Source organism: Carcharodon carcharias, chromosome 6 (assembly GCF_017639515.1).
Source record: "Carcharodon carcharias isolate sCarCar2 chromosome 6, sCarCar2.pri, whole genome shotgun sequence".
Classification (NCBI taxonomy): domain Eukaryota; kingdom Metazoa; phylum Chordata; class Chondrichthyes; order Lamniformes; family Lamnidae; genus Carcharodon; species Carcharodon carcharias.
Window position 1 is genome coordinate 32,686,758 of NC_054472.1, and position 72,089 is coordinate 32,758,846.

Consider the following 72,089-nt stretch of genomic DNA (forward strand, 5'->3'; position numbering starts at 1 on the left):
ACTTATCATCATCACACTGGAGCACCAGTTAGTTCACAGTTTGATTGAAAGCTCAAAGTGGTTATGAAGTCTTTGACGTGGGGCTGTGGATACAAATGTGTATTTTTAGAAGAGATTAAATGTTTGAATGGAATGTTTTCTTTTCAAGGAATTTAAATGTATTAAACATGTTTTTATGAATGAGTGTTTTTTTAATCAAATCATCAATTATGCACTCAGAACTTTATTTTATTTCATTTCAGCATGGCTCCTGAGGTCTGCCTGTGGTGTATACTGGGTGAATGGCATGGAGGAAAGGGTGGTGGGTGGGGCACATGGGATTGCTTTTGTTGGCACTAAGTTGGCATGGATATATGAAGAGCTATGGGGTGAGGTAGAGGGGCATAGATTGTCTTAGAGGGTATTGGGGCAAAGGGGGGAGGGTGAGTTGGGGGGCATAAGTTAGTATGGATGGGCATGGGAAGTGTGTGGAGAAAGTGAGGATGTATAAGGGGTGAGGGCTAGAGGGCTGGTTTTGTTTTATTCTTTTTTTGCAAGTCCTGCAACACTGAGGCCAGCCTTTCTGGGACATTTTCTCCCGAATCAGGTTTGCGGAGTCAGGAATTTTCCTGACTCTGTGTTCCTAACTCAAGAGTGAAAATTCGGCCTTATGTTCCCAACATCAGAGCATTGCTTAACAAGTAATCTAAAAATGTTGACCAATAATCCAGAGACACTAATTTAAATTCCCATCATGGCAGTTTGAATATTTGAATTCAGTTTTGAAAGAATACACATATAAAAAGCAAGTATTAGCAAAACTGGCCATGAAGCTGTCAGATTATCATGAAATCCCAATTGGTTCACTAACATCCTTCATTGAAACAAACCTTCCATTGTTACCTGGTCTGGCTTATATGTGGCTTCAGTCCCATACCAATTATTAAACTTAGCTATTCTCCAAAGTGAGTCTATTACAACTAGGGATTGGTAATATCTGGTAGCCTTGCCGGTGACAGCTATGGTGGTGGTGTGCTACAGTTCACTCAGGAAGTCCTGTGACAACATATACTTTTACATGCATGTTATAGTCTGGAGCAATGGATAGTGATAACCTTCTGTCCATCACACAGCTGACCAAGAACCTCTTCACCTGGCTTTGGTGTATTGGAAGGATTTGCAAGTTGTTACTCAAGCTCTTTGGCCACATTATGAAGGTACCTTCCTTGACCATCAAGTCTTGGGGTGGGACTTGAACCTACAGCTTCTGACTCAAAGGCAGGGACACTACCCACTGCACCACAAGCCCTCCACTAATGACACCTATATCCCAACACTAATAGAAAAGTGACTCCAAAGTTTTTATCACCACTCCCCTACTCAGAAGAGAACTCTAAGTATTCATCATTCTTGATAAGGAAGTATTTTCTGATAACTAGAATCTTTCTTTTCTTGTTTGTATCTGCATACAATGACAGCTATAGTATAACTTGAAATAGTGTTCTAGATTATCATTTTCCAACCCACTTAGTAACATATATCTCCCTACAGACCTCTCTTAATCCGTTCCTTTCAAGGCCGAAGAGTTTAGAGTTTTCCTAACTTTCTGCTTAACTCAGCCCTGTGACAACACAAATCAGCATGTTACCCATCTGTGTACCACTTCTAGGATTTAGAGATTTCACTTGTGCTTCAGTGATCACAACTGAGCAAAGAACTCAAAGGCCTAGAAATTAGTTTTCACAACGCCTGCTAATCTGTCAATGGATGCTGAATCACTTATGAGGTAAACATGTGATTAATCCATGCTAGGATAGCAACACATGCTAAGTTGATTAAAGATGATTGTTTCTTCCAATCTCCACCCCTCTGTTAGTTTCAAATGATCCATCTCTGCCTCTTCCCTTCCCTTCCTTGACTTATGTGTCCCCATTTCTGGCTATCAACCAATATTCACTAAAAGTCCACTGACTCCCACAGGTACCTAGACTACACTCCCTCACACTGTATACCCTGTAAGGATTCCATTCCATTCTCCTAATTCCCTCATGATGGAGGGAAGGTCATTGATGAAGCAGCTGAAAATGGTTGGGCCTAGGACATTACCCTGAGGAACTCCTGCAGTGATGCCCTGGAACAGAGCAGATTGACCTGCAACAACCACCACCAACTTCCTTTGTGCTAGGTATGACCCCAACCAGCAGAGAGTTTTCCCCCTAATTCCCATTGACTCCAGTTGGGCGAGGGATCCTTGATGCCACACTCAATCAAGTGCTGCCTTGATGTCAAGGGCAATCAATTTCATCTCACTTCTGGAGTTCAGCTCTATGGCCCATGTTTGAACCAAGGCTGTAATGGGGTCAGAAGTAGTGACCCTGTTGGAGCAGAAACTGGAGTGGCAATGAGTAGGTTATTGCTAAGCAAGTGCCACTTGGTAGCACTGTTGATGACCCCTTCCATCACTTTACTGATGTTAGAGGGTAGACTGATTGGGCAGTAATTGGCTGGGTTTGATTTGTCCTGCTTTTTGTGTACAGGACATACCTGGGCAATTTTCCACATTGCCAGGTAGATGCCAGTGTTGTAGCTGGACTGGAGAAGCTTGGATAATGGCACAACAAGTTCTGGAGCATAAGTCTTCAGTACTATTGCCGGAATATTGTCAGGGCCCGTAGCCTCGAATGTTGTCAAGGCCCATTGCATTTGTCGTAAACAGTGCCTTCAGCCGGCCTGTGTTGTAGCTTCACCAGGCTGACACCTCATTTTTAGGTATGCCTGGTGCTGCTCCTGGCATGCCCTTCTGCTTTCTTCATTGAATCAGAGTTGATCCCCTGGCTTGATGGTAATGGTAGAGTGGGGATATGACAGGCCATGAGGTTACAGATTGTGGTTGAGTACAATTCTGCTGTTGCTGATGACCACAGTGCCTCTTGGGTGCCCATTCTCGAGTTGCTAGGTCTGTTTGAAATTTATCCCACTTAACATGGTGGTAGTGCCACACAACACAATGGAGGGTATCCCCAATGTGAAGGTAGGGCTTTGTCTTCAGAAAGACTGTGTGGCGGTCACTCCTACCAATACTGTCATGGACAGATGCATCTAGAGCAGGCAGGTTGCTGAGGTTGAGGTCAAGTATGTTCTTCTCTTTTGGTTCCCTCACAGCCTACTGCAGGTGCAGTCTAGCAGCTATGTCCTTTAGGACTTGGTCAGCTTGGTCTATGGTGGTGCTACTGAGTCACTCTTAGTGATAGACATTGAAGTCTCCTGCCCAGATCACATTCTGCGCCCTCAGTGCTTTCTCCAAGTTGTGTTCAACATGGAGGAGTACTAATTCATCAGTCGAGGGTGGGCGGTACAGAATAATCAGCAGGAGATTTCCTTGTTCCATCTTTGACCTGATGCCATGAGACTTCATGGTATCAGGACTCAATGTTGAGGACTCCCAGGGCAACTCCCTCTCAGCTGTATATCAGTGTGCTGGGTCTGTCCTGCCAGTGTGACATGACCTACCGAGGGATGAAGATGGTGGTTTCTGAGACATGATCTGTAGGATATGATTCCGTGAGGATGACTATGCCAGGCTGTTGCTTGACTAGTCTGTGAGAGGAGGAAGTGGTGGCATAGTTGTATTGTTGCTGGACTGGTACTCCAGAGGCTCAGGGTAATGCTCTGAGGAGTGCGGGTTAAATCCCACCATGGCAGATGGTGAAATTAGAATTCAATAAAAAATCTGGAATTAAAAGCCTGATGATGACCATGAAACCGTTGCCAATTGTCATAAAAAAACCATCTGGTTCACTAACGTCCTTTAAGGAAGGAACACTGCTGTACTTACCTGGTCTGGCTTACATGTGACTTACACGTCCTTTAGTTCTCAAGGGCAATAAATGCTGGCCCAGTCAGCAACGCCTACATCCCATAAATGAATTAAAAAAAAAACAGCTCTTCCAATTTTTGCACAAGCCCCCAGTTGCTAGTAAGGAGGACTTTGCAGGGTTGACAAGCTGAGTTTGCTGTTCTTGTTTCCAGTGCCTTTGTCAATGCCAGGTAGTCCAACCATTTTTATTCCTTTTTATTAAATTTGTCATGGTTTGATACAACTGAGTGGCTTGTTAATCCATCCCAGAATCAATCACACAACTTCAGATTGGGAGTCATATATAGGTCAGACAAGGTGAAGACAACAGATTTCCTTCCTTAAAGAACATTAGTGAACCAGGTGGGGATTTTTTAATGACAATCAACAATGGTTTCATGATCATCATCAGACTTTAATTCCAGATTTTTTTTTAATTCACATTCCACCATCTGCCACGGTGGGATTTGAACCCAGGTCCACCTTGCATTACTCTGGAATTTCTAGATTACCAGTCCAGTGACAACACCACTAAGCCACTGCCACCCCCATAATGTGCCATATTTCCTGCACTTCGGCTCTCACCTCTTCCTCTCCCACCCAAAACCACAATCGGGTTTCTCTTGTCTTCACTTTCCACCCCACCAGCCCCTGTATTTAATGGATCAATTTGTTGCCATTTCTGCCAGCTATATCATGATGCCACCACCAAATACATCTTCCCTGGTCCTCCCTTTTCAGCATTCCAAAGGGACTGTTCCCTATTTGATACCCTGATCCACTCCTCAGTCACCTCCAGTACCCTGCCCCTTTCCCAAGGCACCATTCCATGCAAAAGCAGGAGATATAATACTTGCCCTTTTGCATCCTTTCTCTTCACTGTCCAAAGCCCCAAACACTCCTTGCAGGTGAAGTAGTGATTTATGAGTACTTCTTTCAATCCAGTCGACTCTATTTGCTGCTCGCAACATGGTCTCCTGTACATTGGGGAGACCGGAGATTGGGTGACCACTTTGTGGAACACCTCTGTTCTGTCCGCAAGCATGATTCTGAGCTTCCAGTGACCCGTCATTTTAATTCTCCACTTTCCTCTCAAGCTGACATCTCTGTCTTTGGCCTGCTGCACTGTTTCAGTGAGGCTCAATGTAAGCTTCAGGAACAGCACCTCATCTTTCAATTTGGCACTTTACAGCCTTGTGGACTCAACATTGAGTTCAACAATTTCAGACCATAAACTCTGTTGCCCATTTTGATTCCTTTTCTTTCTTTGTTTCAGGTTTTATCTTTCAGTCAGCAGCACACCTGCTCCAGGCACATCTTTTGTTTCTTTATTTCTTTTCTTGGCCTTTCACCATTCCCTTTGGCCCTGGAGGACTAACTTTTCTGTCATCCGATCTCTCCGGTCTTCCACCCTCTCACACACCTCCCTTTTGCCCTAGTCCCATTCACCCCTTGCTCAAAACCTGTTACATCTCTAACTTTTGCCAGTTCTGATGAAAGGTCACAGACCTGAAAAGTTAACTCTGTTTCTCTCATTACATAGATGCTGGCTAAAATACTGTGTTGTTTTTCAGAATTTTCTGTTTCTATTTCTAAGTTGGTTAAAGTGCCCTGAAATCATCCAGAGCACCTGCCTCAGAATCACGTTAAGCTCATTTCTATCCCAGTGGAATGACTAACCCCTACTTCAGTCTTCTTGGAAAAATGTCATCATGATTTACTGCAGCACATTTTGGTCAGTTTTTTTTCCAAAAATAAAGTAGTCAAAACAGGTAAGTTTAAAAAAAAATTACTTACACAAATGTGGAGCCAAGAGAAGCAGTAATTTTCCTCATTTTAGTAGCAGATTGGTACCCGCTATCTCTCACCCCACCCTGGTGCCACAAACCCCACTGGTCAATATTCCTTCTCTTCACAACTACTGCTTTTTTATATTCTCTCATGGGAAGTGGGTGTTGCTGGCAAGGCCAGAATTTGTTGCCCATCCTTAATTTCCCTTGAGAGGTGCTGGTGAGTTGCTTTCCTGAACTGCTGCAGGCCATGTGGTATAGGTACACAGTGAGTTGGGAGGGGAGTTCCAGGATTTTGATCCTGCAACAGTCAAGAAAAAATTATATAGTTGCAAGTCAGGATGGTGTTTGGCTTGGAGAGGTGGTGCTATTCCCATGCGTTTGTTGCCTTTGTCCTTATAGTTGATAGAGGGTGCAGGTTTGGAAAGTGCCGGCGAAGGAAATTTGATGATTTGCTGCAGTGCCTATTGAATATAGTACACACTGCTGCCACTCTGTATTGGTGTTGGAGGGAGTGAAATTTTAAGTTAGTGGATGGGGTGCCAATCATGCGGGTTGCTTTGTCCAGGACAGCGTTGAGCTTCTTGAGTGTTGTTGAAGCTGCAATCATCTAAGCAGTGGAGAGTATTCCATCACACTCCTGATGTGCCTTATAGATGATGGACAGACTTTGGGAATCAGGAAGTGAGGTACTCGTTGCAGAATTTCTAGTTTCTAACCTGCTCTTGTAGCCACAGTATTATTTTAACTGCTCCAGCTCTGCTTCTGATCAATGGTAAGCCCCGAAATATTGATAGTGTGGGATTCAGCAATGGTAATGCCATTGAATGTCAAGGGGAGATGGTTAGATTATCTCTTTTTGGAGATGGTCGCTGTCTGACACTTGTGTGGTGTGAATGTTACTTACCAGTTATCAACCCAAGCCTGAATGTTGTCCAAATCTTGCTGTATATTGGCACAGATTGCTTCAGTATCTGAAGAATCACAAATGGTACTGATGATTGTGCAACCTTCAGTGAATAGCCTGAATTCTGACCTTATGATGGATCAAAGGTCATTGTTTAATCAACTGAAGATTGTTGTGCCAAAGGTACTAATTCCAAAGAACTCCTGCAGCAATGTCTTAGGACTGAGATGATTGGCCTCCAACAACCATAACCATCTTTCTTTGTGGTAAGTATGACTCCAACCAGTGAAGAGTTTCCCCCCACCACCGCCACCCCCCCACCCCCCCCAATTCCCATTGACTTAAGTTTTGCCAGGGCTCCTTGATGCCTCAATAGGTCAAATGCTGCCTTGATGTCATGCACAGTCACTCTCACCTCACCTCTTAAGTTCAGCTCTTTTGTCCATGTTTAGACCAAGGCTGTATTGAGGTCAGAAGCCAAGGGGCCCTGGTGGAATACAAACTAAACATCAGTGAACAGGTTATTCCTGTGTAAGCGCCGTTTGATAGCACTTTTGATGATACCTTCCATCACTGTGCTGATGATTGAGACGAGGCTGATTGCGCAGTATTTGGCCAGATTGTCTTTCTTTTTGTGGACAGGATATAGGGGTAGTTTTCCACATTATCAGTTAGATGCCAGTGTTATAGCTGTACTGGAATAGCTTGGCTAGAGATGCAGCTAGTTCTGGAGTACAAGTTTTCAGTATTGCCTGGATGCTGTCAAGGCCCATTGCATTTACAGTAATCAGTGCCTTCAGCTATTACCTAATGTCAGGTGTAGTGAATAGTGTCTGTCATGCTGAGAACCTCAGGAGGAGGCTCAGATGGATCATCCACAAGGCACTTATAGCTGAAGGTGGTTGAATAGCAAACTGCCTCTCAGAATGTAACCATAAAACCATAGAACCATAGGGCAGAATCTTTGGGTCGGCAAGCAGGGGGGAGTCGGGCGTGCGTCTAGACGTCACCGCGTATCATTTAGGTATTAAGTTTGGAGGGCGTGCATAGTTGGCTGCATGCCCGTCAAACTATCAAAGGCCTATTAAGGCCAGTTAAATATTAATTAAAATAATTAACAGAGCTGCCTGTCCAAACTTAAGGTTGGTGGGCAAGGCGAAGAGCCCAAACAGCCTTCGCATTTATCATGAAACCTCATCCAGGGGAGGGATGAGGTTGCATGAAGGTTTTTAAAGTTCCATAAAATTTTTTAATAAAATTCATTGACATGTCCCAGCTCATGTGACACTGTCACACGAGGGGTCATGTCTTGAAAATTTATTTTTGTCTTTCTTAAAATTTTAAAAAATCAAACTAATCTCCCTGAGGCAGCTCTTTGCCTCAAGGGGATTTCTGCATCTTCTGCACGCATGCAGATGGCGATCGGCGATCGGCTGCACACCCGCCCAGGCCTGCTCCCGCCCAAACCCTCCCCCCCTTGATGGGGAGAAAATTCTCCCCATAGAAATGTTACAATGCAGAAAGTGGCCATTCAGCCCATCATGTCTGTGCCAGCCAAAAAAAGATGCAAAAGAAACTAGCCCCTCATTTTAATCCCACTCATTTTAATCCCACTTTCCAACACCTGGTCCATAGCCTTGAGGGTTACAACACTTAAGATGTAGATCCAAGTACCTTCTAAATGAGTTGAGCGCTTCAGCCTCAGCCACCCACTTAAGCAGTGAATTCCAGACATTCACCATTCTCATGTCCCCACAAATCCTTCTATCAATCACCTTAAATCTATGTCCCCTGGTATTTGACCCCTCAGCTAGGAGAAAAAAGTCTTTACTGTCTATCCTATCTAGACTCCTCATAATTTTGTACACCTCAATTAGGTCTCCCCTCAGCCTCCTCTGTTCTAAAGAAAACAACCCTAGCCTATCCAATCTTTCCTCTTGGCTGCAATTTTCAAGCCCTGGCAACATTCTTGTAAATCTTCTCTGTATTCTCTCCAGAGCAATTATGTCTTTCCTGTATGTGACAAGTGGCTCCAACATGTCATTTGCATCCTGATGCCACAAGAGGTTCAATTTTACGTGATTTTTATACTAATCACATTATGCACTGGATTTCTGCCTGATTTTGAATCATTTGCTAGGCTAAAGTATAGCCTGACCAGACTGTTGTACAGCTTCAGCATGTTGACATCATACACACACGCTATTGATCTGGCAATATAGCTTAGCATTCTATCTGTTTTGTTAATTGCTGTTCTGCAATAACTGGACTTGTATAGTATTGAGCCAATTCTTTTTCAGCATCTTCCATAGCCAGTTTGGCACCAGTCATTAAATAAATGTGACACTTATGTTTCTTCCAATATGCAAGAATTATTTGTATTGAGGTTTATTTGGCATAAATGCTTCCATCTGCAAATGTTGCCTTATGTAATACCTTGCTTGCTCCATCAGATTTTACTAAGTTAGTATTATGTTTGAATATGATCAACCTGCATTGCACGCATGAATCCATGTTGTTAATGTAGATTAGAAACATTAATGGCATCAACAGCAACTTTTGCACCACTCCACTATAACACATCTCAGCCTTGCAACCCTCCCCTTCTAATTCAACCAATTCCTTTAACCATCTTCAAGTTTTACCCAGGACACCCACTGCCTTAAGCAATTGAAGCAGATATCCATGTTGAACTTACTAAAGTTTTACTTTAAGTTTACTAACAGATCAAGTGCAGAGCAACATGGGGTTTTCCATTGTCCACTTGGGATATTACTTGCTCAAAAGGTTCAAGAAGATTGGTGTGGCAGACCTTCCCTTTCTGAAACCATGTTGCCCTTTTATCACCATATTTTTTATCCCATCCTCTATTGCAATCTGAAAGATCAAAAGCTTTGTAGTTTGTTCCATCACCTTTTTGACAGCAGACCACAAACCATTGGAATGCCCCTGAGACATTGATTCCTTTATACCAATTGTCAGTACTTTGTACATTTTTCTCTGGTCTTATACAGCACCTTTATATGTATTCCATCAGTTTCTGAGATTTATTCTTTTTTATCCCCTTGACCTTGTTTGAGATCTTGATTTCTGTGATTTAAAAGTAAGATTAATTGAAGTCTCTTCTATAATATGTCATGCTATTGGTGTCTTCTCTAATGAGCACTTCCAAAAACTAATCATTTACTTCTTACTATTTTAGTTCATCTTGAGTTTTGGTAGTTGAGGAAATTATTGTGTTTGGTTCCCTTATATTTATTTCAAGTTTCTCCTTTGGCACCTAAATTTTTATTTTTTAAAACATTACGTACAGATCCTGCATTCTTCCCAGTCCTTTTGCTGACCTTTCTCCTTGCAAGCTTTATACTTTGCTTTTCACACAATTATCACTTTCTATCATCTTGCTCAGTCATTTAAAAGCAGAATTTGCACTTACTGGTTCTTCAAGGTTAATCACCCTATTGATTTCCTTTTGTAATATGGACTGAAAGGTCTGAAATGATGATGTAACTGATCAATTTTTGGCTGCATATTATAACTATAGTTATGTCTGTTATGCTATGGGATTGTATTTAAGGCATAATTTATATTACATTAGATTAACCACCATTGAATTTGCTAACTTGATCTTTGTGGGGAAACAGGGGTTAAGGGAGTGAAAAAAATTGTAAAGGCCGATGCACCTATGAAGCAAGCACATAACAGAAGATCAGCACGAGATGCTGCATTTTTACAAGCAATAAATTGAACAAGGACCTGTAATTATAAAAGGGTCAGGAAACATTCTAATGGTATCAATACTTATGCTTACCGAAACATAAGCATAAAAGACCTCATTAAGGAAATCCTGAAACTTTTTCTGATTTCGTGGAGTTATCATTGTGGCCAGGGAAGTGAGAAGCCTTGGAACAGTATGATTCTTATCAACCATGTGGAATATTTGGGGGTCTTAAAACAGTCAGAAAAGGCCATTTTGAAATCATTCATAGGGGTTCTGTCCAAGGAGGAGCTGGATTGAAGTGATCAGTTGTCCTGTAGTTTAAAAGGTGAATCAGAAACTGGACTGGGAGGATTTAGCTTCTTGGTGTATTTATAAAATGAGAGCATAATTGAATTTCAAGAAATCAATTTGTAGGTTTTGCTTTTCATTGATAGGTCCTGCATGATATTATTTGCCTGTTCATCAGCCATCAGTTTTAATAAAATTAGTTTGAGAACTTGATAATCCTATACTCCTGCCAGCCTCATTATATATTCTAGCTAAGTCTGAAGCCTTGCAACAGTTCAAATGTTACACTTCCACCCTATTTCCTGCCATGCCTTGTACTCATTTGCACACTCCAAGTTCTTGCTTGCATATAAACAAATTACCCATTATTCTTGAAGCATGTGTTCAGACATATTTATTTCAGAACAAGTGACATTGCCTAGAGTAATTTCATTCCTTTATCCTTGACTGTTATGTTTGATAGTCTACAGGTTTAGCAATTTAACACACACTATGGGCACAATTTTCCTGTGTGATCCCACCTGAAATAGGCTGGGACTAACATTTGAAGGTCTATCTCAACAGTAGGAACCTTCATGCCATTGTTGCGTTGTATCTGCCCCTTTAAGATATCTCACTGCTGCAACTATACCATTGCTTGGATCTTGCATGCTTGGACTAGCAGGATCCCTCTTACTGGAAAGATTTCCACCAGGGGCCCAGTGTGTATCACAAGTGAGGTACAACCCAGGAAAATAGTTTGTGGGGTGAGGTGGGTTTGGAAAGATGTGCAAAGGTCACGTCTTGTCATAATGTGCCTCAGAAAGGAGAATATATCTGAGAAATTTAATAATGTGATGTGTGAGCCAATTTCTACCAAAGTATCACAGAAATTTCAGGAACTAAAACAAATTTCTTATTAAACCTCGTGAGTGAATGTCAGAATCAATTTTCTATCATTTGGATTATGAGAAATTATAGTAACATACAATTATGCAGCACACATGGGGACCATTCAGCCCATCATGGCTGTGCTGGTTCTTTGGAAGAGTTATCCATTTACTCCAACTGCTCCTTTTTACCCACAGCCCTACAAATGTTTTTTTTCCTTTCAGGCGTATATAAATTTTTTTCTGAAAGTTGTTACTGAATCTGCTTCCACCACCCTTTCAGGTAGTGCATTTCAGATTGTAACAAAATATCTTCATCTCCCCATGGGTCTCTTTACCAGCAGTTTAGAAATGATTTACAATTCTTTCCTAGTCAAAATCCCAAGTTACATTATAAACATATGGTTCCTTTATCTGCTAAGTTGATGAGTTCCTTACTACTTTCATGAATGAATAATGAATTACAGATACCACTGAGGCAATGCCCCTGATGTTAAAAGATGGGGAGCAGATCGGGGCAGCCGACCCAAAAGTGGGCAGTACACATGAGGATTATGGGAATGTGGAGACTTTCTTACACTAATGCCAGAGCCCTGCGTAGCACCCAGCCAGATTCATTATTTGGCTGCAAGTGGAAGCGAGAATTTGCCAGCAGGATTCCATTGCTGGGATTCCATAGGATCAACCGCTAGTCATCAACTGGATGAAGAATAAATTGATGCCTTCAGTGGGAGCCTTCATGTCATCTTGAGGGCACTTCTGCTCTTATCTCTTATGTGGAATATGAATCAGGTGCAATGCAGAACTGGAACAAATTCAGCTTGATGAACTACATAAACATAAAAGTGCATTCTCTAACCTATAGCCCTGAGGCTGGGTCAGGATCTTTGCGTTCACACCCAAATGCCTGAGCCAGCTGGATCTGAAGCCCACCCACACTTGTGGGATTTGCAGGCCGTCCCAGTTTCCAGCCATGCTTCTATTGACATCCTGAGGGAAAATTAAAACTTTGAGGGTCCCAGTAGTGAACTGGGTATATTAGTGAAGGTTAGTAAATTGAATGAGTGGAGGCATACTATACTTCACAAGGGCAAAAATGGGTGAAAGTTCTGCCTCTTACATGGCAGCCAGGAATCTCCCAGAAATGATGGTAACCTGGTGCAAGGTGGTACACTTTTTTCTTGGCTGTTTCCCTGGTCTCCCACTGCAGTTATGGTGGAGAACCCATGGATTTTTCACCCTTGTAATTATTATGTCTTGTCTTAATTTGCCTAACCCATTATGCTTAAAGCCCCTCACAGTAAGATTGACAAGTCTGTGCTAAACTGGAGGGTCACTTTGTGCTGTGACGCAAAATCCCAAATGATTAGGAATGAAACCAAATGAGTATAATTCACTTCAGATCCTGAACATCCATCAGAGAAAAGAGAGTTTTTGTGTTGAATTTGAAGTCCCAGAAATGAAAGAACAGAGTTGTAATACTGCTGTATTACCCAGTTTTTGGAGCCTTTGCTATGACTTGCTCTTTAGAGTGTTGATAGCTAAGTAACAGAAATCCAGAGACAAATGGAAAGTTAAAGAGAAAACAATGCATTTATCACTGCCCCAATTTTAAATCTCCCTCAATATTACATGTTGACTTCTTAAAACATTTTACCCTTTTCTTAGATTGTTTAACCTTACACTTGCACTGCCAATGTTAGTTATCTTATGTCAAATATTTTGAATTTAAATTAGAAACATACAGGATAAAGATTAAAGTTCAGTAAGTAAATCATATTTAAGACATTTTATGAATCAATTGGGACCTGGAGACTTATTTTTTTAATCAGATAATACAATTCAATATACACATAAAGGCTTCCAAAACCACTTAACAGAGTTGATCTTATATACATTTTGAGTTATGACAGATAGATAGCACATTCAACATCTCGAAGCACCTGGTCTCTCAGGTGTAGTTGATGAAGCGAAACTATATACACTTTAGCCCCACTTCTGTGAGAATGGCAAAACTATGTCTAAGCTGATTGATGAGGGTGGGCTGCATCAAACTTTCAAATGGAAGTTGCCTCCTCAAAATTTGTGTAGACACGAGTACTTGAAAAGCTTGCCTAGACAGCTTGTTCCTATAACACATTTGATTGGGGGTGTAAAATCTGACAAGAGTCCAGCTTTTAAAGAGCTGCAGTTTGCCATTAATGGAATGTTTGGTGATTAGTTGTTTACAATGGTACAGCAAGGACAAAGGGGCAACACTACTCCCTTTAATACTAAAGATGAGGACATTCTATATTTGCAAGATACACTAAAAACTTGGTCCCATTTAAGATTGAATGCCTCCAATAAAAATGCACATGTAAACTGCCAGCAACAAGGTCAATGATGTCCTTCTAAAACTGCAGACACAGTGGACTGCTGTATAATGATAGCACCATGGCTGCTTCCTGGATAATGGCCATTAATGTGCATTCTGATGATTCTGTGGTCAGATACTACCTGAAGAGTAAATGAGCACAAGCCATTGATGTGCGTGTAGGCTACGGACTATTGTAAGAAGCCTTGATGTCCACATAGGTGCCATTTTGAGTGTTCTGCACTTGAGGGAACTCTGCCACCCACTGAAATACAATACCTCCTTTACTTGGCAAAAGTGATCGAGATGTTGCTCCTTATAATATTAGCATTTGCCACGTTCTTGATGCAGGTGTGAATGCAGATGCCTGAGTGCAGCTTGGTGAATTGGAAGCATGTAGTGACATAGAAGCTTGCTCCTTTGGATAAAGATTTCTTTATTACAGATGATTCATGACAATTATTTTGCTACTCTATAATAGTCTGTCCTCAAAATTCAAGTCTGATTCAAGGCTTCTGTGGAGCAAATCTCCAGTCAAGGGACAAAAATTGCCAATAGAACTTGTTTCTGTCAGGATCGTATCTTTGTTCTGCCTGAAAATAAATTCCAGTTGTGGAAGTATGGATAATTTTTCAATCTTTAGGCCCCCACGTTATGGAGATTTGTAGAGAGTTCTTTGGCTATCCCAGGAATTCCACCTTTTTTGTGGTCTTAATGAACATTTCAATACCCGAGAGCCCAAGAGAGGTGAAAAGAATCTCCCGGAGATAATCCTTGTCACACTGAGAATTAGTTGCTTTAAGAGCCAATTAATTATTTAAGAGCAAATTAATTTTTTGGCTTAACTCCATCATCAGCATGGCAGGACCTCTGGAGAATGCAGAAAGGATGACTGTGAGTCAGTCAGTCTTTCAAGAGTTGATCTGGACAGCCATCAGCAGTTTGCCTCAACTATGATATGACACCATCCTAACTGTTTAGTATGGCTCACATCATTTTTGGGACCTGTAACCTGCTCCACCACACTTCTGATTGCCACCCCCACTTCACACAACAGCCAAAGAAAGATCACTTCTGACAGTATCCATCGATGAGAAACCATGGTAGGAATGGGTGCAAACAAAAAGCATCAGATATAGTTGCACCTACATATTTTGGCTCATTTTCTCCTCTGGAAAAATACGGCATTAGCAGAACACTCAAGTAAATTCCTATACTCTTAATCTTATGTGATGTTAATGTTAATTAAGAATATTAAGGAAATATCATGATCGTGGAAAGCAAATCCAAAATGGTGGCTTCCCAACAATTAGAAAGCAAATAATGAATGGAGAAAAATAGAGCAAAGTCTAACAGAACGTGGAAGAAAACAACTCTGCAACATTAAGCTATACTTTATTGTGATAGGACATCTAACAATGTCTGTCATTAGTTAGACTTGCTCTTGCATATTTAGTTTCTCAAATTTTTCCGTCGCAGATAGGGAAACAACCTGAGTGAACAGGACAAATAACTGTCTATCTCCTTATAGCTAATCAGGTTAAAGAATTCAGAAACCAACACAGAAACTGTTAAGGAAGTATAAATTTGGGTGAATGAGTTCAATGTGAAATTAGCTACAGAAAAGGAAATAAAGACCAGAAAAGGAAGGTTGGACTAAGAGAGAGAAAGAAGAAAGAGACAGAAAGAAAAAGTGAAAAAAGAAATGGCTTTTTATAATCTCCAGCAACAATAAAAACCTCACATTTAATAATAGTTTGCAACATTTTTTCAGTGACAGAGTGAAAGTTTGGCATTAATTAACATGTACAATGTTGGTAAAAGTACATTTAGAATGAATTGGACAAGACTTAAATTTCTGTGCTGAATTTAGTTTGTATCGTACAAGTCGAATCACAGAGTGATACAGCACAGAAGGTGGTAACTCAGCTCAACCCACCCGTGCTGTGTCTTTGACTAAGTTATCCAGTTAGCCCCACGTTCCCCTGCTTTGTCTCTAATTCTGTAATTTTTTTCTCTGACAAGTATATGTCCAATTCCTTTTTGAAAGTTATTGGATTTGTTTGCCTCACAGTTTCAGATAATGTATTCTAAATCATAATAAGTCACCATATTTGTTTTCCCTCATATTGTTTCTGGTTCAGCAACTTCACAGCATTGCTTAACTCATGGAACTCCAGATTAATTGCTTGACCTTAAGTCAATCCAGACCTGGGACTAGCTGGTTTGCTCTTTCCATGGGAAATACAGTGTCAGTATTCTTGCCTCCGAGTCACAAGTTTCTGGGCTCATGTTCCACTCCAGCTTTTCAGCACAAAAATCAAGGCTGACAGTCCAGTAAGGTACTGAGGCAGGTGTAATTCTTTGGCTTGAAATGTTGAACAAAGGCCTCATCTGCCTGCTCAGGTGGTTGTAAAAGGTACCGTGGCATGATTTTGAAGAGCAAGGGCCCATATTTATCCCCCAATCAACATCACAAAATCAGATTATCTTTTCCTTATCAAATTGATGTTTGTGGAAAATTGTGTGAAAATTGGCTGCTGCTTTAGCAACTTACAACAGTGACTACAATTCAAATTATGTCATTGGCTATAAAGTGCTTTGAGGTGTCGAGTGGTCATGAGGCCTCTATATAAATATGATTATTCCTTTTCTTTCATTTCAATGGTGAGGCAGACAGCAAACCACCATTTTTTGTGAAGAAGCACAACTCAGACAGCAATGTTTGGATAGTTCAGTTTAATGGTAGGACTGTTCCTTGCTTGAAGTTTCTGTACCAGTTGGGCAAAGAATGACGAGTGCCATTAGCTTTATGGTTATTTTGAAAGCAAATTATCCCCCATTTAATGACCATTTGGAGGTCCATTTCGGCAGCCCAAGCCAAGATTTCTAATGTAGCCGTTGCATATGGGTAATGCATAAGCTGTCTGTAAAATCTTAGCTAAATTTTAACCATTCAGCATTGGAATTCATCCAAAGAAATCAGTGCCCGCTCAGAGGGACAGTTCTTCTAACCCCAAAAATCACATTGTGAAAATTTGGTACAATGAAATTTTGCACCTAAGATTATGGGCCAGAATTTTTCCGTCAGCGAGTTGGGGGTGGGGCCCGCTTGCCGATGTGAAAATGACGTGGGATGACATCAGGAGCAACCCCTGACGTCATCCCGCCCCATTTAAGTATTCAGGAAGGCGGGGGGAACAGTGCGATCAGCTGTCCGCCCGCCGACCTGTCCATGGCCAATTGAGGCCATTGACAGGATAATTAAGACAATTAAAGGCTCTGCCCATCCAACCTTAAGGCTGGCGGGCAGGCCAGGAGCCCCAGAGGCAATCAGATAAAACATGAAACCTCATCCACCGGCAGGATGAGGTTTCATGTCTGTTTTAAAGAACTTTAATAAAGATTTAGTCATATTTATTAACATGTCCCATCTCACGTGACATTGTCACACGAGGGGGACATGTTAATACTTTTTTTATTTTTCTATTTTTAACCTTTGAAGCACTGTCAGTGATCTCCCTGAGACAGCACTTAGTCTCAGGGAGATGAGCACTCTTTCGCGCGCATGCACGGAGGAGCACACTTTGACAGTTGGGAATTCCTCCCCGCCCCCCGCCCCACACAGCAAGTGCATAGCACTTCCCATCGGGCAGCCCGCTGTGCGGGCCTTAATTCTGCCCCATCATGACTCTTTAGCACACATACATTGCCAGTGAGGCTCGATGACATTGTATGCAGAGTCCATTAAAAGTATAAATCCTTTATAGAAACATAGGAGTGAGGAGCAGGAGTAGGCTACTCGGCCCTTTGAGCCAGCTCCACTATTCAGTAAGATCATGGCTGACCTAGTTGTGGTCTCATTTCCACTTTCCTGTCTACATCCCATAACCCTTTACTCCCTTGCCTATCAACAATCTGTCAAACTCAGCCTTGAATAAACTAAAAATCCAGCCTCCACTACATTCTGGAGAAGATAATTTCACACTGTGATGACCCGCTGAGAGAAAAAAATTCTCCTCATCTCCGTTTAAAAGGGAGACCTCTTATTCTTAAACTATGTACCTAAGTTCTAGTTTCCACCCCCCCAAGAGGAAGCAACTTCCCAGCATCCACCCTATCCAGTCCTCTCAAGATCTTCTATGCCTCAATATGATCACTTCTCATCCTTCTAAATTCCAAGGGGCATCGGCCTAACTTGTTCAACATTACTTTGCAAGGTAAACCCTACAGCCCAGAAATGAGTCAAGTGTACCTTCTCTGAGCTGCTTCAAAAGCAATTATGTCTTTTTTCTTCAAATAAGGAGACCAAAACTGTACATAGTCTCATCAAGGCCCTGTACAGCTGCAGTAAACATTTCCACTTTTATCTTCCATTTCTCTTGCAATAAATGCAAACATTCCATTTGCCTTCTTAATCACTTACTATGCCTGCAGTACTAACTTTAGGTGGGTCATGTACCCAGACACCCAGATCCCTCTGTACCAGAGCTCCGCAATCTCTCCCTCTTTAAATATTATACTGCTTTTCTATTCTTCCTGCCAAAATGGACAAGTTTACATTTACCCACTTACTCAAACTGTTTCTGTCCCTTTGCAGACTTTCTACCTCCTTTTTTCAACTTACTCTCCTCCAAGTCTTAGTATCATTGACAAACTTAGCTACCATATATTTGCTCCCTTCATTCAAGTCATTGATACAGATTGTGCAATGACCCCTGTGGCACTCCACTAGTTACAGCTTGCCAATCTGAAAAAGACCAATTTATCCTTGCACTCTGCTTCCTATTAGCTAAGCAATCCTTTATCTGTGCTAATGTACAGCCCTGTACACCATGGGCTGAATTCTCCCCCTGTTGGGGGGGACGTTGAAGGGCGGGCGTACACAGGCGCACTTCTGATCGGCACCCCCGATTGGAGGCGCGGCGCCATTTTACGTGGGTGGTCCAATTAAGGCCTGCCCAGCATGACGTCCAAAAAGAAGCGCTATGCGCGCCCTGTGCGAGTGAGGGGGAATCCCAAAATCAAGGGTGCGCTTTTTCACGCAGTGTCACATGAGTTGGGACACATCCATAATTGTCACAAAAACTTTATAAAAAATTTTTAAACCCTACATGAAACCACATCCCACCCGAGAATGAGGTTTCATGTTTTTTTCTAGCACACGCTGGGGCTCCTGGCCTGCCCACCAACCTTAAGGTTGGACAGGCAGGTCCTTTAATTACATAGCTGCTCTGTCAATGGCTTCACTTGGCCATTGACAGGTCGGCGGGCGCACGGCTGATTTCGCCGCCCTGAAAATTCAAATGAGGCACGGAGGTGTCATTTTACGCGTCGGTGAGTGGGCCCCATCCCCACTCTTATTATTTTAAAATAAATGGCTACCACTAGCATTAAACTAAAGCAACTGGAAAATCTAGGTCACACTAAACTCCATGGGTAGAACTTTCTGCATGTCGGGTGGGCCAGTCGGCAGCAGGCGTGGGCGGGCATGGAGCTGCTCGCCGCCTGCGATTGGCTGCGCACCGCTATTTAACATGGGCGGGGAGGGAGAGTCGGGGCCAGCATGAAAGAGCGCAGGAATCTCCCTGAGGTAGCTCTGTGCCTCAGGGAGATTAAGTATGTAGTAAAGCTTTTTATATATAAAGTGAAAAATTATTTAAACATGTTAAGATTATTTAGACAGTGTCACATGAGCTTAAGGTTGGACACGCAGCATTGGTAATTACTTTAATTGGTTTTTTAATGGCTTCAATAGTCTGTCGACAGTTCGGCGGGTGCACAGCCGCTTCCGTTGCGCACCCGCCGAACGTAATAGCTAAATGATGCGCGTTGACGTCGGAATGCACGCCCGACATCACCGCGGGTCATTTTACGCATCAGCGTGTTGGACCCACCTCCACACACCGACGTCAAAATTCTGGCCCCTATCAGCGACATGTTTTAGTTCCATGGGATTTCCCCTCATAAGATGTACATTAGATTAGTTTTTATTATGGAACTCTATTCCCTGACATATCCAGACTGTGAGAAAAAAAATTACAGAACTGCAGACATAGTCATTCATTAAGCTCAGTTTTCCTTTTTAAGGTAAGGTGGAGGCGAGGCCAGAAAATACCGTGAGCCATTCAAAAGTCCATTTACTTCAGCGGGACTGGGAAATCCCTCCGGTGGGAGGGGCCGTAAAATTCCGCCCATAAGACTGCATAATCAGTGTGATAAAATTGACCAGCAGGGTAACAATATTACTTTCACCTGTGACAATAGCTTGAACGATCTATACATTTTCCACATGTCAAACTATAAAATTTCAGGCAATTCCACTAACTGCTGAATATGACTTAAGTGGACTATTTTAAAATATGGTAATATAAATCATTTACTTATGTATGGCATGTTTGCTCTCCATTGATTCTTTAATGTATATTCACTTAATTTACAATGTCCATTCTTAGGGTTTAGTGGTAAAGAGCAATTGAGTCTATAATAGCGCGATTCCTGTTTTGCTTGCCGGCTTGAGAATATTACATTCTGCACTCAACGGGATAGTCTTTATCCGCCATCCACCCCTCAGGAAGGGAGATGCTGCTAATAAACGTCTTGTAGGTGCAACATCCATGACTGGCGGGACTGCAAAAACTTCATGAGATTGAACGTCTGTGGTGGTAACCAAACTCCTGCCATGGCTTTGATAGAGGATTGGCAACACCCCTCCTCCTGCTGCCCTCCCTGGAGAAACAGCATGCCTTTCCAGGATTTTCACTGATCTACCCCTGAAGTGATGGTGGCAGATGAGAGGAACCACTTAGGTCATCTCAGCAAACTTAGACTCATGGATGTCTACAGCACAGAAGGAGGCCATTCGGCCCATTGTGCCTATGCCAGTCAACAAGGATCTGACTACACTAATCCCATTTTCCAGCACTTGGCCCACAGCCCTGGTGCCTATGGCAACATAAGTGAATATCTAAATACTTCTTAAATGTAACAAGACTTTCTGACTCAACCACCCTTTCAGGCAGTGAGTTCCAGACTCCCACCACTCTCTGGCTGAAAAAAATTTTCCTCAAATCCACTCTTAGCCTTCTGCCTCTTACCTTAAATCTATGCCCCTGGTTATTGACCGCTCTACTAATGGAAAAAGTGCCTTCCTATCCACCCTATCTATGTCCCTCATAATCTTATACACCTCTATCAGCTCCCCTCTCAACCTTCGCTGCTCAAGGGCAAACAACCCCAAACTATCCAAACTTTCCTCATAGCTCAGACCCTCCAGCCCAGGCAGCATCCGGGTAAATCTCATCTGAACCCTCTCCAATGCAATCACATCCTTCCTATAATGTGGTGACCAGAACCGCATGCAGTAGTCCAGTTGTCGCCTATCCAGCATTTTATACAGTTCCAACATAACCTCCCTGCTCTTGTATTCTATGCCTTGGCTAATAAAAGCAAGTATCCCATATGCCTTCTTAACCACCTGAGCTACCTGGGATCTGTGGATATGCACACCACGGTACCCCTGATTTTCAGCATTTTCTAAGGTTCTACCATTCATAGTGTAATCCCTTGCCTTGTTAGCACCCCCCAAGTGCATTATCTCATGCTTTTCTGGATTGAATTCCATTTGCTACTGCTCGGCCCACCTGCCTAGTCCATTGGTATCCTCCTGCAACTGACAGCTATCCTCCTCACTATTTACCACCCCACCAATTTTCGTGTCATCTGTGAACTTCTTGGTTATACTCCCTACATTTAAGTCCAAGTCATTTATATACACCACAAACAGCAATAGCCCCAGAGTGAGCCCTGTAGAACCCCACTGGAAACAGACTTCCAATCACAGAAACATTCCTGTACCATCAACCCTCTGTTTCCTGCCTCTCAGCCAATTTTGGATCTAACATGCTACTTTGCCTTGGATCCCATAGGCTCTTACTTTCTTGACCAATCTGCTAGGACGGACCTTTTTAAAAGCCTTGCTAAAGTCCATGTAGACCACATCAAATGCGTTACCCTCATCAGCAGTCCTGGTTACCTTCTCAAAAAATTAAATCAAATTTGTCAAACATGTCCTTCCCTTAACAAAGCATGCTGACCATCCCTGATTAATCTGTGTCTTTCTAAGTGCAGATATATTCTGTCCCTCAGAATTCTTTCTAGTAACTTCCCCACTGAGGTTAGACAGACTGGCCTGTAATTTCCTGGTCTACCTCTTCCTCTCTTTTTTAATAATGGGACAAGGTTAGCAGTGTTCCAATCCTCTGCCACGTCACCTGTGGCCAGAGAGGATTTGAAAATTACTGTCTGGACCCCTGATATCCCTTTCCTTGCCTCTTTCAACAGCCTGGGATACAGCTCATCCGGGCCTGTGGACTTAGCTGCTTTTAAGGCCACTAAACCTGTTCGTACCTCCTCTCTCTCCATGTTAATTTCCTCTAATATTTCACAGTTCTCCACCCCGGAGTCTATACCTGTGTCATCCTTTTCCTTTGTGAAGACCGACATAAAGTATTCATTGAGGACCGTACCAACGTTTTCCGGGTCGACACACAGATTACCTCTATGGTCCCTAGTTGGCCCTACTCTTTCCCTGGTTATTCCCTTGCTCTTTATATATTTTTTAAAAACATTGGGCTGAATTTTGGCCTTGACGGGCAGACAGGCCCAACTGACTTGGCAGTGAGCGGGCAGCCGATTGCCGATGCCAAAATGGGCCCTGCCGCCATTTTAAGTGGGCGGGCCAATTAAGCCCCGCCCAGCGTGACACCCGAAAGGAAGTGTTATGCGCTTCCTGTGCGGGCGGAGGAGTGGATTCCCCAAATGCAAGAGGCTAAGTGGTGCCTCAGGCAGATCGCTGAAAGGTTTTCAAAGTTTAAAAATAGAAAAATAAAAAAATCATTAACATGTTCCCCTCATGTGACAATGTTTAACTTTTTTAAAGCCGACATGAAACCTCATCCTGCCAGTGGATGAGGTTTGTTAAAAAATCACTTAACCACCTGCCTATTGGGCCCGTGTGCCGAGCTGAAGTTCGCACGGACTCTTCAAAATCGGCGTCAATTTCCAATTAAGGGCCTTAACAAGGCCTTTAATTAATGGCAGGCAAATGTCACACTGCATAGCACACCTGCCCAGCTAAATATCGCGATGCCGTGCGCTGACGTTGGGACACTCATGCAACATTTTAAGTGCTGATGTGTGGGCTCCGCCACCCGCGCGTCAGCCAGGAAATTCAGCCCATTGGGATTTCCTTTATTCTACTCACCAATGCTTTCTCATGCACTCTCTTAGCTTTCCTAATTTCCTTTTTAAATTACCCCCTGCACTTTTTATAGTCCTCCAGGGACTCTGCCGTATTGAACCCTCGGTACCTGCAATAAGCTTCTCTTTTTATCTTAATCCTAAACTTCATGTCCCTTGACATCCAGAGTTCTCCTCACTTGGTCCCCCACTTTGTCTTTATGGGGATATATTTGCCCTGTGCTCTCACTATTTCCTGCTTGAATGCCTCCTGCTGCTCTGACACTGTTTTATCTGCAAGTAGCTGCTCCCAGTCCACTTGGGCCACATAGTATCTCATCTTAGTAAAGTTAGCCTTTCCCCACTTTAAAACTTTTTTTCCTGGCCCAATCTTTTCCTTTTCCATAACTTTCCTAAATCAAATTGAATTATGGTCACTATCTTCAAAATGCTCCCCTACTGATAGACCTTCCATCTGCCCCGGCTCATTTCCAAATATTAGGTCCAGAACTGCCCTGTCTCTTGTTGGGCTTTCTACATACTGGCTAAAACGGTTGTCCTGGATGCAACCTAAGAATTGTGTTCTCTCTATACCTTGCACACCAAAACTATCCCAGTTATCATTTGGGTGGTTAAAATCCCCTACTATTACTGCCTTATTATTCTTACGATTCTCTGAAATTTGATTACATATTTGATCCTCTATCTCTCTCTGACTGTTTGGGGGCCTGTAGTACACACCAAACAGTGTGCTGCCCTTTTTGTGTCTTTTACGTCTACCCATATGTCCTCATTTGATTATCCTTCCAGGATATCATCCCTCTTCACTGCCATAATTGATTCCTTGATCAATATTGCAACCCCTCCTCCTCTTCTATCCCCCTCTCTATCTCATCTGAATACCCTATAATCAGGAATGTTGAGCTGTCAACTCTGCCCCTTTTTTAGCCAAGTCTCAGTCATAGCTATGATACCATAGTCCCACATGCCTATCTGTGCCCTCAGCTCATCTGTGTTATTTCTCAAAGTGCTTCCAATTAGCCTTGTTAAACTCACTTCTCTCCTATCTAGCCTATGTTTCCACTACCATCCAGATTCACTTACTAGCGTTTTAACTTTCAATTCCATCTGAGCTTCTCTTCCCTCTGAACTACTTTTCAGGATCCCATCCCCCTTCCAATTTAGTTCAAATCCGTCCCAACCGCATTAGCAAACCTCCCTGCGAGGATGTTGGTCCTGTTCCTGTTCAGATGTAACCCTTCCAACTTGTACAATTCCCACCTCCCACAGAAACGGTCCCAATGCCCCAGGAATCTAAAGCCCTCCCTCCTGCACCATTGCTCCAGCCATGCATTCATCTGCTCTATCCTTCTGTTTCTATACTCACTACTGCGTGGCACTGGGAGTACTCCTTACTACATTGCAAGTCATGCTTTTCAATTTCCTACTTAACTCCCTAAAGTCTGTGTGCAGGACCTCATTTCTATTTCTTCCTACGTCATTGATCCCAACATGGACCATGACCTCTGGCTGTTTACCCTCCCCCTTCAGAATGTCCTGCAGCCATTCCATGACATCCTTGACCCTGGCAACTGGGAGGCAACATACCATCCTGGAGACACAGCTATGGCCGCAGAAGAGTCTGTCTACTCCCTTCACTAACAAATCCCCTACCACTATTGCCCTTCCACACTTCATCCTCACCCTTGAGCAGCTGAAACCCTCCACAGTCCCATGGCCTTGGCTCTGGTTGGCCCCCAACAGAGGAACCGTCACTCTCACCATTTTTCAAGGCCGGAAAACGGTTTGTAAGTGTGATACACTTGGAGCATTTCTTCACTACCTGGCTGGCACCCTTCTTCTATCTGATGGTCACCCATTCCCTCTCTGCTGGCACTTCCTTAAGCTGTGAAGTGACCAAGACCTGAAACATGTCATCCACGAACCTCTGAGCCTGGGTCAGGCAGTCAGCAGCACATAGATGAGAGTGCAAGAGGACTCAAGGACTGTAATGCCCCCAGCTGCCACCCAAGCCCCAAAGCCCAGAGCTCGAGTTGCTCCAGTCGAGGCACCTCCTGCACATCCAGGCCACCAGGAGAGTCTAGGATTTCCTATATAAAGCAGGATGTGCAAATCACAGGACTGAGTTCCCCAACATATAATAACTAAATAGAATATGGACCCTTGCTTTTATTTTACCCCTACTCCTACTTGAGTATAGACTAGACGCTAGATCCTCTAGATAGATAAATACTCTAGGTGCTGCTGACTGCCTGTCCCAGGGTCCTCCTCTCCTCTAGGTGCTCCTGATTGCCTTTCCCAGGGTTCTCTTGCACTCTCCTCTAGGCGCTGCTGACTGCCAGTTTGGGGTCCTCCTCTCACACTCTCCTTGTGCAATAACCTCAGCTTGGATTATATTGATTTAACCTAAAAATAAATATTTCAGTCATTAACAATATTTTTGCATGATATTTTGTTAGTGACACTCTTCCAATACAATGTTTGAAGAATATTTGGTGCCACCCTTACTGACCTATCTAAAATAGGGCTTCAGGGTGCAACTACTCTGCCTGTTGCATACCACAGGACTTGCGCTGCCCAATTGATTCCCCAATCTTTTTTTAAAAAAAAATATTAGTTTGCCCAAGCCATTTGTTTGTTTTAATGGAAATCCCTTAAATTCAGGAAGTGTGTGTAAAAGGCTGTTTTGATACTTGTCATGATGGTAGCTAATTACCTGTGTGGATACTAAACTGTACTCGGATAAGATACTGTAAGGTACGCTGTGTACAAATGGGGTCATCTAACCTGGGAGGGTTGAAGGTCAGAAAGCATTTTTTTTTTATTCATTCACGGGTTGTGTGCATCACTGGTGAGGCCAGCATCCCTAATTGGCTTTGAGAAAGTGGTGGTGAGCTGCCTTCTTGAACCACTGGAGTACATGTGGTGTAAGTATACCCACAGTGCTGCTTGGAGGAAGTTCCAAAATGTTGACTCTGTGACAGTGAAGGAACAGCCATATATTTCCAAGTCAGAATGGTGAGTGGCTTGGAGTGGAACTTCCAGGCGGTGGTGTTCCTATGCCTCTGCTGCACTTATCCTTCTAGATGATAGCGGTCGTGTGTTTGGAAGGTGCTGTCTAAGGAACCTTGCTGAGTAAGGGGTTAGCCAGATTGGCAGATTAAATGATTTTGTTCTTAGAGTTACATCTGTGAATTCTAGTGTTGTTCTTTCAGCCTGAGACGTGACAAAATTGGGCATTACTAACACCTGAACTAAATAACTTTTCCCATTCTAATCAACTTCAGGGCTTAAGGCTCATTACAATGACAATTGTGGTAGGTAATAGGGAAGAAGTATGCCAATTACTTTCTTCTAATTGTACACACCCATGTAGAGCTGGAGCAGAGTGGTACAAAAGCCCATGCCATGCGGTTTTAGGTAGGAATTTGCTTGCTCTATGTATGTGTATTATATGAGTCAATCTTGTTTGTACCTGGACTAAAATACATTAGTGTTCGTTGTAAATATTTTTGTTCAACTCTAGTAATTTTAAGAATACCTCCCCTCACCCCCTGCCCACCACCCCAACCACCCCACTCCCACCACCGCCACCATTATCTAACCCATGTTCTTTACTTCACATTATGTTAAATTCAGAACATTAGGAATGGGTGGAGGAGGAGGACATTTGACCCATCAAGCCTTCTCCTCTCTTCAACAAGATCAGGGCTGATCTAGCACAACCCCACCTTCTCAAACTACCTCCTGGGACCTTAATTCCTTTCATACTCAAAAATCTATCAGCCACTGTCCTGTATATACTCAGTGATTGAGAATCCACAGATCCCTGAGAAAGAGAATTCCAAAGACTCACAAGTGAGGAAATTTCTCATTTCAGTCCAAAATGGCCAATCTCTTATTCTGATATTGTGACTCCATGTTGTATATTCCCTAGTCAGGGAATATACCTTGCCAAGCCTCTTAAGAACTTCATATATTTCAATTGGATCACATCTCTCTTCTGTCCTCCAAGAGGTATTGTTCTAATCAAGGCATCTGACTCAATAAAACACAAGGTTCTGTGGATTGTGCTACAAAGATTTGGATGTCCAAGAAACTTCATCACAATCCTGCAACGGCTTAATGATGATATGACTGCCACTGTCTTGACCGGGGATCTGAAACAGATGGCTTCAGAATCTAGACTTGGGTCAAGCAAGGCTGTTGGATAGCCACCATACTATTTACAATCTACCTGACAGTGGCTATTCACCTCATCAAAGATCAACTGCCCTCAGGTGTGAATGTTAAATGCCACTAAGATGGAAAACTCTTTAACTTCAGTTGTCGCCATGCCAAAATTAACCTGACCACCATAGACATACATGATCTACAGCTTGCAGAGGACTGCAGTGTCGTCATCCATTCTGCACCAGATTTGCAAGCCACTCTCGATATCTTCATTTCTGCATGCAAAAGTCTTGGCCTGTCCTTGAGTATTGCCAAAACAAAACTCATATCAACCCACACCTGGTCAGCCAAATATTCCACCTCCTGTTGAAGGAGAGACTCTAGAATATGTTGAGCACTTTCCATACCTTGACAGCTATCTCCCTCAAAAGGCAATCATTGACGAGAAGATCCAACACTGGATAAGCTGTGCCAGCTCAGCCTTCGACAAACTATAGCAGCGCATGTTTGACAATAAAGACCTCCACAAATCAACAAAATTCATAGGGTGCAGAGTAGTTGTTATCACCACGCTCCTGTACTGCAATAAGACAGATTGTGGACAGATTCTGGATTGTGTATCAGTGACACATGCAGTGTTAGAGAAATTGCATCAGCAATGCTCCACTGTATCCTTCACAGGATTGAGTGGGAGAACCATCAAAAGAATGCTAGTGTCCTTCTTTAAGCCAACTCCACAAGTGTTCAGGCACTCCTGCAAAATCAACTTTGATGGAGTGGATACTGTGCCCAAATAGCTAAAAAGCATCTTCTCTGCCAGGTCCTGTTTTCTCAACTCCCAAATGGCCATTGTTGTAGGAGAGAACAAAGAAAACACTTCAAAGACACTCTCAAGTTCTCCCTGAAGTGGTGTGGCATTTACATTAATGACTGAGAGGAGCTTGCTACCAGTCAGTCAGAATGGCATCAACTTGTTCATCAAACTGCATTATGCTTTGAGACCAACTGCCTTAATGATGAGGAAAAATGGCAGCAAAAAGGAAGGAAAATCAATACTGCCCTCTGGATCCCACTACATCATGGGGTGTCCTGCCTCATGTGCCCAAAGATATGAGGGTCAAGAATCAGCCTGTTCAGTCACATGAAGATCCATAACAGAATCTCATGACCCAAAGTAGATGTCATCCTCAAATTGAGGGACAGCTGCCAACAAGGATTGATCTAGTCTATTCAGTCTTTCCTCCAAAGTCAATCCCATCATCCCATTTATTGGGCTAGTGAACTTTAGTTGCACTCCCTTTTGGTAAGGAAATAAAAACTGTGCACAGCTCTCCATGCATAACCTCACCAATTCTCTGTTTACTTATAGTAAGACCTCTTTATTCTCATGCTTCCTTTGTAACAAAAGGTAACATAACATTTGCCTTCCTAATTGCTTGCTGTACCTGCATATTCACTTCCTGTGATTCATGTACAATAGTACTAGGTCATTCTGAATGCAAACATTTTCTAGTCTTTCACCATTCAAAACTTATTCTGTTTTTTTAAAATCCTACTAAAATTGCTAACTTCACACTTCACCACGTTATTTTTTATTTGCCATGTTCTTCCCAACTCAACCAATGTGTCATTATTCCTCTGCAACCTCCTTGCATCCTTCTTACCATTTATTTCCTCACCTAAATTTGTATCATCGGCAAACATGGATACGTTATAACTGGTGCCCGATACAGGTCATCAATATAGATAGTAAATAACTGAGGCTCAAGCACTGGTCTTTGCAGCACCCAATAGTGACAGCCTGCCAACCAAAAACATGTCCTTTTTATTCCAACTCTCTGTTTTCTGTCCATGAGCCAATCCTTAATTCATGCTAATATATCATCCCCAATCCCAGGAGTCTTAATTTTGAGTAATATGTCTTGTGTAGCATATTATTGAATGCTTTGGGAAAATCCAAATACACTACATCCACTGGTTCTCCCCTATTCATCTTACCCATTACATCCTCAAAAACAGATTTGTCAAACATGATTTCCCTAGCGTGAAACTGAACTTTCTGTATCCCTTAAAAGCAGAGTTCCTACCATAATGCTTAGTAACCTGCAATGCAATATTAACAATAGAGTTTGAGCGTTTGTTCAGATGCTGAGACTTTGCAAATTTTACCTGCACTCTTGATTTACTGCCCCTAACTATGCCTTGGTCAAAGAAAATCTTCAATTTAATTAACTCATTGGTCAAATAAATCTTCTTGCTTCCCTTCAGATGTTCATCTTTGGTGCTATATTTTAAAATTAAGCAAGGAACAACCATCATTTTATTATGAATTATCCTTTCTGGTTTAAAATGCATAAGGGCAATGCTCAATTACTCCTTGTGTCAATTCAAGTAATTGAAAACACTTGTAACTTCCGCATGTCAATTAGGGTTCATAAATTGCTTGTAAATTTCAGGATGAAACATTTTTTTTCTATTGTATACACTTTTCATCTATCACTAATTTGTTTCTGTACATAACATTTGATATGTGAAATTAGCATGTAATGGATCCATGTCACATATGTGCACATTACATTACTATAAGAGATATGAGGAACCTGGAAAATAACAAAAATATATCAGTGTGAGAGCAGGAAGCAGGTTAGAAAGGGTACGGTAGATGATAATGTGAACTATACCAGTGTGAAGGCTGTGAGAAGGCTAGGAGGTATCCTGGCTCTGGGTTACACAGCTTCCCAAAAAAATACATTTGAGACTGGAAGCCGAATTTTCATGTAGAGATGGGAAACTGCAAGTTGTGTGGCTCCGAAATTCGAGCCTGCTTCCATACCCCATACCCACCACATTTTTTTCCCCGAAAGGCATGGGTATGGAGGGGTGGGGTATTGTGAGTCGTGATGCAGGGCCCTGAGGAGTGCAGGAAAAGTGTAGGTGTGGAGGCTGGCTGGTTAGAAGGCTCGCCTCACTTCTCAGGGAGATAAGCTCAGCTCGACATCACTTTACTACCCTGTAAACCTCACCCCTTAACGCTCTACCCATCCCCCTGTCCTCTCCATGCCCCCTCAAAATCATTGCCTTTTCCTGTTCCATTTGACCTTTGAGATTTGGACATTGTGTAGGAGCTTGGTAATAACACTTTACTTAATTAGACTATTTGACTTTATGTCCCACTCAAGGGGCGGAACCATCCCAGATTTGCACTAAGTGCGTAAGCAGGCCGGTAAAACAATGTTTATCAGCCACAATGGTGGGTTTTCACATCATATCATCCCAAACCAGCCACAAAATTTATGCATTCCCAAGAACCACGCTGTTTCCATGGCAGGTGGGCTCTCATTCGCCCAATCGCCATCCTCTCACCACTTCTTCATGTCGGGCGCCATATTTAAAGTCCAACTGCGTGTACATAACTCAGTGCTTCCAGCCCATGACTACTGCAGGGAAGATGTCCAGAAAAGGCAAAAAGACTGTGGCCCCCAGGTTTAACAACACATCACTGGAACGTCTTTATGATGCCTTGGAATCCCACCAAGATGTCCTGAATCCCCACTCTGGCCACAGGATGGGAAGGGGGTGCCCAACCAGGCTTGGGAGGGGATGGCAGTGGTGGTCAGCACCCATGCCCTTCAAAAGAGGTCAGCCACCAAGTGCTGCAAAAGGATAAATTATCTTCTCTGTTCCACCAAGTTAAGTTACTCTTCTCATCACTCTCAACTCACACACTCACAAACCCATCACACATCCACAGGGATCTCACTCACTGCCAGTTCAAGGGACATCACCATTCGCTCTCTCGCACTCACCGTCAATGTCCTCACCCCATCCATGAGGCCACTAACCACCCACACATGCCAAGTATACTTGTTATCTGGCCTGGCAGGCATCCTGATTACACTTTCTCCATCTCTACTCATGCAGGACCAGCAGGCACACAACAACAGGAAGAGGTCGAAAACAGAGCCATCCAGCTGGCCGACGAGGATCTGGACCGTTCTTGCGCTGACGGTGAGATCGGCGATGCTCTACCAAGGGTCCAGCAATGAAACATCCATCATGAGTGATGTGTCCTGTTTCACAGGCCACTGCCATGCACTAATTATCGCACCTTGCTTCTCCAGGCACATCTAGGAAACAGCCAACAGAGCCCATGACCCAGAGCCTCCAATCAAACCCCGAAGAAACCTCTGAAGGGGAATCTGGAGGCAGCCTCCCTGAAGTCCTGTCACAGCGCTCACCCACACCCTCCACCAGCACAGAAACACACACCTCGGTGGGACCTGGCTTTAAAATAGCTCCCAGGATCACAATCTGGTGAGAACATCGCACTGTCTAATGCATAGGGGGAGTTAGTGGCATAGTGGTATTGTCACTGAACTTGTATTCCAGAGAACCAAGGTAACGCTCTGGGAACCAGGTTCGACTGATGAAGCAGGCAGATGGTGAAATTTCAATTCAGTAAAAATCTGAAATTAAAGGTCTAATGATGGCCAAGAAACCATTGCCGATTGTTTTAAAAACATATCCGGTTCACAAATGTCCTTTAAGGAAGGAAATCTGCTGTCCTTACGTGGTCTGGCCTACTTGTGACTCCAGATCCATAGCAAGGTAGTTGACTCTTAAAAATGCCCTCTGAAAGAGGGCAATAAGGGATGCGAAATAAATACTAGCCTAGCCAGCGACACCCACATCCCACAAACGAATAAAAACAAATGCAGGTGGCGGTAGGGGCTTCCCTGGTGTCTGGCAAGTGGAGGACTGCTGGAGGCCAGGAATTTGCTGAGTCCGAGTCACATGATGAACCTCTGAAGAGGGTCATGTCACAGTTGCGGGAGCTGCGAGGGCAAGCTTAGGAACATCAGGAAGAGATGTCTGCTGCAATCCTCAGATTTCAAGGCACGATGGAAGAGCCCATCCACCTTCAATCTGAGGTGATAGCACTGGCATGCTAACGCACCGAGGTCAGCACTGGTAGGATGGCGGCCATTGCTACTGTACAGGCTTAATTCCATCGCTGATGCCATAGTTGGCCTCCAACAGTGTGTATGTGAAAGGGACGTGGGGCACTTGATCTCACTCCAGCGAACATTTCTTCTCAAGGAATCAGCCGGGGGCCCTCAACGACGATACAGGGGAGGATCAAGGGGTGCACACCCCAGAGTCATCCAGCCAGGTGACTCTGGCAGTGTCCGGCCTACCCAAATCCCCTCTTCCTGTGACCTCAGCAGTTCCAGCTCCACAGGCCGAGGAGGGTGCCATTGCCACACAGCAGGACCCAGAAAGCAGGCCCTTCAGAGGATGCCCGTCAAGGTCATCACAGACAAGGTGCTGCAGTCAGCAGGCTGCCTCCACCTCCACTGTGGATGGCCAGGGAGCACCAAGACTTAGAGACAGGATTAGGAAAGTTAAGAAGAATTAGTTGCACAGCTTGGGCATGGGTGTTAAACACTTGTACATACTGTTCACTATTGTCACCAAACTCCCAAGAATGTCTCACCAACTATGGCTCCTTGATCTGATGTGCAGTGTTCTTCTCACTCAGATGTGAAACTTTTCTGTACAAGATAAAGGCAGCTGTCTCAGTCCAGGCCTCTTCCCTGTGCTTTGGTCCAGCCTCACGCTCCCTGGGGAAAAGTTTTCCCCCCATTGGAGGGAAGTGCAGGAGTGGGTGTGGGTGGGTGCGCCTCCGATCGGCGTCCCCAATTGGGGGCGCGCCACCATTTTATGTGGGTGGACCAATTAAGGCCCGCCCAGCATGACGTCCGCTAGGGAGCGCTCCTGTGTGGGCGAGGGGGGTATCCCTCAGCCAGGAGTACACTGTTTTGCACATGCACGCGAAAGAGCACACAGATCTCCCTGAGGCTAAGTGCTGCCTCAGGGAGATCAGCTCTGATTTAAAACTTTTAATAAGCATGTTTAAAAATTTTCCCTGCCATGTCCCCTTATGGGACACTGTCACATGAGTTGGGACATGTCCATAGGTTTTATTGAAGCCTTTCTTAAAAGTTTAAATTCCTGTATGAAACCTCGTCTTGCCCGTGGATGAGGTTTCATGCTTTCTCCAAAGCCCATCAAGTCTTCCGGACTGCCCACCAACCTTAAGGTTGGATGGGCAGGTCCATGAACAACCATAATTAGTTTTTCAATGGCCTCAATAGGCCATTGACAGGTCGGCAGGCTGTGCCCCCCCAACCTGAAAATGGAAATGACGCGAGGTGACGTCAGGAGTTCCACCTGACGCCATCCTGCATCATTTTACGTGTCAGTGAGCGGCCTCCACCCCTGCTCTAGCTCCCGCTCGCCAACTGGAAGATCCTGCCCCTGGACACGTTACTGATGCCTGCACCTCGGCAGTGCTGGTCATTGCTGTCAGAATGTTGTGGGCAGGCACCACAGAGTTCTCTCATACTCTCTGTGTGCTCTCAGCACCATTAAGGTGGGGCTGGCCCCCATCACACCAGCATCTTCAACCAGTGACGCTTTGCACCAGTTTCTGAAGGATTGAGGTGCTGAAGGCGGACACAGCATCAGAAACATCTGAAATTTCGTGGCTGCATCCCTGAGGTGGCCCTGATGATGGAGCACAAGCGAGCTGTCTTCGGCCAGACAGGAATCAGACATTCTCAGAAGCTATGTGAAGATCTATGAAGTGTCCTCACTATATGTTGTCATCACCCTCCTGCAATAGAGCGACTATTAAGGACTCCACTGTGTCTCCATGACAGGGACATTCTCACAGAGGGTACTCATGTTGCAATAAGCCAGACTGGAGTCAAACGTTCAAAGATGCAATGTGAGGATCTATGGTGTCTCCTCACTGCATGTCGTCATCATCGTCCACAAATCTGGCAGCTATGAGGGCCACCCAAGTGCTCCTGCCTCACCTAGCCACTGCAAGGGCCTCATCCTTGTCATTGTCGCCTTTGAGGACCTCCTCACCCTCATCCTTGATAGCATTCTTTTCATCGGAGGACACATCCAGCTGTTCCATCTCCTCCTCTGCCAGCTCATTTCCCCATTGCAACAACCAGGTTGTAAAGGGCACAGCAAACAGCGATGATGCATGACACCCTCTTGCAGGGCTCCACCAGAATGGTCCAGGCACCGGAACCTCATCTTCAGCATCCCGATGGTCTGTTCCATCAAGTTGAGAGCTGCAGCATGGGCATTCTTTTTCCATCACTGCTGCAATCTTAGGCTGCCACAAAGGTGTCATCAACCACGGCCTGTGCAGTTAACCCTTGTTCTCAAGGAGATATCCGTACAGCTTCTGTGGACTCTGGAAGATTTAAGGGATCTGTGACCAACTGAGGGTGTAGACATCGTGCACACTCCCAGGAAACCATGTGCACACCTGCAGTATGTATTTCTGGTGGTCGTACACCAGCTGCACATTCAGCGAGTGGATACCCTTGTAATTGATGTAGTTGACCGTGTGTTGTGACATAGATCTGAGCGCCACATGAATGCAGTCAATGGCACCCTGAACCTGTGGGAAACCCGAGATTTGGGCGAATCCAATCACTCTTGCATCCTGGATGTCCTGGTCCTGGGCGAATTGCACTAAGTTGTGTGCTCTCACAAAGATGGCATCTGTGACCTCATGGAAGCATTTGTTGGTGAAGGGTTGTGCAATCTCCCAGAGGTCACTTGTGGACTCTTGAAAGGAGCCACTGGAATAGAACTTGAGTGCTGTGGTCACTTGCATGGTCACTGCCAGTGAATGCCCTCCATGTCTCCATGGCACCAAATCCTGCAGTAGCTGGCAGTTGTGACCGACCAGTTCCCTAGACATGCACAGTCTTCAGCGACACTGGTTCTTGGTCATCTGCAGGAATGAAAGGCGGTGTCTATAGACCCTGGGTGTAACTTGGCACCGACCAGCGATGGTTCGCTGTGGATCTTGGGCAGCGTGTGCAGGAGTCCCAGCCACCCTTTCTTCCTGAGGTTGCTGCTCCTGCCTCTGCACAGCAAGGAGCCTCAGTCACTCTCTCCTCCACTGTCTTTGCTCTCTATAGGCCATCAGGCATACAGCTAGCTCACCAGGCTGTATGATCCTAAAGTGCTCCTCCTGAAGGATGAAAAAGAGAGGCACCTGGTTAGCACTGGCGTACTAAAAACCTGTTCTAGTTAAGTTCAAAGGCCCCTTAACACTTCCCAGAGAGTGCTGGCCAGAACTTGGATGGCCAGAGTTTAATGTGCTGCATGGCTGCCCAAAATCCCACTCACTTCCACCCCACTCCACCCAACTGATTGGCAGCAGCTTTGCCCATTGGGCCTCATGTTGTGCTTTCAGCTCAGGTGCAGATACTCTCCTAACCTGCGCTGCATAGGGGAGTCTGGTCCAAACTGGGATGCTGACATTGCAAGGGGCTGTGTGTGACTTCAGCAGTGACAGCTCCATGGTCAGCCTTAGCAAGGAGATTGTACAATGTGTGCAGTCGTCCAACTGTTCTGCAGTCCACTAAAATGCTCATGACTTTGCAGTCTGTGCCAAGGGGTGAAAAGCTTTGGAGCACTTGGTGGCTATTTCATGCATCTGCATTGCTTGAATGGGCAGATACGCTAGAAGCCTGACTCCAGTCGATGCGGTTGTGCCTGAACTGTCTCAGCTGCAGGGGAATGGTCACTTTCTATAGGTTTCCCTAATGCATGGCGGCTTCCATCACCCACCCTACTCCTCACCCCGAAAGCTTGTGCACTATATTCAACAGCAAGGCAGCCCTTGCCCCCTCACCTTAACGGCAAGGCTGCCCCTGACATCCCCCTCAATGCTCCTCAAGCTTGAAGTTCAACAGGAAACCTTGGCGCGCGCTGCACATTGTTACTGTGTATTCACCTCTGAGTTCCTCTCAAAGTGCAGCCCACCAAGTGCACGCCCTTTATGTGCCGTCGTGAAACACATCAGTGTGCTTTCCCACTGACATGGACAGACGATCCACCTGGGGTGGATGGGGGGGTGATGGTGATGGTGATTCTGGCAGGCTGGCCTAATAATGATATGCAGATGTATTACTAGCAGGTTCCTGGTGTCCAATGGTGAGAAATGCGGCCCACCATCAGCGGTCTGAGCGGATGATCGTGAACTGGTTTCACGCCATATTGTCCACTCACGCCACTGAACAAGCCCGACTCCAGAGGGCACGGAAAATCCAGGCCAGGGACTTGAACAAATAGCCTCAGTTAGCCATTCAATCCAATACTGAAGGAATGTAACATTATTTGAGATGCTGTAATTCAGCTAAAATATTAACATTTGCTCTGATGGATGTGAAAAATCCCATAGCACTATCGACAGGAAAGCCAGGAGCTCACTCGATGCCTTGGCCAACATTCCTCACCCTATGATATCAAAAACAGACTGGCTAAATAACCACATCATTGCTGCTTGTGAGACCTTGCTTTGTACAAATAGCTGTTGTATTTGCCTCCTTAAATCACTCCACTCAAAAGTAATTAATTGCATGTGAAACACTTTGAAATGTAATTAAGTTGTGTTAAGGTGCTATATAAATACAAACCTTTATCAACAGATGGAAACGTGTTTGTACTCGAAAGAGTTACACACTCCTTATGCTTGGCCTAAATAGCCAAGTGGTTATGGTACTGGGCTTATTACCTCAAGAGTTCAAATCTCACAATAGGAAACAATGTAACTTCATCTGAATAGGAACAGATAGAAACATGTTTGTACTCGAAAGAGTTACAAACCTTTATCAACAGATGGAAACGTGTTTGTACTCGAAAGAGTTACAAACCTTTATCTCACTTAACTTGGATACTGTTTATTTGGTCTACTTGACTCATCTCCTTTTCATTTGTGTACCTAATGAATGCTGACTTCTGTCACCCAAGACTGTAAACAATTTACTGCTATACCAAGAAGCTAGTTTCTTAACTCAGTAAATTTCTGATCAAGTTAGCCAACAGTTTAATTCATTAAAATTGATGCGAATCAATATATATTTTTAAATCACACATCCAAAATGGGGTCTTGTAATTGACAAAATTTCCAGTTTAAACAAAGCCAAATATTTAAACCCAGTAAGGCTGATGTATAATTTCAACCGCCTTCCAGACATTTTGCAAAATTGGACAATATTGGGTTAAATTTGCCATGTTCTGCACTCCTCAATTTGTAGCTATCTACTCCATGAATAGTGCCAGCTAATTTTTTTTTTTATTGCTACCAGTAGTCTCTGAATAAAGGTTTGTAGACATTTAAATATGCAAGACTGAATGTAATCCTCTGGTTTTAGTTGAAAACTGCTCTTAAAAAGCAGACAGGAAAACCTGGAGCTACGATATTGTTTGCTGACTCCCAGTGCTTGCTTGGTAGTTTTTTTTTTACTGGTAGAATTCATACCTACTTTCTCATTATTAATTTGAAGATTCTTTATCTGTTGAATAACACCTCAACCACCCAGTATTCATTCAATTGAGTAATTTATTACATTTTTCATGGGTATCATTTTGTATCTATGAATGAAAAACCTAGAGAAATGGGACATAGTTTACACAGAAAACACTGTTAAAAAGTTGGAAGGAAGGGGAGATGCACAGCTTTAGTTATATGTGATTTTAAAAAAACGCAGCACAACACTGCTTCATGATCTGGGTTTTAATTGTTAGGGTGCAGTGACAAGCTGTTTTGGGATGGGCCTGTTGAGTGTGTTTTAAGAATGAACCAAGGTGTGCTTCACAACTGCACCTATGGAAAATTTGGCATTTTAGTCAAGACATTGTGAGCAGTCAGTGATTATAGACCTAATGCTTCCTACTAAAGTTTGGCATGGACTCTGCTTACAAGTTAAAATGAACAAAGACAGGAATTACCTTGCTTCATCTATGGACTCCATTCTATTCTCCCAGTTTCTCCATCTCATCTATTCTGACAGTGCCACCTTACGTACCAGTGCTTGTGATGTGTCTCCCCTTTTTCTCAACCGAGGATTCCTCTCACCTGTGGTTGACAACCACATTCATCTCTTTTTCCTACAAACCTGCTCTCACCCCTTCCTCTCCTCCCCAGCACCATGATGGAGTTCCCTTTGTCCTCACCTTCTACGCCAACAGCCTTCACATTCAATGTGATGTCTTCAACTGCCTCCATCATGTTGCTGGCACCAAACATATTTTGTCCTCCCGTTCTAGCATTCCAAATGAGGTGTTCCTTCTGCAACACCTTGGCCCGTTCTTAAAACACTCCCAACATGCCCCCCCACATCCCAAAGCAGCTTGTCATAGAAGTGCAGTAGATGCAACACCTGCCCTTTTACCTCCTCCCTTGCCACTGCCCAGGGCACCGAACACTCCTTTCAGGTGAAACAATGATTCAGTTGTACTTCTATCAATTTAGTATACTTCATTTTCTGTTCATGCTGAGGTCTCTTTTAATTGGAAATACCACATATAGATTGGATGATAGCTGTGCATGCTTCCATTCAATCTGCAAGTGTAACCCGAGCTTCAAGTCATTGGTCATTTTAATTCTGCCTCCCACTCCGACCTTTCTGTCTTTGCTTCCTACATTGCTCTAGTGAAGTTCAGGAACACCACTTTTGTACTTCACAGTCTTCTAGTCTCAACATTTAGTTCAACAATTTCTGGTCATAACTACTGCTCCCATTGTATTGGACAATAGTTGCTGATAATGATCCTGCTTTTGTCATTTTCTGATTCTCTTTGCCTATCTTTTGTTTATTTTTTGTCCCATTATCACCCATTTCGGCCTCACACATTTATTCATCTTTTTAAAATTTAATCACTTTTGCCTTCTAACCTATTACAAACTTTCCCTTTTGTTCTTTCTTCCCTCTGCCCTTTCTCTTCCTCTGTACTTGCTTAATACATCTTATAATGTCAAACATTTTTCCACTTCAATGACAGGTCATCAACCTGAGTGGGTAACTCTATTTTTATTTACACAGATGCTAAGTGACATGCTGTGTATTTCCAGCATTTTCTGTCCTTATCTCAGATTTCCTGTATCCTTAGTATTTTGAATGAACCAAGCACACTAGGGAGAAGAGGTGTGCAGTTACTAATGATTGATTCAAATGAAAATTAGGTTTCTTTCAGAATATAAGGTGCTAGGATACAGTATATTTGTGACTTGAGACATGGCATATGGTTAGTGTCTCATGTTTGTGGTAGAAAATTGTGACTTTGAACCTATGATTCCCAAAACTCTCCAACACTGAGGATTTCCTAGCATTATTTCTGGGTCTGTTGTAGGTCAATTGATAGAGATCAATCATTATGATTAATTGATCATTCCATTATCATGCTACTACCTGGATGGTATGAAGGCAAAATAGATGGAGCTTGATCTTCTAGCAATCCCTATTATAAAAGCTATTTTCCACTGTTGGATGATATATATAGTAGCCAGTCCGTCATAACACAGAACCTCTGAACAGTCATGTGACTGAAACCCACTCTATCCTAGAGCACACAACAGCTGTCTTGTGTTGAGTAATCTCCACAGATTAAAGCAATTATGTTGTACCAGCCGTTTTCTCTTAAAACAGCCCTAAACTCGTAAAATCAGTCAGCATGTGGCACAATCAAGATGCTCAATGATTCTCTATAGAATAGAGAAAACTAAGCTAACAGCATGCTTGCTCATAACTCACACTCCTTGTTACATGTCTTAGAATGGTTACAGCACAGGAGGAGGCCATTTTGCCATTGAATCTGTGCTGGCTTTCTGCAAGAGCAATTTAGCTAATCCCACTCCCCTACCATTTCCCTGTAGCCCTACTTTTCCCCTTCAGGTGCTTATCCAGTTTCCTTTTGATAGCCACAATTTAATCTGCCTCCACCACACTTTCATGCAGTGCATTCAGGTCCTACCATTTTCTGCAATAAAAAAAATCAGAGGTGGCAACACAGTTGGCAGGAAGTTGCCCTGGGAATCCTCAACATCCCCTCTGGACCCCATGAAGCCTTATGGGGTCAGGTAAAACATGAGAAAGGAAACCTCCTGCTGGTTACCACCTACCATACACCAGTTCCCCACCTCCCCCCATCCTGATGAATCAGTTCTCCTCCATGTTGAAAACCACTTGGAGGAAGCACAGGGGATGCCAAGGACACAGAATGTCCTCTGGGTGTGGGACATCAATGTCCATCATCAAGAGTGGCTCAGTAGCACCACCACTGACCAAGCTGGCCAAATCCTAAATGACATAGCTGCTAGACTGGGTCTGTGGTAGGTGGTGAGGGAGCGAACAGGAGAGCAAAACCTACTTGACCTCAACCTCACCAATTTACCTGTTGTATGACAGTATTGGTAGAAGTGACCACTGCACAGTCATTGTGGAGACAAAGTCCCTCCCATTTTCCCATTGAGGATACCCTCCATCGTGTCTGTACCACCCCACCGTGCTAAATGGGATAGATATTCAGCAGATCTAGCAACTCAAAACTGGGCATCCATGAGGCGCTGAGGGTCATCATCAGCAGCAGAATTGTATACAACTGCAATCTGGAAACTCATGGCCCAGCATATCCCCCACTCTACCATTACTATCAACCTGGGGGATCAACCCTGGTTCAATGAAATGTGCAAAAGGGCATGCCACGCGTAGCAGCTAGCATACCTAAAACTGAGGTGTCAACCTGGTGAAGCTACAATACAAAACTTCTCGCATGCCAAAGAGCAGAAGCAGCATGCGATAGACAGAGCTAAGTGATCCCACAACCAATGGATCAGATCTAATCTCTCCAGTCCTGCCACATCCAGTCATGAATGGTAGTGGACAACTAAACAAGTAACTGGAGGAGGAGGATCCACAAATATCTTCATCCTCAATGATGGGGGAGCCCAACACATCAGTGTATATCAAGGCTGAAAAATTTGCAGCCATCTTCAGCCAAAAGTGCCGACTGGGTGATCCATCTCAGCCTCATCCTGTGATACTCAGCATCACAGATGCTGGTCTTCGGCCAATTTGATTCACTCCACTTGATATCAAGAAATGACTGAAGGCACTGGATACTGCAAAGGCTATAGGCCCTGACAACACCCTGGCAATATTACAAAAGACTTGTGCTCCAGAACTAGCCACGCACCTAGCCAAGCTTTCTAGTACAGCTATAAACTAGCATCTAACCGGCAATGTGGAAAATTGCCCAGATATGTCCTGTTTACAAACAACAGAACAAGTCTATTCCAGCCAATTACCCCCCATCAGTCTACCCTCGATCATCAGTAAAGTGATGGAAAGTGTCACTGGCAGTGTTATCAAATGACACTTACTCAGCAATAACCTGCTCACTGATGCTCAGTTTGGGTTCTGTCAGGACCACTCAGTTCCTGACCTCATTACAGCCTTGGTCCAAACATGGTGAGGTGAGGTGACAGTGATTGCTCATGACACCAAAGCCCCATTAGACTAAGTGTGGCATCAAGGAGCCCTAGCAAAACTGAAGTCAAAGGGAATCAGGGGGAAAGCTCTCCACTGGTTGGAGTTATACCTTGCACAAAGGAAGGTGTTTGTGGTTGTTGGGGATCAATCATCTCAGTCACAGGAGTTCCTCAGGATAATGTTCTAGGCCCATTCATCTTCAGCTATTTCATCAATAATCATCTCTCCATCATAAGGTCAGAAGTGAGGAAGTTTGCAGATGATTGCACAATATTCAGCACCATTTGCGACTCCTCAGATACTGAAGCAGTCTATGTCGAAATGCAGCAAGACCTGGACAGTATTCCAGCTTGGGCTAACAAGTGGCAAGTAACATTTGTGTGACATATTTACCAGGCAATGGCCATCTTCAACAAGAGAGAATCTAACCATTGACCCTTGACATTCAATGGCATTACCATCACTTAGTCCCCTACTAACAACATCCTGGGGGATACCATTAGCCAGAGACTGAACTGACCAGCCATATAACTACTGTGGTCACAACAGCAGGTCAGAAGTTGGGAATTCTGCAGTGAGTAACTCACCTCCTGACTCCCCACTGCCTATCCACAAGTCAGGAGTGTGAGGGAATACACTCAACCTGCCTGGATGAGTGAAGCTCCAACATTGCTCAAGAAATTCAACACCACCCAGGACAAAGTAAACTGCTTGACTGGCATTCACTCCCTCCACCACCAATGTACAGTGGTAGCAGCGAGTACAAGATACATTGCAGCAACTCACCAAGGCTTCTTTGACAATACCTTCCAAACCCGTGACCTCTATCATCTAGAAGGATAAGGGGCAGAATTTACTGTGCATGCTGGTGTCGGGCATGATTGGGGGGTGAGCAGGCAATACGACGAGAAGGCCAAAAATTAGTTTCACAATGTCATGAAACCAGTTTTTTTTTATTCATTTCATGGGATGTGGGCTTCGCTGGCTGGGAAACGGACTAGGTGGAGTTGGAGTCTTGGCGGGGGGGCGGTGGGAGGACAAAGTGGGGGAAGGGGTTTTGGGTGGGGGGAGGAGTTCCGTGGGAAGTGGTCCGAAGGAGGGGAGGGTGTTCCAGGGGGGCAGGGGTCCAGAGTGGGGGTAGGGTTTCCAGGGGATCAAGGCGGTCTGGAGGGGGGAAGGGATTATGGGTGGGAAGGGGTTATGCAGGGGGAAGGGTCTGGAGGTGGAGGGGTGCGGTTCCAAGAGGGGAAGGGGTCCAGAGGTGGGGATGTCTAGGTGAATGTGCAAGGCAGGGGTCTGATGGGTTCATGACTGCCTCCTGCGGAGTGAACTGAGGGTGGGTGATGTACAAGGCAATTGTGAGAATGACCGAGAGCAGAGTAAGGCGGTAGGGTTGGAGGGTGAGGGTTCAATAGGAGCAGTAGAAGGAAAGGCGAGGGTTGTTGTTGGGGACTCAGAGGCAAACACAGACCCGGGGGTAGGAAGGAGGAAATCAGAAGGCTAATGTGGATGGGGGTGCGATTTTTGGGAAGGAAGAGAACATGCACGTTTACCAGGACATCCCCAAAGCAAAAGGGTTCTGGCTGGTAGGTCACAGAGGGGAGATAAAAAGTGATGCCGGGGGGTGCAACTGTGATGGAGGAAAGGAAATGGGTGACTGGGGGAGGGTAAAGGATGGGGGAACAAAAGTAAAACCAAATTAGCCCCATGCTGTCCAAATCGAAAGTGAAACGAGAGTCGTGGTGGGCGAGATCAGGTGCTGCTTGGGAGTGTGATCATTTGGGGTGCGCAGAGATGCAGGTCAGTTAAGATGGACAATGGAAAGCAAACCCCAGCAGGCAGCACTCACAATGCTCAGAACATTGAGATGTGTGTGATATGGGAAGGATCTGCATGCGTGGGAGAGTGCTTGTATGATGCTCTGAAAGGCCCTTCCACACACACACTTCTCCCTCTAGTATCACTCGTGGACCAGCTGCTCTGCAGTGACAGAGGATGAGGTTGAGGGGCTCACAGGAAAAGGGGAGTTGGAGGAAGAGGACAGTCTCTGAGATTTCTGACTGGATGACCCGGGGGTGTCCAGCTGCCGCTCCCCCTCCATTCGGGTGCCCAGGTTCCTGGCCTGACACTGTGAGGGGAAGGAGCACCTGGAGGGATGTCCAGGTGCCCCATTTCCATCTCACATTGCCACTGCAGGAACTCATCCATGGCCCTGGTGATGGAGTACAGGTCTGCGCACATCTTCACGTTCTGCTGGACCAGGGTCTCCATGGCTTCCGCCATCCTCCCCATGAGATCTCCATGCACGTACATGTGGGCACCACTTCATCAGGAAGTAGGTCGACACACTCATCTGACTCGCATGTCACTCTGTTGAGGGATTCCATCAGCTCTGCGTGATGTTCCCCTGCCTTCTGCTGACTCTTCAAGGTGAGTTGGAAGGCCTAACCCAGTGTTTCTTCATCTGACTCGAACCTCATTGATGCCCTCCAAGTGCCGGCGAACTTGACTGAACCTGCCTCCTCTTGCTGCGGAAATGTGTCCATGTGGTGACCACCAGATTGTCAACCCAAGCCTGCTCTAGATCTAGGTCCTACCAAGGGGTATGTCTCTGTGTTGGTGGAGGGTGTGGGTAAGCTCTGTGATGGGTCTTCAAGGCTGCTTATTTCTAGCTCTTCAAAGGAGGAGGTGCCCTCTTGGCTGGAGGTGAGGACATGGATGGAGCTGAGGAGCTGGCTGGCTGAGGGCATCGACCGCTTGGCAGAGCTCCCCGTGAATCGAAGTAGAGATAATTAATGCATAGCAGCACAGTCAAAAACAGGAGCGAGAGCACTCACAGTTGTTTTGAGTGGGGAAATGATGTGGTGCAGGATCCTCAGGTGGGTGTTCGCTGTCACCGCAGTCAGGGTCTGAGTCCTCACCATCCTCACACGATGACATGCTCCTCAAGGTGAGTGAGGGGCCTAATGTGGGTCACTCCACCCCTCTTGTCTGGGACCACTCCCTGCTGATGTGAGCAGGCTTCTCCGGCAGGATGCATGGCACTGCATGGAATAACTGTGTGGTGAGTGGAGCAAGCTAGAGAAGATATGAGCCTGATGGAGGTGTGAGAGTTTGTGTGGGAATTAGGGGTGTTGTCCCTTGAGGCCTGAGATCACTGTGGATGTGTGATTTGTGAGTGTGTGAGTTGAGCGTGATGAGAAGAGTGACTTACCCTGGTGGAACAGGTGAGACCATTCACCCTGTAGCAGCACTGGATGGCTGTCCTCTTCTGCGCAGCATTGGCGCTGACCATTGCTGCCACTGCCTCCCATGCTGGATTGGTGATGCAGCTGTCCATCCTGCAGCCAGAGTGGTGGTAGAGGACATCACAGCAGGCCTCCACAGCATTCAGAAAGCACTTAAGGGATGTGTCACTGAAGTAGGGGGGGCTGCAGTCTTTATGCCTTTCGGGGCCATGTCTTCCATGCAGCAGTCTTGGGTTGGCAGCACTGAGAGGTGTGAATGTGGCAGGACATTAAATATGGCACCCAGCATGATGAAGCGGCAAGGTGCTGGTGTGGTGGGTGAATGAGAGCCCGCCTGCCATGGAAACGGCGTGTTCCCTGGGAATGCGTAATTAATGCAGCAGGTTTGGGACAATGCTGCACAGCAGCATCTTCTCTAGAGTAACTGGAGATGGGAAATAAATGATGGCCTAGCCAGCAATGCCCAAATCCCATGAACAAATATAAAGAAAAACCTTTCGCTCTTTTATTAATTACCTTAAATCTGTGTCCTCTGATTCTCCACACTTCTGCCAATGGGAACTGCTGCTCTGTCTAGACCCCTCTTGATTTTGAATACCTCTATCAAATATCCTTTAAGGAAAACAACACCAGCTTCCTTAATCTAACAACACCACCAAAGTCGCTCATCCCTGGAACTATTCCTGTAAATTGTAAATTATAACTTCCTTGCTTTTGTACTCTGTGCCTCTCTGTAGAAATTCATAAAGCCCAGCACACTGTATACTTTTTAACCACTTTTGCAACCTGTCCTACCATCAAGTACAATTTGCATACCCCCTGATCCCTTGGTTTCTGATGCGCCCCCTTTAGAATTGTATCTGTTATGTTATATTGCCTCTCCTCATTTTCCTACCAAAACATAGTCCTTTGTACCTCTCCACATCAAATTTTATCTGCCTCTTGCACACCCATTCCGCCAAACTGTCTGTGTCCTCTTTGAGTTCTATCACCGACTTCCTCACAGTTGCTATGCTTCCACATTTTGTGTTGTCTGAAAAATTTGAAATTGTGCCCCAAATACTCAATCCCATTAATATATAGCAAGAAAAGCAGTGACCCCTGTTGAATCCCATTGTAAACCTTCCCCCAGTTCAAAAAACAGCCATTGACCATTATTTTTTGTTTCCTGTTGCTTAGCGAATTTTGTATCCATGCTGTCACTGTCCCTTCTATTCCATTGGCTTCAAGCCGATGTGGCATTTGTTCAAACATCAATTTACATAATATGCACCACATCAACCCCATTACCCTCATCAATCCTCTCTATTAACCTCATCAAAAAGTCAATCAAGTTAATTAAGAATGATTTGTCTTTACCAAATTTGTGCTGGCTTTCCTTAATTAATCCATTCTTGTCCAAGTGACTGCTAATGTTGTCTGACTTTAATAAATCCACTGTCATGTTTTGAGTCCTCTATATACACACACAAACTAAAGTAAATTACTAGTTTGAACCATATGATACATGTACAAATTTACCTCTGCCATTCCCTGGCTTGATTCCTTTATGCTCTAATTTTCCTCTAAAGGATATCCAGCAAGACTGTTTTATGTGTGCATTAGAAATAACAACAAATTGTTATGGGCATTTCAAGCTAGTTTAGAAAAGACTTGCGAATATAAACTGTTTGTGGCAAACTCTACATTCTGAATGTATGACCTGCTTGTCAGGCAATCCTTGGAATTTATCATTTTCCCTGTTGTCACTCTTGCTTACTGAGGATGTTTTCTCTTGATTGACAGTTTACAGCATTACAGAAGTGGCAACTGCACTATAATAACCAGCAATTAAGAGTGTTGATGTGTCTTGTGTACCTCCTGTATGTGGAATGCCTGACATAAAAGTGTTGCAGTTATTTTCAGTCAATAGAGTGCACTAACTCGTGCATCAAGTGATGACGTTATTTGTAATACAATTTGCAAGATTATAAGCAAAACTGCTGTCTTCATGCAATACACCTGTGATGTGTCAATTTTGCCTAAATAGTTTTAACATTGGAACATGACTAAAGTGCTTATCTATCTGGAGATAGAAACCTAAGTGCAACAGGAGTATTCTGTTTTCAAACAGACAGTTCACAGCTATGGGAATTGCTAAGAGTGATCCCCTGTCAGTTGACTTACTGGGAAGTGATAAGCAGGAGCAATAAACTTCCAGGGAAGATACATGGCACCTTCGGAGGACTCTCTGCTTCTGCCAAGTTGCCACTTACACAGGTCTAGGGCATGTCCGACGAGCAAAGCCTTTCAAAGCTTAGACCAAGCAGGTAGGTTGCTGGAAAATTTCAAGGTGATATGCAGCCAGGCTTAGAAAAAGAGCATTGCAAATGCCTGTGGAGGATTCTGTTTATACGATCACTTGTGTGCCAAATGAGTGATCTTTGTGTGCACATATGAATATCAGTGACAGTATAGAGTCAACTTTCTGAGGTTCTTCTTGCTGAAAGCACAATCAAAAAGTCATACATGGGCCAGAATTTTACGTTGAATGAGTGGGCTCATGCCTGATCCAAAGTTACATGAAATAGCATCAGAAGACGTCCCGATGTCTTCACGCTTGTGTGCAACATTAAGGTGCATGCAGGAGCTGGAAGTGCGCTCATCGACAATTAAATAGGCAATTAAGCCCTTTAACAAGCCAATTGATCTGAATTTTACACTGCCTTCATGAATTAGCACACGTCACATGGGCAACAAGGCCAATCCATTGCTGCCGAGTGCATTCTTCAGTTCACGATTCAGTGCCATCTGCATTTCAGCAGATGGGGATTGTTTACTCTGATGGTGGGACCTCGTCTGAAGAGAAAGAGGGCAGCAGAGGGGAGAAGGGGCCAGGTGTCTGTAGGCAGTGTCACAGGGAGACACCTGTGGGAGGAAAGACACAAGCAGAGGGGTGCAGGGCCAGCAGGAAGAGCAAGGCAGAAGGCATAGTGTTGCCGCTATCCTGCTGCCAGAATGTACAAGCAGTGATCCAGCTAGTTCAACAGATCTGAGGTCCAGTGCTGTGGGAGCCTCTGCCTCCCTAGGGACACCATGATATCCATATGCCAGATGATTGGGCTGGAGATTGCTTCCAACTCTGTGGGTGGGCTTCTAATTTCAGTGGCTCTAAGGGTCACAGAGCCCCTCAAATATTTTGCACCTGGATTTTTCCAGGGGTCAGTGGGGGACCTGTATGGAGTGTCTGAATTAGCTGACCACAGCTGTGTCAAGCTGGCCACTGATGCTGAGCAGAATCGTCTGGTCCTGTTGGTGACAAGTGTCATGGTGGGTCTGAGCCGACATAGTGAGAAGGCCAAAAATCAGTTTTACACCATTGTGAAACCAGTTTGCGATTGTCCGTTCCACCCATCAGTGGGGGGCCGCATTTCCTGTTGCCGCACATTGAGAACCTAATTTCAATACTTTCGCATTTCATGATAAGCCCTGCTCACTGGAATCATCCCCACATCAGATTTGCCACCATGTTGGGGTGACTTCAGAAGCCCCTGCTTCATGACTGCCTTTAAAGATATGCACCTGACGACCTGAACTTTGAGGGGAACCCGGATGTGAGTGCACACCACCTTGCGCAGCTCTCAAAAGCATCGCCCATAGGACAACAAAAAGGATGCATTCAGGGTTGCACAGGAAAGTCACTTTCAGACCGTTCAGCTGCAGCTCCATTGACACGCTTTTCTTCCCACTCAAGCAATGCACCAAATGCTCCAGAACTTTTCACCCCTCAGGAGCAGATGACAAATTAATGTACGTTTTAGGGGGCAGCAGAGCAATTGATCAACTTGGCAAGTTGTAGAGTCCCCTTGCGAAAGGCGGCCATGACACAGTCACGAGTGGAGGTGCCCAGAGCCCCTTGCAATGTCTTAATTAAGATTTGGACTAGCATCCATCATGGTTGAAACTAACAGCGCAGCCTTGCAGTGTGGGTTAGGAGAATGCCTGTGCCTGAGCTGAGAGCACAGCATGCAGTCCAGTGGCCAAAGCAGCCACTGATCGGTGAGGTGGAGTGGGGCGGAGGTGGATGGGGATTTGGAAAACCATGAAGCACATTACACACTGGCCATCCAAGTGGTGGCCAGCAGTCTCCTGCATGCTTGAAGGGGCCTTCAGACTTAATCAAGAGAGGTTATTAGGACCCATATGCTAACCCATGCGTCTCTCTCTCTCTCTCTTTGATCTTGCAGGAGGAGAACATCAGGATCATGGAGCCTGGTGACTTAGTGGTATGCCTCATGGCATACAGAGAGCAGAGAAGAAGAAGAGTGCTCAGAGGTGCCTGGCTCGACAAAGGGCAGAGCACCTTCCTCAAGACGTAGGGGTGACAGGGCCTGCAGCTGAAGATCCACAGAGAGCTGTCACTTAAAGGTGCCTCACTAGATCCAGGGTCTACAGATGCCACTAGTCATTCCTGTGGATGACTGAGAACCAATTTCACCGAAGACTGCGCGTGTATAGGGAACTAGTTGGTCACATATGCCACCTGCTGCTGGATTTGACGCCACGGGGACATGGAGGACATTCACTGCCAGTGGTCGTGAAAGTGACCATGGTGCTCAATTTTTACACCAGTGGCTCCTTCCAGGACTGAGCAGGTGACCTCTACAGGATCTTGCAAGCCTCCACATACAGACGGCCACAGATGTTATCTTCATGAAGGCACAGAAGTTTGTGCATTTTGACTAGGAAGGGAAAGCCAGGAAGCAAGAGGGCTGAGATTTGCACAGATCTCTGGTTTTCCACAGGTGCAGGGTGCCATCGACTGCACTCACGTGACACTTAGATCTCCATGGCAACAATCAGTCAACTACAACAACTGCAAGAGCTTCCACTTGCTGAATGTTCAGCTGGTGTGCAACCAGCGCATCCTACAGGTCTGTACACAATTCCCAGTGAGTGTCCACAACTCTTACATACTTAGCAGGTCTCAGATCCCTGACACCTTCCAGAGTCCACAGAAGCTGCAGGTTGGCTCCTTCGGGACAAGAGCTACCCACAGAGGATGTGGCTGATGACGCCTGTGCAGCGACCTCAGACTGCAGCAGAGTGACAGTAGAATGAGGCTCATGCTGCAACCTGGACATTGGTGGAAAAAACGATAAGCATCTTGAAAATGAGGTTCCAGTGCCTCAACAAGTCCAGTGGTGCACAGCAATTCAGTCCACCAAGGGTGTTGCGTATCATCACAACTTGCTGCTGACTACACAACCAGGTACTGCAATGGGGGTAGTACCTGGCTGAGAAGGAGTTGGAAGAGCTATACATCTCCTCCGATGATGAGGCAGGTGCGCTTGGAAGGCCCTCTTAGCTGCAAGACCCGTGGAGGATGATGACGAGATGCAGTGAGGAGAGACCTGACATCCTCATCTTGCAACTGTGAATGTTTGACTCCTGTGTGGCTGATGGCAGTGCATGTACCCTCTGTGCTCAGGGTCATGTTATAGAGACTCAGCAAAGGCCCATGGATTCCAGGAGGATGCTGACAACATTCAGTGAGGATATTCCATAGTTCTTCATATTCCCTCTGTGAATGCCTGGCTCCCGTCTAGCTGGGGGTAGCTCTCTTGTGCTCTGTGAGCTGGGTCATATCATGGAGATGCAGCCCTGAAACTTTAGAAGCACCTGATACTTTGTCAGCCTTCAGCACCTGTCCCCTTCTGGAGCACACCTTCACCAGTCACAGATGCCAAAGAGAGGGGGCCAGACCTTCTTCAAAGGCAATGAGAGCACACAGAGAGAATGACGGAACTCTGTGGTGCCTGCCCACAACATCCTGGCAGCAATAACAAGCACCATCATGGTGCAGGGATCACTAAAGTGTCCAGTGAGTGTGAAGCAGGACCATCACTTTGCTCTGAAGGTTACACACTGCACAGGGAAGAGGCCCTGGACTGAGACACCTGCCTTTATCTTGTGCAGGAACCAAGGTTTCACACCTGAGTGACACGAACACTGTTCATCAGAACAAGGAGCCATAGGCAGGGAGACGTTCTTGGAAGTTTATTTACAATAGTGAACATTATGTACATGTGGTTAATACCCATGCCCAGGCTGTGCAACTACATCTTCTCAACCTTCCTCACGCTGCCGCTACATCTTGGTGCTCCCCTGACATCCACAGTGGAGCTGGAGGCAGCCTGCTGAACGCTACGCCCTGTCTGTGGCGACCTTGGTGGTCATCCTCTGGAGGGCCGAGACCAGGAGAGCCCAGGCCTGTTTTGGGTATCCTGTTGCACCATCCTCGGCTTATGAAGATGTAACTGCAGGGGACGCAGGAAGAGGGGATTTGGATCGACCGGACATTCCCGGAGTCACCTTGGTGGATGACCCTGGAGTGTTGAGCTGCTGTTCCTCCTCCCTATGGCTGCACAATGGCTCCTTGCTGAATCCTTGAGGAGAAGGGGGAGCTGGAGTGAGATTGAGCTGCCCCATATCCCTTTTTCGCTGACGTTGCTGGAGGCCATCTATGGCATCTGCGATGGAGTTCAGCCCACGCAGAAGTTCTGGACTAATGTCCTGGACCAAGGTCTCCATGGCGGCCTCCACTCTGCCAGTGTTGACCTCGATGCTTTGGCATGCAGGCGCTATCACCTCGGACTGAAGGTGGATGAGCTCTTCCATTGTCTCTTGCAATCTGAGGAGTGCACCAGACATCCCTTCCGAATGTTCCCGTGATTGTCTTTGCAGCTCCACCAACTGATTGAGGATGTCAGGCATGTGTGTGTGCTGAATGGAGCCATGGACGGGATGAGGAGGCAGTCTCCAGAGGAGATGAGGCCAGATGGAGATGTGAGGCTGTGTGTGAGAGAGTGAGTGAGTGGTGATGTCCCTTGAGCTGGCAGTGAGTGAGATGCCAGTGAAAGGATGATGGAGTTGTGAGTGGATAAGTTGAGATTGATGAGGTGGTTTAGCCTGGTGGCATGGATGAGATAATTCATCCGTTTACTGCACTGGATGGCCTACCTCTTATTTGCAGCTTTGGCACTGATCTCTGCCACCACCTCCCAAGCCAGAGCGGTGAAACTGATGATCGCTCTGCGGCCAGAGCGGTGGTAGAGGGCTTTGTGGTGGGCCTCCATGGCATCCAGAAGGTGTCCCAGGGATGAGTCACTAAATCATGGGGCTGAAACATTCCTGGCTTTTGCAGCCATATCTTGACTAGAGCAGTCCTGAGCTGCAAGCATTGAGAAGTGTGCGTGCGGCTGCATTTTAAATGTGGGGCCCGGCGAGGTAAAGGTATGGCGGGCAATTGGAGGCTGCCTGGCAATGATCCAGTGTGTTTTCCGTTACTGCATAATTTATGAGGTGGGAAGGGGACGATATGGCATGGAAAACCACCATCATGGCTGATGGGTAAAACAACTTTTCTCACAGCCACTACTGCACTTAATGCAAATCTGGGACGATTCCACCCGCTCTCTTCAGAGTGGTCATAACATTCATTCATTACCGGACGGATGAGGCCAGCCAGGCTGAGCGAGCCTGAAGATTCATAGCAATTACTGGTTTCCCCCACATCCAGGGTGCTATAGACTGCACTCATGTGGCCACCAACGCGCCAGCAGGTGAGCTCAGTGCCTTTGTGAACAGAAAGCACTTCCACTCCATGAACATGCAGCTAACTTGTGAACACAGGACATAGTTTCCATAAGTCTGCTCCCATGATGCATATGTCCTGCGACACTCTCGGGTGCCAAGGCTGTTCGTGGCTCCAGTCATCCTAGATGGTACGTTGCTGGGTGACAAAGGAGATCCCTTAAAAAGGTGGCTCATGACACCATTCCAGCACCTAAGTACAGAGGCGGAAGAGATGTCCAATAGGAGTCATGCTTCCACAAGAGCAGTGGTTGAGAGAACCATTGCGCTCCTGAAGTTGAGGTGCTGTTGCTTGGACTGATCATGGGGTGCACTGCAATATCCTCCAGAGTGTGTGTCACTTATCATCATTGTATGCTGCGCTGTGCACAATCTGGCACTGGCAAGGGGCTACCCACTGGAGGATGAGGTTAGTGAAGCAGCTCCATAGGCCTTAGAGGATGATTGTATGGAGGATCTGATGAGGCACCAGGGCAGGCACAAGGTGAGGAGATGGAGGCTGACTTGAGGAACCTTCACAGAGGCAGGCATACCAGGGAGGCCTTGGTTATACACACCTTCAGCTAATCTGCCAAGGCTTGGCTGCAATCTCGTGGCAAGGGTGCGGCCTCCTGAACATACATTTCTGAGGAAGTGATCCCATGACCGCAGTGTCACTTCACAACCTCTGTAATGAAGTTTGCTGCCCCTGCTGTCTATCATAAGGCACTGATGAGCCTGCATCTATGGAAAACATGAGGGACACTCAGGGCTTTGAAACAAAATCTAGATTTATACCTCTCCTGAGTTGCAAAAAGGGAACATAACATAATTTTGTTGCTAATGTCACACAAAATTAATACTTAGCACAGATGAAATGAAAGTAGCAGTGGGGGATCATTTTGGAGATAATGACCATAATACAGTTAGATTTAGCATCATTATGGAAAATGACAAAGATAGAACAGAAGTGAAAGTTTTAAGTTGGGGAAGACAAATTTTACATTTTATGAAGCTCAAAGATGAGCTGGTGATAGTGGACTGAATACAGCTGTTGGAAGGGAAAACAGTGTCAAATCAGTGAGAGACGTTCAAAAGCAAGATTCTATGGGCACAGTGTAGACATGTCCCTACAAAAAAGAGGGTGGTACTGCCAAATCTACACCTCCCTGGTTATCGAGAAGCATACAGGCCAAGATAAAGCAGAAAAAGAAAGCTTATGACATTTCCAAAAGACTTATATTGTAGAAAGCCTAGCGGAGTACAGAAAGTACAGGAGTGAAGTAAAAATGGAAATTAGGAAAGCAAAGCGAGGATATGAAAAAATATTGGCAGGTAAAATCAAAGAAAACCCAAAGATGTTTTATCAGTACATTAAGAGCAAGAGAATAACCAAGGAAAGGTTAGGGCCTATCATAGATGTAGATGGTAACCTGTGCATTGATGCTGAAGTTGTGGGCAGGGTTCTCAATGAGTACTTTGTCTCCATCTTCACTAAGGAGACGGATCATGCAGACATTCTAGTTAATGAGGAGGAGTGTGAAATATTAGATACAGTAAGCACAGTGAAAGAGGAAGTACTGGAGCAACCGACATTCTTGAAGGTGGGTAGTCACCAGGGACAGATGGATTGTAACCCAGGCTGTTAAAGGAAGCCAGGGAGGAAATAGTGGATGCTCTGAGGATCGTTTTTCAATCCTCATTCAATGCAGGTGAGGTACCAGAGGATTGGAGGTCTGTAAATGTTTTACTTTTATTTAAAAAGGGCGCAAGGGATAGGCCAGAAAATTATAGACCAGTCAGTCTGGCTTCAGTGGTGAGCAAATTATTGGAATCAATTCTGAGAGATGGGTTGATCAGGGACAGTCAGTATGGTTTTGTTAGAGGAAGATCATGTCTTATTAACTTAATAGAATTTTTGAGGAAGTAACAAGGAGGATTGATGAGAGTAGTGCAGTGGTTTTTGTCTACGCGCATTTCAGTAAGGCATTTGACAAGGTCCCACATGGCAGACTCGTCAGGAAAGTGAAATCACATGGGATACAGGGGAAGGTGGCAAGTTGGATCCAAAATTAGCTCAGCAGCAGGAAACAAAGGGTAATGGTCGATGAATGTTTTTGCGAATGGAAAACGGTTTCCAGTGGCATTCCATCGAGCTCAGTGTTTGGGGCCCTTGCTGTTTGTTGTATATGTTAATGATTTGGACATAAATATGGCAGGTATGATCAGGAAATTTGTAGATGACACAAAAATTGGCCATGTAGTTGATAATGAAGAGTATAACTGTTGTCTCCAGAATAATATCAATGGTTTGGTTGAGCAGGCAGAAAAGTGGCAAATGGAATTCAATCCAAAAAGGTGTGAGGTAATGCATTTGGGGAGGGCAAACAATTATAAAGGGCCTAGATAGTGTATACAGTAAAGATTTGTTTTCCCTAGCTGAGGGGTCAGTTACTAGGGGGCATAGGTTTAAGGTGATTGGTAGAAGGATTAGTGGGGACGAGGAAAAGCTTTTTCACCCAGAAGGTAGTGGGTGTCTGAAATTCACAGCCTAAATTGATGGTTGAGGCTGAAATGCTCAACTCATTTAAAAGGTACCTGGATCTGCATCTGAAGTGCTATAACCTGCAAGGCTACAGATCAGGTGCTGGGAACTGGGATTAAAATAAGCGGCCAGTTTCTTTTTAATCTTTTTCTGGCCGGCACAGACATAATGGGCTCTGTAGCCTCTTTCTGTTCTATAACTTTTCCATGGCTTCTATGGAAAGAATGTCACCCATGAAAACCTCATCCTATGATCACGGCGCCTTAAATTTATGCATGTAAGTGCTACGTCTATGTGCCCCAGCACCCCCCTTGATGGCAGCAGCATTGGAGGCACATTGCTGAATCTGCTGTCGTGTCAGCCCTGATGACCTTGGCAGTTGTCCTCTGGCCAGCGGGGCCTGAGCAGGCTCCATCTGGGAGAGTGCGACCAGCAACATGGCTGGTCACTCCACAGTCAATGTGGCCTCATCGGATGCCACGGATCTGGCAGAGGGGCAGAGGAACTGCTGCCCTCATCTGGAGCACCATGAGAGGAACCAAAGAGACAACAGGCAGCTCATCCACCAGGGATGTCTGGACCTCCCTGCAGATCAATGATGGATGGGTGCCCAGCAGAGAGACTAGGTAGTATCAGTATTATCGGTGTTATCAATATTTTCAATCATCGCATATTGAATGTGCATGCTAGATGGGTGAGTGAGACTATGGACAACTGCATCATGGTGGGATCATGATTGCTGGATCACTGGAGACTCTTGCTTAGAAGTCTTTATTAGAGATGAGACTTCCCTACATTGTTTGCACTCTCCAACAGTCTCATGTCTACCCACGGGACTCTCAACTTCCCCCAGTACCTCAGCCTCTCTGCGACATAAAGACCTTTCTCCTCACTTCAACTCTAGCTCGAGGGTGTCCATCACAAATTTGGTCAGTATGAACAGGTTAGCCACCCCACCACTCGTTTGTCAGCACTCCACAGCATTATGGCTTCTCTTATCCTGTTTGGAACAAAGTGCACTCATTAGTCCACCTTCTACCTTCAACACCATATCAGCCTCTCATCCCCCCACCACCCCTACTCTCCAGAGGACCAGGTTGAGGAGCCCATAAAATTTGCACATTCTACCCTTCTATGCTGCCAAAGCTAGTGGCCAAATCTCCTAAACTTGGTCGACGCAGGTATGTGCCTTTTGGCACTCTGATTCTTACACCCCAGAACACCACAAAGGGAGGCCACTTTTTATGACATCTCCACACAGTACCATGCCAACACAGTACTTGTCCTTGCCAAGTGCAGAAGATTATGAAACTGTTTGCAGCACTGGATCCAGGAGTGATGCACTATATCATGTCCACTGACCTGGGCTGCCACCTCTGATCAGGTCTCCTTTATCTGGTGTGGTAGCCTCCTCTTGCCACACCGCGGCATCAGAATGTCCCACCTGAAATGGAAATTCAAGAAAAAGATATCAGGAAGAGATAATAATTTTCATAATGCCATTGGAATTTATTGTAAAATAGGGTAATAGTGGGGTATGTGTCTATTGGCAGAATTTTGCCCTCATCGGGCGGGCTCAGTGGAGGTGGGTGGGAGCGGTCGGGAAGCCGACCACCGACCGCTATCGGGTCCGGACCGTGAGTTCACGCTGGCGGGCCCACCCTGAAACATGTGCTGCAGTGCTCAGTGCTGCCTGTATGGGGAGGGGGGGAGGCCCGGGAGGGCGAGAAGGGAACTTCACGCATGCACACAAGTGCATGCAGGAAAAACTCCCTGAGGCACAGAGCTGCCTCAAGAAGCTGAAGATGTAAAAAATCAAAAATAAAGATTTTAAAATGTTACAAAACATGTTCCAGATTTTAAAATATTACAAAACATGTTCCTGTCACATGGGCAGGGGCAGTAAGCACTTTTATTTTATTTTTATTTGCTGCCCGTGGATGAGGTTTCTTAAAAAATGCCTTTTTTGCCTGCCCACCAACCATAAGGCTGGACGGGCAGTGGAAAATTACATTTAATTGGTTCTTTAATGGCCTTAATAGGCTTTTTAATTGTCAGCAGGTGCGCAGCCAGCTCCTGCACGCGTGCCAACTGAAATATTGCGCGAGTGCACGATGATGTCAGGATGCTCACCCAACGTCATTGCGTATCATATTACATTCATTCAGGCTGGGCGCATGCTCGCCCGATGAGCTAAAAATTCTGGCCTATGGTTCCATGTCTGTGTGCATGTGTGACTTAATCAAATTAATGACAGCTGGTCTGAAGGCTTTGACGTAACAGAAGATAATCTAGGTTTGAAATGTTAAGTAGGTAAGCATAGGTGTAAAGGGAACATTTGCATTTTTAAATAAACCAGACTGGCTTGATTTCAAAGGAAATGTTTCACCTAGCCAAGAGAAGTTAAGAAAAAATGTGTTTATTTTTCCCAAAACTAACTGGTAAAATTGGAACTGTGAGAGATTTTTATTATTAGAGAGATAAAGTCCAAAGACATAGTGAAACAATAGGAAATTGGATTCAAAGGAGAACATATGAATAAAGGAGAGAAGGCTATGTGCAAGGGAAAGCATTCTAAGATCTAAAACAATTGTTAAATGCTTCCAGCATCTAAGGCTCAAGCTTTTATCTCAAAGAACTGAAGTTAAGAAAATTCACTTTGAATTGGATTGTTCAGGGTATTGTGTTTCTTTGTCTGGGTCTTTTCAAATCTGTGTCTTACTGTTGCCTTAACAAAAGTGTAACTGGGGTTTAGATTAATTAGGGGATTTAGAAGCTATCATAGCAGTAATTTGTAGACCTATGTATGTACTTAAAATCATTTCCTCTGTTAATAAAGGTTTAATTTAGTTTTATAAGAAACCTATGAGACTTGTTTGTCTTATTACTATTGAATTCAAGGCATGCATCTTGAAATTTATATAAATTGCAAAATAGTTGTGGTAGTTACTTTAAACTTCCCTTTGGGATTTGAGCAGCTCAGCGCTTACCATTGGCTATGCCATAACAAAGCCAACATTACAGAATTGCTTGGGGAAGTTGATAATCTTAGTCCAGACTATTGGTCAGTCATAGTCCACATTCATGGTCTTGATACTACTTTTAAAATTGATACTGGAGCTGCTGTTAACATATTGGCAGATGATCTCAACTGACTTCAGTCAATGACCCTCCATCGAACCAGTGAAATTTCAATCTTCAGAAGCTGAGGAAGTTTATACAATCAGAAGTTCCTACCTTTCACAAAGACACTATCTGCTAGACCCAGGGCAGAGATTGAAGTTATGGCTCTTTCAGTTCTTCATGAAGTAAGGCTAGAGGTGGTAGAAACAGAAGGCATTGCAGGAGACCGTGACCATCTCCATGAAGACCTACAGGAGCTGAATTGGCTCTTCCTTGGCAGCGGTATGGAAGAATTCCTTGCAGTACTGAGTGGCCTCTTAAAGTTGAGGTCCTAGAGGATGATTTGTCTTTCCAGTTGATGAATGCATCATGCAAAATCTCTGTTGTCTTTTTTAGAGGAGTCAGTTGTGTTTTTAGTTGCTGAGCAGTATTCAGATCTTCGTTCCACTCTATCTACCAATGTGTTGCCTAACCTATTCCCTGTTGTCCATGAAGAATCTTACAGAAAGGATGCCTTGCCTGAGCCCAGGTCAGAGTCCACAGAGGATCACGTTGCCACTGAGCTGGTACTTTCTAGACGTGAAAATCAATTGCCACCCATGCCTCAGTCCCAGCTGAAATTATTTTTCTCTCCAGAGCTGCAGGTCAACACAGGAGCTACAGCAGAATCCTTAGCACTTCTGAAGCTGCAGAATCCTGTACAAAAATCTTGTCCCCAAGTTGGAAATTCATCTCATTATAGAAGATGAGGCTGTCTTGTCTCCATATCCTCAGCAATTCTTCCCATTGCCCATACAGAAAGTTGTGTGGCTCTCTTAATATTACCTACAGTAAGTAGACAGTCCTTCAGAAGTATTAATGTGACATTATCTCTTCTTTTTTTCCTGACAGTCTGACAGGAATTTGGTGATATTTTCCTTTGGCATCGAAGTTCATTGAAATCTCAAATCTTCAATGCCTTTTCTATCTTTGTTATGTTGGGCTTGTATAAGACACTAGTTTGGCCTCAGCTGGAGTACTGTGTCCAATTCCGGGCATTGCACTTTAGGAAAGATGTGAAGGCATCAGAGAGAGAGCAGATATGTTTCACGAGAATGATTCCAAGGGTGAGGAACTTCAATTACTTCAGAAGTTGGGGCTGTTTTCCTTTGATACAGCAGTGGATAATACAGCAGTGACAGTCTTCCCTGGAGTTAAAGATCACTCTTCTTCTGAAGTTGGGAGTTGGATTTGGTCAAAATCCGTAGTTGTAAAAAGGGAGCTACAGAAATGCAATGTACGTAGTTAAAGATATAGACCTGAATTTTACCCTTGGTGGGCAGGCGCGATTGGCGGGCCTGCAAACAGTTGGGAAACAGGCTGCCGCCCGCGATCGGCCCCTGAGCATGATTTCACACTGGCTGCCCAATTAAGGACCGCCCAGCATAAAACGCATCCTACCATTGGTCGGGAAGGGGCAGGCGGGGGCAGGGGCCTGTCGGCCATCAGGTCCAATGACAACCCAGTGGCCATTTTAAAAATGGCACAGGCAGCTCCTTGAAGGCTGCCAGGGAAGAACATAACTTCTACATTGTGAACACTTAAGTTATGACATCAAGTGCAACTGGAGACGGCAGGTGGGAGGGCAGGTTGGGTGGACACTCGGCCCCCTCCCCGGTTTTTGAATGAGGGCCTCGCGGTCCTCCTGGAGGAGATGGCTGCCAGTAGGGACACCCTTGATCCTAAAGATGGAAAGAGCTAACAAAAACCTAACCTAACAAAAAGAGCTTGGGTGGAGGTGGCAGCACAGGTCACCAGTCATGATATTGTGTGGCAGTGCTGCAAAATGTTTAATGGACTGCTACACTCAGGAATGGTGACATGGATCAGTGTGGTGAAGTGTTAAGGGCTGGCTGTCCCGCTCACCAACCCTCCACCACCGCCTCTTCCCCACCCACCACCACCCCCCCACTCTCCCCCCACCCCGCCTTGGAGCTCAGGAGTACTAGAGTCTGAGTGCCAACTGTCAATGACATCAGAGCTGGCCAAGGGGGTGAGCCCTGGCTGCTTGGACTGAGTGCCTTGTGGTTCGAGGGCCATGACTCAGATGCGCCCTGCAAGGTGCTCCTCAGGTGGGGTTGGCCAGGCTGCAATGTCGCTGCAAGTAGAGAGTGGACTAATTCATCTTCTCTATCCTTTCAGGAGAAGACAACCCATAACATTGAAAGGTTGTGGATAGGCTGAGGCCGCCCAAACTTCCTCATCCGATACAGATTCGATCAGGACACCTTGGAGCCAGAGAAGTGTCACGCACCTCGGTCAATCAGCCGCAGAGAGGCTGGGGTGTCAGATGAAGGTAAGAGTGCAGTGCACTGAGGTGAGGGTTTCAGATGGTGCAAACATTCTTGTGTAGTCTCATCATTGACGGGAGCCTCAAAATTGGATTCCCCCTTGACCATTGAAAGACGATGGCACCATGATGCAGATCTCCATTGTATCACCAGGATGCCTGGCATGCACAGTGACAGTGTGATGTATTTAACTAATGACATGTTGCTGTTCTCCCTTAGATTCACCAGAACACACTCAATTACAGGACCACGAAGAGCTACCCCTGACACCAGAGGGCTGCCAGGCTTCACATGCAGCTGCATCACACCCACTCTCTGAACCAGGCAGATACCAGCACCTCGTTGGGCATTAGATCCTTGGATAGAATGTCAGAGCACAGTGTTGAGGGCATTTGAGGAGCAGGCGGAGGCAGAGAGTGCCCAGGGTGCCAGCAGTCAGGGGACTGCTGGAGACCAGGATGATGCTCAGTCGAAGGCAGATGATGAGCCTCTGGAATTGTCCGTTAGGCGGCAGATGCTGGATGTCCAGCAGGATGTGCAAGAGGATTTGGCAGAAATCCATGAGGATCTGTGTGCCATCGTCTCTGTTGTGGTGGAATCCAGGTGGAGCATGAGCACTGCATTGAGCACACTGCCTCCCCCATTGAGAAAGTGGCAACTCTCATGGGGGGCAGCTCCAGGAACAGAATCACGGGTTCCTGGTATTGCGCTCAGACGTACAAGCCCTCACACAGGCAATGACATCAGGTGGTCAGTGTCAGTGTGGGAGATGCATGAGGCACCCAGTTTCCCAGCTAGGTGCCCGTCCATCAATGGTGAGCAGGGAGGTCTAGAGTGACCTCACATTGGTGCAGGGGCTGCTTGTCACCTCTGTGGGCTCCTCTCAGGTTGCTCTGGATGACAGCAGCAGCTCCTCCGCCCCTCTGCCAGTGACCATGGCATCTAATGAGGCTGCGATGACTGGGGAGGTGCCAGCCGTGGCACTGGCCACTCCTTCCCATGGCCAGAGGACAATTGCCAAGGTCATAAAGGCCAACAGGACAGGCTGCAGGCTGCCTCCAATGTCACTGCCAGTGAGGCGGGGGTGAGGGGTGGTGCCCCAGGGTGGGCACCAAATTGTAGCACTCACAAACATAGGTTTAAGGCACCATGAATACAAGAGGGACTGGTCATGTGTGATCTTCTGTTGTGTAATGTTTTGTTTATGTTCACTGGTCTGGGAAAAAAGACTAGAGAAGGTTATGTAAATTTTTTTGGATTGTCAAAATGAGATAAATTTTGCTTTTGTTGTAATGGCCTGAGTATGCTTCACCTTTGTATTTTTTTAGAAGTAGGGTATGCCAGTATGTAATGCTGGACCTGAGTGGCTCTAAACCTTATTGCACAGGCACTGATTGGACTTTGGGTTCGAATGAAAGGCTCATTTTAGACATTCGGGATGGAGGCGGCAGGCCTGGCATGAGGTGGTAGCAGAACTTGAGCAGCCTAGCTGAAGGACCATTGGATCAAAGCATCCCTGGTGCCCCTGCCTCTCTGAAGGATACAGAAGTCTGCCACCACACCCTCAGCGTTCATCTCACCGTGCTCCTCTTCTGACTCACTGCTGGATTCATCCTCTGTGGCCTGTGCAGCTGTCTCAAGATTCTCTTCCTCTAGTGGGTCCCCCTTTGCCAGTGCCAGATTGTGGGGAGTGCAGCATGCAACTGCTATCAATGACACCTGCTCTGGGGGGTATTGTAGTGCTCCCCCTGAACGGTCCAGGCATCAGAAACGCATCTTCAAAAGACCTATGGTCCTCCCTATCACCACCCTGTGGAGGTATGACTCCTGTTATAATGCTACTCTGCCTCTGTTCTTGGGTGGCGGAGAGGCGTCATAAGCTACCTTTTCAACAGAGAGCCATTGTCGCCCAGCAGCCATCCATCCAGTCAGGCTGAAGCACTGAATAGCCTTTGCACTTGGGAGTGTCTGAGGATTAAAGCATCGTGGGAGCTGCCAGGGTACTGTTCACAGACTTGCAGAATCTGCATCCTGTGGTAACAAACTGTCTGGACGCTCATGAAGTGGAATCCCTTCCTGTTGACAAAGGCTGATCCACTGGCGCCTTGATGGCCACATGTGTACAGTCGATAGCACCCTGGTTGCAGGAGAACCCAGCAATCACTGCAAAGCCTCTGGCTCGCTCAGCCTGGCTGGCCTCATCTGTATAGCAATGAATAAATGTCATTACCCACCTGAACAGAGCTTCTGTCACCAGCTTGAAACAACTGTGTACAGCTGATTGGGACACTCCACAAAGATCCCCCTCTGACCCCTGGAAAGAGCCAGAGGCTTAGAAGTAGAGGGCCACTGTGACTTTCAGCGCCACTGGCATGGGGTTTCCATCCACACAATTGAAGGTGATCTCAGGGCCAATCATCTGGCAAATGGAGGTCATGGTCTCCTGGAAAGGCGGAGCCTCCTTTGGCATTGCACCTCGGACATATTGAGCTAGTTATATCGCCGCCTATAAACCCTGGCAGCAGGACAGTAGCATCTTCTGTGGCTCCTTCTGCTTTGGACTACCTGCTAGACCTGCGCCCCTTGTGTCTGCACCTCTCCTCCCACAGGTCCCTTCCCTGGAAGCTGCATTGCGACACCCTGTCTCCTCTCCCTTCTGCCCCTCTCTTCCTCCTCAGAGGAGGTGCCTCCAGCAGAGAGCACAATGCCCATTACCAGGGTTACAGAAGGCTGCCTGATACCTGGAACAGTCTGCACGGTCAAAATCCTTCGGGGGCTTTGGAGATACCAATGAGTACTGAAATGAAGGCTAGAGATGCGAAGAATGAAGCTCAGAATGGAGATGCAGCTGTCAAGTTCAAATAAGCAACAAGCAGCAAACTATCTCCTAAACTCCTCACTACTCAGACTGGTGATGCTGCTTTACCCTTTTATCCTACCCTTGGATGAGGTTTTGCAAAATATGGGCTGCCCGCCAACCTGTTTTGCCCGTACAACAAATGCAAAATCGCACAGGCAACATAAAATCGGGTTCAATTGGCTTTTTAACGGCCTTAAGTGGCTTCTGAATTGATGGTGGGCACGGCTGCGACTGCCGTGTGCACCTGCCGACCTGAAGATTGTGCGCGTGTGACCTGACGTCGGGACGCTTGCCCGACATCTTCCCACGCTATTTTATGCCCAAACGGGTCAGGCGGTGCCCACTCACAAGGCGCAATCTTCTCCCTATATTTTCATGTTGTTGTTGAAAATAGGATTGTTTACTTGGGGGGAAGTGTAGTATAAAGAGTTAACAGATAGAATATACTAATGTTTGACACAGATGATTATATACCAATGACGTAATTCAATCTCAAGAGAGAGGTTGGAATCATGTCTAGGAGCAACACGCCTACACTGTAACCTGTTTAGATGTAGTACTAATAAACAAGTTTTAATCAGATACAAGAGTATGTATGCAGTCTGTCTACAAGTCTCATGACTAGAGTCCAAGATAGAAGGACCATCTCAGAGCAGGGGTGTATGTGCATAGGACCTTGAAAGTGACAGGCCAGGTTGAGAGAATGTTTAATAAAGCATACAGTATCCTAGGCTTTATTAATGGGGGCACAGAGTACAAGAGCAAGGGGTTTATGTTGGGCTTGTATAAAACGCTAGTTTGGCCTCAGCTGGAGCAATGTGTCCAGTTCTGCACATTGCACCTTAAGAAAGATATGAAGGCAGTGGAGAGGGTTGTGAAAAGATTCATGAGAATGGTTCAAAGGATGAGGAACTTCAATTACTTCAGAAGTTGGGACTGTTTTCCTAGGAGAAGAGAAGCCTGAGAGGAGATTTTATAGAGATATGCAAAATCATAAGGGGTCTTGACAGGATAGATCAGAAAAATTGTTCCCACTCACGAAGAGATCGAGAATGAGAGGGCACAAAATTAAAGTAAGTGGCAAAAGCGAAATGAAGAATATCTTTTTCATGCAGCAAGTAGTTGGGGTCAGGAATGCACTGCCTGATTGGCCCTGAGGTCACCTTCAATTATGTGGATGGAAACCCCGTGCCAGTGGCACTGAAAGACACAGTGGCCCTCTAAGTCTAAACCTCTGGCTCTTTCCAGGGATGAGTGGGGGATCTTTGTGGAGGGTCCCAATCAGCTGTACACAGTTGTGTCAAGCTGGTGATAGAAGCTCTGTTCAGGTGGGTAATGACATTTACTCATTTCTGGTGGTAGAGACATTCAATTGAGGCATTCAAAAGGGAATTAGATAAAAACAAAAAACTGCGGATGCTGGAAATCCAAAACAAAAACAGAATTACCTGGAAAAACTCAGCCTAGTTCTGTTGAAGGGTCACGAGGACTCGAAACGTCAACTCTTTTCTTCTCCGCCGATGCTGCCAGACCTGCTGAGTTTTTTCCAGGTAATTCTGTTTTTGTAAAAGGGAATTAGGCTGTTTTCTGAAAAGGAAGAATACGCAGGGTTACGGGGAGAAGCTGGGGTGAATCGCACTCGATGTTTCCAAACATGAAGAATCTGGAATTAAGGGAAACAGGTTAAAAATAAGGGGTCTTTCAGTTAAGATGGAGCTGACGATTTTTCTGAGGATCATTAACCTTTGGAATTCTGTTCCATAGAGAATAGCGAATGGCACTCGATGAATTGCTCATTCAAAGAGCAATTCTCTAGTTACATTTGCTAAACAAGTTCCAGGGCATTGCTATAACTGGGCTAATCATGGGTTAATTATATTACTGTGTTTTTTTGGGGAGAATACACACCTGCATGTTAACTAATGATAGGGTATTTTTTTCCCCTTAAGTTATGTAAATTGAGGAAACTACTGATGGTTTAACAATTAAGACACAATGGGAGGATTGGCCTCCTTCTGCAGTGTAACAATTCTGTAACTCCGCTCTCTATGGAACAGAATTTCAAAGGTTAACGATCCTCAGAAAAGTCCTCATGTCCATCTTAACTGAGAGAGCCCTTATTTTTTTAATTGTGCCCCCTAGCTCTACATGTTCCATGTTCAAAAACATTCTCTCAGCATCTACCCTAGCAGGCCCCCTCAGAATTCTATATCTTTCAGTAAAGTCATAATTCATCTAAATATCAATGAGTACGGGCCTCGCCTGCTCAACTTTTCCTCATTAGACAACCCGTCAGACAATGTGTTGCTGGCCTTTGGCTGTGCTAGTTCTTAAGATAGCCCTACATTTATTCAACGGCGTCTACTGCTGTTGTGGGCTTCCTGGTTCTTATCCAACCTGAATGACAAAAAGCATACATCTACTGGTGATCAGATTGAGAGATTCTTCAGCCAAGGATTCACTTGCTGAAACTGGACAAGAGACCTTGAATTTGTCAATCTAATGCTTTATCAGTGAATTTTTTTGACTCAAAATTACCAGTTTCCAAAAAATTAACAATCTCGATCTGGTCCTCTTCTGTTTTGTACAAATGCAATTTAGGTGGCAGCTGAAACCAATTGAATGCTGCTCAGCTACTTAACAGGTACAGACAACTCATCAGTCAGCCTGCTAAACCAGCAGCAGTTTCCTCAATTTACATAACTTAAGGGGAAAAATATCCTATCATTAGTTAACATGCAGGTGTGTATTCTCCCCAAAAAATCACCGGAATATAATTAACCCACGATTATAGCAATGTCCTGGAAATTGTTTAGCAAATGTAAGACCATCATATTGTATTGCTTTCCCTCAGGTTTCAATTGTAGTTTTTACAATACATTTCATTTTCAACAGTATTGTTCACAAACCAAAATAAAGATTGCATTTCCATCTTCCTGTAATTGCCTGCTTTCAATCACTAACTATTTTTGTCTTCCTCTATCTTTGTTTCTGTTGACTCCTTCTGTCTGCATTCTGTGTTTTCATTACACTTTTCCTTATTATCTCTGCACTTAGCTTCCAACTCACATTTTTTCTCCTTGTGAGTTTTACTTTCTTTTTTTGTTCTGTTTTGTATTTCTCCCTCCTTTCTCTGAATGTAGATTTTTTAGTTCTATGCTTGTGGACGTGTGTACAAAAATTGACCATATGCAGTAAAATGACAGGCAAACTAGATAGGCTTGGAGAACAATATTACGGCTGGGTGTGGCGTTGCTGACCAGGAGCTGCAATAACATGCACAGTTAGGAAACTGGAGACTTGTGTTGAGAGGGAGTCAGGCCAGGAGACAGTGGAAGACAATATTGGGGTCTGGGATGGTGGACAAAAATTGAGGCAGAATAGAGTGGTGGATTGGCATGAGGAAGAAATGAAGCAGGTATATAGGAAATACATTAAAATATATGGAATTAGCATAATTCTATTTTATACTATTTTATGTGCTGCTTTTGCATTATCTCTCAATGCATTCTTTTTGACTTTATGTAAAATAGTCTGGAATTTCCACCAGGTTCACCAATCTACTCCCATAACTTTTGCAGAAGAACTGGAACTCTGGAGAAATGGCATAAACAACTATTGGGGGGGAGCAGGAGGAGGTTACATTAAATTTTGCAGGGAGATCTGGAGAATTCCAGGGAAATACTGGGTGTATGCCATTATTTAAATAGGTTGCAATGGGATAGCAATTTATTTTAATTTGATGCCATTTGTTGTTCTGATAGTTAAGCTGTCTCTTTGCCTGTTGTGTGTGTCACAGTGCACATAGGATCCTAACCTGGGGGATCTTGGCAATATGTGAAAGGACTTTGGTTGGCACTGGGACCATAAAAATAATTAGGCCATTTCTTAATTCTATCAAAACCCTTCACTCCACAGGCCACTTATAATCTACTGTACTATGGCCTCTAGCCAAGTCATTTAATCATTTTGGAAAAGAGTGATTTTTTTTCTGGTCAGTAAGGACTGGGTGCATGGATAGGCCCCTGTGCTCTTATGGGTAGGCTCAATCTCGTGTTCTTATAATGATATAAACTTATTTTCTGTATAAAGCACAAGGCATCAATCACTCATGAGGGATTGGGTAAACACATTGTGGGTTCATTTATTAGGATAAGGCACATGAGAACAGTCTTACATTGCTGTAAAGCTTGGATCAGCAGGAGCTGTATGGGGTCTGCTGCTTTACAGAGAAAGTGAAACTAAAATGGGGGAATGCACAATACACACATCATTTCCCTTCTGGCGATTCATACAAAGGCATGCTTACATTCTTAAAGGTATACTACAACACTCAAGGCCTACCTGATCATGGACCACAGTTATATCAGACTGGCGAGCTGTAGATGCCTGGCAGGCACACCTGGGCAGCTTGCTGGCAAATAGCATTTGTATTTCAGAAGGTGCAGAGAGCTTTTGTAAGAGATCTTGGGGTGGATAGGTGGGGTGAGGAGGTTTGAGCTAGCAATCTAGAGATCTGGGGTAAGGGGGGAGTGGGTGGTGTGTTGGGAAGGAGTGCACAAGCAACGGCTGGCAGCAGCCTGTGATTTTAATGTGAAGCCAGGAGGAACATGTCTGCACTTGATGGCTGCAATTAGTTAAGCTTTCTTTAAAACTTGCAGGACTGCTGATTAGGTCACATGTAGACATGGGCCCAGATTTTCGTTTGAGCTTGGGAAAACACCGCATACGTATTTATGCACATTCTGAAATCCACACCCAGCCCACGTGTGACTTTGCCCGGGGCTTTTGTATTTTCACACAGCGGCCCGGTTTGTAGTGCATCATGCAAGCCTTGATAGAATGTAAGGAGTGTGGGTGTTGCGGTACACCTGTCAGAGGCTCTCTCCGATTCTCCAGTACAGCACCCCAGCTCCCAATACCATTTAAAGGCCCCCTAGACCTCACTCTCAAGCCCCTAACTGCCCCCATGCCATCTGATGCCTCAGATCAACCATGTGATCCCATTCCCTCTCAGTTCGCCCATGCCCACCCCTGTACACCACCCATGCCACCCCTATGTCCCCTCAGATTGCTCATGTTAAACCTTGTCCCCTCAGATATTCCATGCTCCCGCACGTCACACACCCATGTATCCTCCATAGCCACTCACTTAATAATCACTATGAACATTCCTGTGAAGTCATACAATAGCAATAGGAATTATTTTAAAATCATTAAACCTCTAACAACTTAATAAAATCCTGAATTCAAACACACTATCATTGATACTGGAACGACACATGTCCTGACTTGGAACAATATCACCGTGCCTTTATTGTTGCTGGATAAAAATTCTGAAACTCCCTAACAGCACTGTGAGTGTAGCTGAACCATATGAACTGCAGTAGTTCAAGAAGGTAGCTCACCAGCACCTTCTCAGTTGGCACCTAGCCAGTGTTGCACATATCCTATGAAAGTATAGAAAAGAACTCTGTTGCAAAAAAAAATGATACTTTAAGTGCTTATTAAGTTTGTAACCAAACAAGAAGTCACATCAATGGCATATCCTATTATTACAGTCTGTTAAATTTTCAATCATTCTTGGATCAATAGAACACCAGCTGAGCTGAAGCCATTTACAGCTTTTGAAACACAGCCAAGCATTCCTGATGGCTACAGCTGTCATAACAAAAGTTTCCAGCTACATTATCTGGAACTGATGTAAAAGAATACTGTCATTTCCATTTCAAAGCCGAGTACCTGTCAATCAACGAGGGGAGGAGGTGCAGAGATTTTTTTTCAACTTTCAAAAGCAGGATTTTTTTAACAGCCAGAGCTGTCAGCTGATTTAAATCATGGCAGAAAACATGACAGCAGAGGCTGACAGGACATTGTTTTTACATTTTAATGCATTATGGCAGTTTTTACAACTGGAAAAGCACTGTAATGCATGACAACAATTATACAATGCTGGTCAACCTAAGGGTCAACTTACCTTTGCAGCACAGATCCCTATAATGAATCACTGCATTAAAAACACATCTAAATTACAATAAAATATCTAACAGTGATACTTAAAAGTGTTAAAACATTTTGCACTTAACTTTCAGAATATGCACGGCTCCTCAACAGACTTCCCCAGTGGTCACAAACACTCCAAGGAGGCATGTTTTCTTAGGGCTTACAAAACCCACACCAACACCCAAAAATAGTGTGCGGAGCAAACACAGTTTTCCTGCGGACTTCACAATGGGGACATTGATGTCAGAAGAGGTGCATGTGGGTTTTGCACCCAAGCCCTTCCCGACCAGCCAAAAGGCCACACCGAAAAGCAGGACACAGAAAAATTGTTTATCCTGCAAAAAAAAATTAAGCTCAGCATTTCGTGAACTGATTCACACCTCCATTGGGTGATGAAAATCCGGCCCCTGCCCTGGTTTTCCTGAGCACAGCTGGGCCAAACCAATTTGGCGAATGAGGCAGCAAATAGGCATTAGGTCCCTTATTTGCATATGCAAAGGGCCCAGCATCTATGTCAAGTATGGGCCCTAGATTCCTCAGTTGATGTCAATTACAATTTGGTGGATGCTTCACTTCCAGCTCAGGATATGCAGCATATTGAACACTGCTGGTGCCTGCTCTTACTCGTATAAGACATGCAGAGCTTCATTGATTTTCTAAGCCTGATCCTCCCAAACCTGTCAATCTCTTGATGTCACATATTATGGTCCTGATGCTTAGAGATTATATCTCACATCATTCGATGATCTCTGCCTGGGCAAAAACAGAATTACCTGGAAAAACTCAGCAGGTCTGGCAGCATCGGCGGAGAAGAAAAGAGTTGACGTTTCGAGTCCTCATGACCCTTCGACAGAACTTGAGTTCGAGTCCAGGAAAGAGCTGAAATATAAGCTGGTTTAAGGTGTGTGTGTGGGGGGCGGAGAGATAGAGAGACAGAGAGGTGGAGGGGGTTGGTGTGGTTGTAGCGACAAACAAGCAGTGATAGAAGCAGATCATCAAAAGATGTCAACAACAATAGTACAATAGAACACATAGGTGTTAAAGTTAAAGTTGGTGATATTATCTAAACGAATGTGCTAATTAAGAATGGATGGTAGGGCACTCAAGGTATAGCTCTAGTGGGTTTTTTTTTATATAATGGAAATAGGTGGGAAAAGGAAAATCTTTATAATTTATTGGGAAAAAAAAAAGAAGGGGGAAACAGAAAGGGGGTGGGGATGGGGGAGGGGACTCACGACCTAAAGTTGTTGAATTCAATATTCAGTCCGGAAGGCTGTAAAGTCCCTAGTCGGAAGATGAGGTGTTGTTCCTCCAGTTTGCGTTGGGCTTCACTGGAACAATGCAGCAAGCCAAGGACAGACATGTGGGCAAGAGAGCAGGGTGGAGTGTTAAAATGGCAAGCGACAGGGAGGTTTGGGTCATTCTTGCGGACAGACCGCAGGTGTTCTGCAAAGCGGTCGCCCAGTTTACGTTTGGTCTCTCCAATGTAGAGGAGACCACATTGGGAGCAACGAATGCAGTAGACTAAGTTGGGGGAAATGCAAGTGAAATGCTGCTTCACTTGAAAGGAGTGTTTGGGTCCTTGGACGGTGAGGAGAGAGGAAGTGAAGGGGCAGGTGTTGCATCTTTTGCGTGGGCAAGGGGTTGTGCCATAGGAGGGGGTTGAGGAGTAGGGGGTGATGGAGGAGTGGACCAGGGTGTCCCGGAGGGAGCGATCCCTACGGAATGCCGATAAGGGGGGTGAAGGGAAGATGTGTTTGGTAGTGGCATCATGCTGGAGTTGGCGGAAATGGTGGAGGATGATCCTTTGAATGCGGAGGCTGGTGGGGTGATAAGTGAGGACAAGGGGGACCCTATCATGTTTCTGGGAGGGAGGAGAAGGAGTGAGGGCGGATGCGCGGGAGATGGGCCGGACACGGTTGAGGGCCCTGTCAACGACCGTGGGTGGAAAACCTCGGTTAAGGAAGAAGGAGGACATGTCAGAGGAACTGTTTTTGAATGTAGCATCATCGGAACAGATGCGACGGAGGCGAAGGAACTGAGAGAATGGGATGGAGTCCTTACAGGAAGTGGGGTGTGAGGAGCTGTAGCCGAGATAGCTGTGGGTGTCGGTGGGTTTGTAATGGATATTGGTGGACAGTCTATCACCAGAGATTGAGACAGAGAGGTCAAGGAAGGGAAGGGAAGTGTCAGAGATGGACCACGTGAAAATGATGGAGGGGTGGAGATTGGAAGCAAAATGAATAAATTTTTCCAAGTCCTGACGAGAGCATGAAGCAGCACCGAAATAATCATCGATGTACCGGAGAAAGAGTTGTGGAAGGGGGCCGGAGTAGGACTGCAACAAGGAATGTTCCACATACCCCATAAAGAGACAGGCATAGCTGGGGCCCATGCGGGTACCCATAGCCACACCTTTTATTTGGAGGAAGTGAGAGGAGTTGAAGGAGAAATTGTTCAGCGTGAGAACAAGTTCAGCCAGACGGAGGAGAGTAGTGGTGGATGGGGATTGTTCGGGCCTCTGTTCGAGGAAGAAGCTAAGGGCCCTCAGACCATCCTGGTGGGGGATGGAGGTGTAGAGGGATTGGACGTCCATGGTGAAGAGGAAGCGGTAGGGGCCAGGGAACTGGAAATTGTTGATGTGACGTAAGGTGTCAGAGGAATCACGGATGTAGGTGGGAAGGGACTGGACAAGGGGAGAGAGAAGGGAGTCAAGATAACGAGAAATGAGTTCTGTGGGGCAGGAGCAAGCTGAGACGACCGGGGCAGTTCTGTTTGTGGATTTTGGGTA